The 72,089-nt window shown below is 41.7% G+C and overlaps 1 protein-coding gene and 1 pseudogene across 1 annotated transcript in view; both read left to right on the forward strand.

The window, feature by feature from the left end:
- The first annotated feature begins 19,817 nt into the window (after positions 1 to 19,817).
- Positions 19,818 to 38,042, forward strand: LOC129522203 (zinc finger protein 791-like; annotated as a pseudogene).
- Positions 38,043 to 57,884: 19,842 nt separating this feature from the next.
- Positions 57,885 to 72,089, forward strand: part of LOC129522475 (zinc finger protein 791-like) — a 21,327-nt gene continuing 7,122 nt past the window's right edge. Inside the window, exon 1 of the mRNA XM_055344775.1 lies at positions 57,885 to 58,015. The gene's annotated coding sequence lies outside the window, so the exon portion shown is untranslated. The remainder of the gene's footprint in view (positions 58,016 to 72,089) is intronic.

A 72,089-nucleotide genomic window follows, 5' to 3' on the forward strand; every position in this document is an offset into this window, starting at 1 on the left:
TGAGAAAGGAGAAAGGTGGCCATTAGAATACAAGCTGAGTCCAGACTCTTAACCCTAGAGGGTTCACCAGGACCCTTAAATCCCTCTGCTGCTGCTGCTGCTGCCACTCACGTTCTGTCACCCACTCTTCATTCTTATTTCTCTTTAGAGTTTCCCTCTGTGGATGAGGTCTCTACTATTGCAAAGATCCTGAGCCTCTAGGTATAGGGGACAACACAGGTCCCCCTGTGGCACAGCAAAGGGATTAATTCAAACCTGACTTAAGTCCAGGGTCCTTAAATCCTATAAGGCAACCAGTTGTCCTCAGGGAGGCTCCTAATCCTGATGGCACTGCTTTGAGGGTCTCTAAAGGGAAGAAAGAAACTTTACATATATATACCAATCTAGAGAGGACACTCCCTTCCCCCAAAGTGCATCCAGTCAACAACAACAACAACAACAACAACAACAAAAACCAGAGAGAGCAGCCTGGGTGGCTCAGCGGTTTAGCGCCGCCTTCAGCCCCGGGCGTAATCCTGGATACCGGGAATGGAGTCCCACGTTGGGCTCCCTGCATGGGGCCTGCTTCTCCCTCTGCTTGTATCACTGCCTCTCTCTCTCTGTTTCTCATGAATAAATAAATAAATAAAATCTTAAAAAAAAAAACAGAGGAAGACAGGAAGGAGGGAACAAAAGAAAATAATACTGAAACAAAGGTTTGTGACTTGACCCATTTGGAAATCCAAAATATACAAAAAGAACTGACATAACAAAGCAGATAAAGGTCCACTGATTGGCTTTTCAGCTTCTACAACATAAATTCCAGATTAATTTTTTTTTCAGATTAATTTTTCTGTGTGATGTAATGCACTAACCCAGAAACCTTCAAGCAGTTAATCAATACTAGGTCTCAAATTACAGATCTACCTGGGATCTCACTACATTTAAGCAGGGTGCCTCCGAGGATCTCAGGGCTGTAACTGTAGGGGACAAATAGAACAGCTATTTCTCCTTGACCATCAGAAGTATGATCCTGTCTAAACCCCCATGATCATAGTATGTACTGTCCTAAAATATCCCATAGTGAGCTGGGAAGCTCTGAACAAATGATTCGTAGACTAAAATTAAAGAAAGCCATTGCCACTTACAAATGATCTTGAAAAAATGGGACCCCATGAACCTTATCCTTCAAATAGAGTGCTTGATATGGCCCAGTGGAAATTGCCCAGGCCCTAGAAGGATTGAAAGCATATACAAAGTCGGCTTAGTGAAGGGTTGATTATTCCCAGAGCCTCTCCTATGAACAGCTGAATTTGGCGTGTTAAATATGGAACGAACAAATGATACCTCCCAGTGGATTACCACCACCTGGTAGCTGTGGTTGCACCCAATAGACCTCTATGCCCAGTCCCCAGCTTTATGGAAATTACTGACTCCCACTTAGGACCAACAGGCAGCTATCCTGCCACCACAGATTCGGTGGGGTCTGTTCTGTCTCAATAGCCTTCACTTTGAAGGAACAGAATATATCTTTAATGAGTTTTCCTGACAGATCTTGAACACCTTTGCCATCCCACACAGTCATTGCAGGCAAGATCTGAACTGTGTCCTAAGTGCTCCAAGAACACAGGTGCCACATTACATTAATGACTTCCTCCTCCTCCAAGGACTTATAGGAAATTCAAATACCAAAAAGAGTGGCTAGCAAAAAGTAGAACATTGTCATGCATATAAAGTGAGCACTGCCAACTTTGTTAAATTTCTGGAACTTTTTTAAAAAATTAATTTATTTATTCAGGAGAGACAGAGAGAGAGAGAGGGACAGAGAGAGAGAGAGAGGCAGAGACACAGACAGAGGGAGAAGCAGGCTCCGTGCAGGGAACCCGATGTGGGACTTGATCCCAGGACTCCAGGATCACGCCCTGGGCCGAAGGCAGGTGCCAAACCACTGAGCCACCACGGGATCCCCCTAAATTTCTGGAACTTATTGATAATCTGATACCCTATGCTTCCATGATAGCATGACAAAATAGCTGCCCCCCCCAGCACCCACAACATCTGCTACATTTTTTTGTTCCAGAGGTAACATATTCCTTGTTTACAAATCTTACTTGAACCTATTTATGCTTATTAATTGCAAATTGGCTCTGCTCTAATGGACTCCTGTACCACAAATGGGTGGAGGCTCTTCAAATCATCATGTAATTGGCACTCCTAGCACCCACAGACTCCCTCACTAGAGACTTCATTGACTTCATCTTATGTTTCCTGGAGTTACTTGTGCTGCTTTAAGTTGTCTATAGGTATCTGATGCAAGAACTTGCCATAGGCCTCACACTATATGCCAGTAGGGCTGCAGTTACTTCTGCTTAAGGGGTTGTCTTTAGTAGGTAGCTTTGAGTATATGACCACCTATCCAGTGGTCTATTTTGCCTTGGAATCTGGAAACAGCACCCTAAGGACTCAGTACATAGACCCACTTGAGACATGGTAGAGCAGATGCTTGCCTCTATGATATTCCTTCTGAGGGAGAGGGTCTCCCTCCCTTTCCTCTTGTGAGATGCCCTAGTGCTGGAGGAGGTCCTCCCATAGGATTACTTGAGGGAAAAGCAATGGAAATTCACAGACATTAGGTATAACATCACCACACTAGTACATGATGGAGCTCAGGCAAAGATGTTGCTTTTCATGTCTTAAGTAGGATGTTTTATGAAGGAATAGGCCCAAGGGTCATCACAAGTGACCACACAATATTCATTTTTACACTCACCAATAGTACCAATAGCATTCACCTATTTGCTACTCTAAGAGTTGCATCTTTGGGTAACTGGGAAGTGTTGCCACAGTTACCCTCATTATCAAAGTGGCTCTTTTCTCTACATATACTATAGCCTCACCAGGACACTCCTCATGTATGTCAGAGTTCCAGACACAACTCAGAGCAATAAAGGGAGTCATTTCATTTCCCAGAATATACAGTGTTGGGCTCTCAAACAAGGCATTCAATGGAAGTTTATTATATTTTTTTTATTAGTTTTGTTTGGCACTGAATTAAAATTTGCTATGGAAGGGACACCTGGGTGGCTCAGTGGTCGAGCATCTGCTTTCGGCTCAGGGCGTGATCCTAGTCCAGGGATCAAGTCCTGCACTGGGCTCCCTGCTAAGAGCCTGCTTCTCTCTATGTCTGTGTCTCTGCCTCTCTCTCTCTGTCTCTCATGAATAAATAAATAAATCTTTAAAAAAATAGAATCTTTTTTTTAATAAATAGAATCTTAAAAATAAATTGCTGTGGAAGAAACCAGGAGCAAGCTTTCAAATGTAGTCTCAGTGTAATCACAGAGGATAGGCTCAATTCTTCAAGCAACAAGCTGTGAGTACACAAGTGAAATGTCTACCAGGGAAGCTTTGTAGAGACTCGGTGTCCAGAGTGATTTTGGGGTGGCTGATTGTATCAGCCCCTCTGCTTAAGTGTAACAATAACAGATTCTCAAAAAGGAAGACAGGAATTTACCATGTACCATGTTTGCATAAATGCTTTAGACACACTGAGACACTCATTGATACGGTTGGTGAAGTCACTCCCAAAATCCCGTTTCCCAGACACCAGCAAAGGATGAACTTTGTCATCCAGGACTTCTAAGGGTAAGCAATCTCAGGGCTGCTAATGTTCACTCTCTACCTCACACTAGATAACAGAACTGTTTGTGAGCATGCTCTGCAGTTCCCATGTGGAAAGAGTTGTTAGAACTGACCCAGTCAGCTCATTACTCCCTGGGTCCACAAGAGAGGTTTCTAGTTTGCTGTCACTCTACAGAATAAGTCAATCTTAGCATTAGAAATGCTGGGCTGAATTGCTAGAATTAGAATTGCTAGTACTAGAATTTCTCTGTTCCTTTGACATGGACATCATTGGGTTACTGATCTCTTTGAGGGACCAGCATTTAGAGGAACTAATCCATTGAGGGATTCCTGTGCTTGGGATGGGCTATCCTGCTGCCTTCCCAGCGAAAGAACTCAGAAATGAGTGAAGTTGGGAGGAAAGCCTCTAGAGTGGCTGGTTGGAGACCACTTGCAACAGAAATGGAAAAAAGGGATTTGGTGAGGTTTTTGGAGGAAAGCACTGTTGAACCCTATGTTTCATATTATGATCAAATTCACAGAATTCAGTGAAGTCCCTTGCAAATTCCATGTCTAACATGTTTCTCAAGGTCACCAAGGCCTTGGTTAGAGTGATAAGATTCTGTTGGAAAATCTCTTCTGGTATCTTAGCATCTCACTATGTGTGCCTTTGTATCCTGTAAATTAGCAGGAGGCAACTTTGAGACTCATGAGTATATGGACTTGGGAGATGTTTAAGTTGTCATGCCTTTTTCTCATATCTGAGTTATATATTCTGACTATCTTCCTAGTCTATGAAATGAGACAGAAAAGGTAAAAATGAATCAGTGATAAATATTATACAAATTATAATGATAATATAAGTATACTCCCTGTAAGAATAATCTTGTTCATCCAGCTGGATATGATTGTAATGGTCTGGGGGACTTCAAGACATTCTGGCCAGCTGGGTATTGTAACAGTTTGGATTCTCCTGGCCTCTCATGTTTGGGGATGGGAATAGAAGAAAAAACTTCCATTTTTTTCCCTGTGTTTGTTCATAAAATATTATGCACTTGTGACCCTGTGCTTCATGTACTGTGTGGTATAGTGGGTATTTAAGAAAGAGTTGAGGAGCACCTGGGTGGCTTAGTTGGTTGAGTATCTAACTGCTGATTTCATTGTGATCTCAGGGTTGTGGGGTTGGGCCCTGCATTGGGCTCTATGCTCAGCACAGGGTCTGCTTAAGATACTCTCTCCCCGGGGGATCCCTGGGTGGTGCCTGCCTTTGGCCCAGGGTGTGGTCCTGGAATCCCAGGATCGAGTCCCACATCGGGCTCCCTGCATGGAGCCTGCTTCTCCTTCTGCCTCTCTCTCATGAATAAATAAATAAAATCTTTTAAAAAAATAAAATAAAAAATAAAAGATACTCTCTCCCTGTCTTCCTTTTGCCCCTCCCCCTGCTTATGCTCTAAATAAATAAATATATAAATAAATAAAATATTTTTAAAAAAAGATGAAAGTTTTTCTCACAAAGAATTGATGGTCTTAAGATGGAAATATTGTTTCATTTGTATAGCATTTCTCCAGGATGTTCTGTTCCCTAACAATGGAGAGCAATGGAGACTTGAAGTGATCACCATAAAAATGTTGCAGTGAATTCCTGTGTTCATGATGCTGTTAAATTCATAAAGTGAGTGTGGCCAGAGAGGAAGCGTCCGATGACCAAGTCATAGAATAAATGTTGAGAAATCAAAGTCCTATGTGAATTTCTTATGAAATGAATATAGACCACCAGTGCTGTCCATCTCACCTATCCCTATAGATGACAACATTCTTACTTACTTGGTCAACTAGAGATCCAGTGTTACTTGCTCATCAGTACTGTGTCAGGGGTGAAACAGCAAAGGGATGATGTTGTTAAATAAACCAGGCATGGTCACGTCTCATCATGGACCTAGACTCTAGCAATTTTTCTATAACCTTTCATAACTTATACTGTTTTCCCATATCTGAATTTTAGGAGAAAAATGTGAAGAATATGACAAAGATGAAAATCACGAGACAAATCTAAGGACAAATCCTACTCACGTGAGAACAAAATGTTCTGAGAGAAAATTAAAGTTTGTCATGAACTTTTAAAAACATGCAAAGAAATAAGCTCATTTTCAAATTTATTTTAGAATATTTTCATCAAAATTTTTTCCTCACAGGCCTAGATGTTCAATGTTTGAAATAAATATCACTTTTGATAATAGCTTGCCTTAAGAGCATTTAGCATATTCACTTTTAATCAGAAAGTGCAAAAATATACACATTTTTGAAAATGGTAAAGTTTTAAAAGCATTGTAATAACCATTAATAAATATGAAGTCATTAATAAAGAGCTGTTAGTGATATGCTTTTCATTTCTTATAGCAGGCATGTGATAGAGGGACTCTGTAAAAGTAAAGAACTTTGTCAGTGTGGAGAGACTTTCAGCCAGGTTGCAAATCACAATCAGAAAAAGAAGACTCCTACTGGGATAAAATTATGCGAATTCAGTTTGTGTGGACAAGTGTTCATGCACCATCCATCCTTTACCAAGCATATGAGATCTCACACTGGACACAAACCACATGAGTATCAGGAATATGAAGGAAGCCTTATAAAAGTAAGCACTGTGGGAAATCCTTCAAGCATCGCCAGTTTATTCAAGTCCATGAAAGGATTCACATTGGAGAGAAACCCTTTTAATGTAAACAGTGTGGAGAGACTTTCAGATATTGCCACAACTTTCAAAAACATCACCATAACTTTAAAAAACTCAAAAGCCTGAGCAAACTCCCACTGGAGAGCAGCCCTATAGAGATGTAAGCACTGTAGGAAAGTCTCTAGTTGCCTCAGTTACTTTGAATTCATGAAAGAACTCACACTGGAGAGAAACCATATGAATATAAACAATGTGATAAAGCCTTCGGTTTTCCAAATTCCTTCAAGAACAGGAAAGAAATCACATAGGAGAGAAGCCTCAAGAATGTAAGGAATGTGGGAAAGTCTTCAATTGTCCCAATTACTTTGGATGTCATGAAAAGACACACAGTGAAGAAAAGCTGTATGAATGTAAGGAATGTGGCAAAGTCTTTAGTTCTTCCTGGTCCTGTCAAAATCATGAAAGAACTCCTACTAGAAAAAACCCTCCTGAATATAAAGAATGTGGTAAAGCCTTCAGTTTTCCTCGTTTCCTTCAAAACCATGAAAGAAGACATACTCAGGATAAACCCTATATATGTAAGTAAGCAGTGTGGGAAAGTCTTCATTTGTTTCTCAAACATTCAAAAGCACATGATCAAGCACACTGGAGATGGACTTTGTAAATGCAAGGAGTGGGGCAGGCCTTCAATTGTCCTAGTTCGTTGTGAACCCATGAATGTACTCACACTGGGGAGAAACCCTATCAGTGTAAACATTGTAGTAAAGCTGTTAGTTCAGTTCTTTTTTTTTTTTAATTTTTATTTATTTATGATAGTCACAGAGAGAGAGAGAGGCGCAGAGGCATAGGCAGAGGGAGAAGCAGGCTCCACGCACCGGGAGCCCGATGTGGGATTCGATCCTGGGTCTCCAGGATCGCGCCCTGGGCCAAAGGCAGGCGCCAAACCGCTGCGCCACCCAGGGATCCCTCTTTTTTTTTTTTTTAAAGTAATCTTTCTCTCTTTTTCTTTTTAGTAATCTCTACACCTAACATCGGGCTTGAACTCACAACCCCACAATCAAGAGTCACACACTCTTCTGACTGAGCCAGCCAGGTGCCCTGTTCCAGTTCTTTCAAAACCGTGAAAGAATTCAATGGAGAGTAGCCATGTGAATGCAAGGAAAGTGGGCAAACCTTCAGTTATTTCAGTTCATTCTGAATACTTGAAAAACTCACCCTGCAGGGAAACCGCATGAATGAAAACTGTATGGTAAAGCTTATTATGGTCATATACATAAAAGGCATCATATTAGAGAAATTCTATGAATCTGAGGCATTTCAGAAAAGCCTTTATTTATAAAATGACTTTTTAAAAAGTATTTTATTTATTTATTCATGATAGACACACAGAGAGAGAGGCAGAGATATAGGCAGAGGGAGAAGCAGGCTCCATGCCGGAAGCCCAATGTGGGACTCGATCCTGGGACCCTCAGATCACACCCTGAGCCAAAGGCAGGTGCTCAACCACAAAGCCACCCAGGTGTCCCTTGAATGACCTTCTGAAGTATACAAGAAGGCACATGGAGAGAAACCACATTAACATAAGGAATGTGAGAAAGCCATCAGTGCATTTCCTTCAGAAGCCACTGAAGAACTCACACTGGGAGAATTGTATTGAATGTAAACATTGCAGGAAAATTCACTTGCCTCCACATCCTTACAAGGACATAATTTTTAATTTATAAGATAGATACCTTGTAAAAAAAAAAAAAAAAAGATAGATACCTTGTAAATGAACAACATAGGAAACTTTTTGATTTTAACAAATATTTTCAAAGTCATGTGAAAATTGCACTGGAAAGAAATCATATTATTCTGGTCTAAATTATTTAGTGTATAATATTCCCTAAAATTCACAACCTGAAAAAAATTATTATTATTATTATTTTTTTTTATGATGGTCACACAGAGAGAGAGAGAGAGAGAGGCAGAGACACAGGCAGAGGGAGAAGCAGGCTCCATGCACTGGGAGCCCGACGCGGAACTCGATCCCAAGTCTCCATCCCAGGTTTCCAGGATGGCAACCTGGGCCAAAGGCAGGCGCTAAACCGCTGCGCCACCCAGGGATCCCCTAAAAAAAATTATTAATGTTCTACATATATTGCCTTTATCAATGGTCTATTCTTTTTTTCCAATTTTATTGAGAAATAATTGACATGTATCACTGTATAAGTTTAAGACATACAGCATGGTGGTTTGATATATATATGTTGTGAAACAGTTACAATGGTTCATTCCTTTTTTTTTTTTTCTTTTAAAGTAGGCTCTACGCCCAGTGTGGAGCCCAATGTGGGCCAGCTGAGCCACCAAGTGGCTCATTCTTTTTTTTTTAATTTTTTAAAGATTTTGTTTATTTATTTATTCATGAGAGACACACAAAGAGAGAGGCAGGCATATAGGCAGAGGGAGAAGCAGGCTCCCTATGGGGAGCCTGATGCGGGACTCAATCCCAGGACCCTGGGATCATGCCCTGAGCTGAAGGCAAGCACTCAACCACTGAGCCACCCAGGCATCTCTCAGTGGCTCATTCTTTATTTATTTATTTATTTATTTATTTATTTATTTATTTATTTAATTTTATTTTATGATAATCACACACACAGAGAGAGAGAGAGGCAGAGACATAGGCAGAGGGAGAAGCAGGCTCCATGCACCGGGAGCCCGACGTGGGATTCTATCCGGGGTCTCCAGAATCGCGCCCTGGGCCAAAGGCAGGCGCCAAACCGCTGCGCCACCCCGGGATCCCTCAGTGGCTCATTCTTAAAGTGATTCTCTGTAGTATGGATTTCTATTTCATTTTGAAAGTAAACATGGATGTGTGGTCATTTTGTAAGTGCTCATTAAGCCACAGTTCCTAAAATTAATAGGTAATTTTTCCCTTTAGTTTCTAAAATGTCTGTATTTCTATTTTGAAGTTTGTTGGACCCATGAAAAAAATTGATGTGTAATTCTAATATGCAAGCAGGTTTAATTTTTAATCATGAATTTTTCTGTAAGAAGAGGAACATTGAGGGATCCCTGGGTGGCTCAGCATTTTAGCACCTGCCTTCGGCTCAGGGTGTGATCCTGGAGTCCCAGGATCCAGTCCCACATCGGACTCCCTGCATGGAGCCTGCTTCTCCCTCTGCCTGTGTCTCTGCCTCTCTCTGTCTCTGTGTCTCTCATGAATAAATAAATAAAATCTTAAAAAAAAAAAAAGAAATGGAACATTGAAAAATGACACTTGGTATTTGTTGATTCTTTTCCTACCATCTTCCTGTGGCAAGTACTGCTTATGCCTTACCCATTATATATATATATATATATTTTTTTTTTAAATTATATAATTATTATATATTATATACTTTATATAATATATATTACTCATTACTTATAACACATATAATATATATTCTACCTTCTTAAAAAATTTATTTATTTATTTATTTGTTTGTTTGTTTATTTATTTATTTCACACAGAGCACAAACAGGGAGAGCTACAGAGGCAGAGGGGGATGCAGGCTTCCACTGAGCAGGGAGCCTGATGCAGGGCTCCATTTCAGAACCCTGAGATAATGACCTGAGCCAAAAGCATATGCTTAATCAACTAAGCCACCCAGGCACCCCTCCCCCAAAGTTTAACATTGAAGATCCAATGAAGTTTAAATTTTCCTGGAAGCTCTAACGTGTATACCAGGAAGCAGATTTTTACTGTCATGTTTGAGAATATTCTCTGAAGTGCTACTGCCAATTTCTCTAGATCATATTCATATAAGGGCATAATCTGTGTAGTAAACACCTTGTTCTGTTAATACCTCTAGTGACTGTGTGTTCCTGATTCCTACACTGGTGCAGTCCAAAAGAACTGTATGGGAGTTATTCTGCACTGTGCAGTGACTGCTGTGACCCTGTACTTCCCTCTGAGAACTGGCATCTTCCTCACATCAGGCAGATCCTGGGTGTTTCACATTATTTGTAGCTGAGCAAAATCACTTAGTATGTTTTCAGTTAAGTTTGATTCTATGTCATTAAAAGTATGTGCATTTTTCTCCTCTAATGAATGCTTCTGTGATTTTTCCCTTGAAATATTTAGTAAAATATCCCATTGTGGCCTTTTGGCCCAGAACCACCATCTTCCAGTAATTTGCCAAAATGACCAATACAAAGAGAAAGAAGAGAGGCACCTGCCATATGTTCTTTAGGCCTTTTAGAACACATGGAATTATTCCTTTGGCCACATACATGTGAATCTACAAGAGAGGTGCTATTGTAGACATGAAAGGAATGGGCACTGTTTAAAAAAGAATGCCCCACAAATGTCACCATAGCAAATCTGGAAGAGTCTACAATGTTCTGACCCAGCACACTGTTGACACTATTGTAGACACACAGGTTAAGGGCAGAGTTTTTGCTGAAAGGATTAATGTACATATGTACATATTGAGCATGTTAAGCTCTCTAAGAGCCAAGATGCTTTCCTGAAGCATGTGAAGGAAAATGATGGGAAAAAGAAGGAGCTGGGGTACCTTGGCGGTTCAGGCGATTAAGTATCTGACTCTTGATCTCAGCTCAGGTCTTGATCTCAGGGTTGTCAGTTCAAGCCCTGTGTTGGGCTCCATGCTGGATGTGGAGCCTACTTAAGTAAGGAAAGAAAGAACAGAAGAACAAAGCCAAAGAGAAAGGTACTTGGGTTCAACTGAAGCGCCAGTCTGTACACCCAGAAAAGCACACTTTATGAGAGCCAATGGAAAGGAACCTGAGCTGTTGGAACCCATTCCCTAATAATTCATGGCATGATAGGTGTAAGAAAAAAAAAGAAAAAGCCCTCTGGACTATTAAAATCCTATTGTAATTATGGATTTTTAGATCAATTTTAATTATCACATATTCTGAGTCAATATTATTGTGCACACAAGTTGAGGTATTTTCCCTGAGGTTTTTTTCCCTCAGGAAAATTGCATTTTTTATTCTTTCATACTTATTATGAAAGTAGTTTCTCATTTATTCATAATACCAAAAGCTTACATCACAGTATTTTCAGTCCCCTCCTGCCAGTGACCACTGGGAGCACAAGTGGAGAAAAGACAAGGGTATATGAATTCTAGCGAGGCCTGGGTGGCTCAGCAATTGAGCATCTGCCTTTGGCTCAGAGTGTGATCCTGGAGTCCTGGGATCAAGTCCCACATCGGGCCCCACAGCGAGTCTGCTTCTCCCTCTGCCTATGTCTCTGCCTCTCTCTGTGTGTCTCTCATGAATGGATAAATAAAATCTTTAAAAAAAAAAAAGATATATGAATTCTAGTTGTAAGAATGACCACACTGTAAATGACAGTGGGTTGTAACAATACCAGTGCACACTGAAAAGTCCTTGTAAAAGGATTTTCACTTGTTTTAGATTATTTCATTGCTACTCATGGGAGCAGGACATTTTTGTGTGTGTGTTGGATGCCGTAAGGAAGTGAGATTAATCATCCTATCATAAGTAATCATAATCATTCTTATCTAGAAGGCAGAAAGAATGGTATGATGCTAAACCTGATTTATAAGAGGCACCAATCGTATCAGAAGCTGGAAATTTGGGTCATTATTACTGTTTGGAATGTGTTCTCTTTTACTATTTATAGAGACATGATTACAGAAAGCAATTCTGTCTTGATCCATCATGGTCACAGAGGAGCTTTGTCTGATGATGGACATGTATGACATTTTTCTCTTCAATAAAGTATATCTAGACCTTGTAGGGAGTGCAAGGTCAACTCCCAATCCTCTGGAACAATTTTGCTTTTTTGTCATCTAGATGCGGAAATATTTTGTCCAGTGTACTGGACACTTTCCATAAAGTGTGTCAGTTAAAACGCATGGTTGTTTTTTTGTTTTTGTTTTGTTGTTTTGGAGAGGTAGAGAGAAGGCACAAGGGGCAGAGGGAGTGGGAGACAATCTTAAGCAGGTTCCATTCTGGACATGGAGCCTGATGCAGGGCTTGATCTTATGGCCCTGAGATCAAGAGTCAGACACTAAACTGACTGAGCCACTCAGGCCCCTCAAAATGCATGTATTTTAAATCATGTATTCCTTAGCAAACTATGACTTTTGTTATATCCTTTATAAGTCAAATGAAGCTTATAAATTTAGATAAGTTGTCAAAGAACACAAAGCAAGCAGGAGACAAAGTCAGGATCCCTTTTCCAATAAAGACTTCCTTGCTTCAGACAGTGTAGACTGAAAAGTAGCCAGTTTAGCACAAATATTGAAGACAGTCTAGGCTGTGGACATATATGCATGAAAGAAAGAAGTTCTTGCACTCCTGGTGCTTATGTTTTTGTGGAATAAGTGAGATGGTTAAATAAAGTTTTACTTTCTAAGTAGAAAATAAACGCATTAAAGGAAAGGAAATGACAAGTGAGGGAAGCTGGGAGGTGAGTTGTATGTTGGTTGATGTCTTCTATGGAGGGCAGGGACCTCAGTGAGTGAAGATATTGTCATTGATCATTCTCCCCCACCATCTAATAAATCTTAAATGCTGTTTGAGGAACTACTTGGGTGTACATGTAAACAATGGATAACAATACTGAAAATCCTGCATTTTTATAATTAACAGCAATATTTCTTCATAAAGATAAAGGTATAGACATGGTTTGTCTTTGTTTTTGCCATGGTTAAAAGTTTAGAGCCTGTGCTAGTTAATTATGAGTATGACCACTGTTATATAACTCCTCATTGCACTGGGCCCTGCGTATTTGTTCATATTATGCATATTGATTTAAAGATCACTTAAGAGGTGCCTGGGTGGCTCAGCCAGTTAAGCAACTGCCTTCAGCTCAGGTCATGATCCCAGGATCCTGGGATCGAGTTCCACATTGGGCTCCTGCTCAGCAGGGATTCTGTTCTCCCTCTCCCTCTGCCTGCTGCTCCCCTTGCTTGTGCTCTCTCTCTTTCTGTGTCAAATAAATAAATAAAATCTAAAAAACCCTAAAAACATCCCTTATAGATTACATTTATTGACTTATTGATCTAGAACAAAAGAGAAAAGATTCAAATTCGTGCAATGAAAAAGAAAGAGGGACATTGCTATGGACATTACAGAAATAATAGGATAATGAAAGAGTTTAATGAACAATTTTATGTATGACAACAAATTAGATAACTCAGATGAAATGGACAGATTCCTTAAGAGAACAAACAACTGAAACTATAATAGAATAAATAGAGGGGGTGCCTGGTGGCTCAGTCTGAAGAGTGTGCAACTCTTGATCTCACAGTCACGAGTTTGAACCCCACACTGGGGAGTAGAGATTACTTAAATAAATAAACTTAAAAAAGAATAAATAGAAATCTGAACACCTCCATAACAAGAAAAGGGTTGAATTAATAAATAAAGAATCACCACAAATTAAGGCTAGGCCCAGGTGGCTTCAACACAGAATTCTCCAAAATATTCCAAAGGGTTTTTTTTTTTTCAAGATTTTATTTATTTACTCATAATATACATAGAGAGAGAGAGGCAGGCTCCATCCAGGGACTCCAGGATCGTGCCCTGAGCCAAAGGCAGGCGCTAAACCGCTGAGCCACCCAGGGATCCCCTCCAAAGGGTTTTTAACACCAATCCTTTTAAGAATCAAAATGAAGGGACAACTGGGTGGCTCAGTGGTTGAGTGTCTGCCTTTGGCTCAGGGCGTGATCCTAGGATCTTGAGATTGAGTCCTGCATCAGGCTCTGCTTCTCTCTCTGCCTATGTCTCTGCTTTTCCCTCTGTGTCTCTCATGAATAAATAAATAAAATCTTTTTTTTAATAAATAAAATCTTTAAAAAAAAGAATTAAAATGGAAAACCAACAAAACATAAATATAGCCTATTTAATGCAAGAGGGTATGTGTAAATGATATATCAGGTACAGCATTAATATTCAAGATATATCAAGAATTCATACAACTCAACACTAAAAATCCCCAAATAATCCAAATGAAAAATAGGCAGAGGACCTGAATAGACATTTTTCCAAGGAAGACATACACATGGCCAACAGACATATGAAAAGATATCCAGTATCACTCATTAGAAGGGAAATGCAAATCAAAACTACAGTGTGATATCTCACAACAATCACAATGGCTATTACCCAGAGGACAAGAAATAACATGTTTTGGCAATGGAAAAAGTGAATCTTGGTGAATGTTGTTCAGAATGGAAATTGGTGAAGCCACTATGGAAAATAGTGTGGAGGCTCCCCCCCAAAATTAAAAAGGTACCATATGATCCCATATGGAATAGAGGTACCATATGATCCCATAATTTTACTTCTAGGTAGTTACCCAGGGGAAAAAAATACTAATTCAAAAAGATATATGCACCCCTATGTTCAGTGAAGCGCTATTTACAATAGTCAAGATACGGAAACAACTTAAGTGTCCTTCGATAGGTGAATGGATAAAGATGTTGTATATGGGGGATCCCTGGGTGGCTCAGTGGTTCAGCACCTGCCTTTGGCCCAGGGCGTGATCCTGGAGTCCTGGGATCGAGTCCCATATGGGGCTCTCGGCATGGAGCCTGCTTCTCCCTCTGCCTGTGTCTCTGCCTCTCAATCTCTCTCTGTCTCTCATGAATAAATAAATAAAATCTTAAAAAAAAAAGATGTGGTATATGTACACAATGACATAATACTCAGCCATAAAAAAGAATGAAGTCGTGCCATTCATGACAACATGAATGGATCTAGAGGGCATTATGCTAAGTCAGAGAAAGACAAATCTCATATGATTTCACTTATATGTGGAACATAAAAAAACAAAACAAAGGAACAAACATCTTCATTATGAACATCTATGGAAAGCCCAAACTAATAGTTTTAGTAATGAAAGACTGGATGCTTCCTCCTGAAAGTAAGGAACAAAACAAGGCTATCTGCTCTTGCCACTTATATTTGGGGATGTACTGGCTATTTTAGCCAAATTATTATCGATAAAAAAGAAACTAAATGCATTTATATTGATTAGGAAGAGTAAAGCAATCTCTTCCTAGTGAACGGCTTGTTGTTAGAAAACTCTAAGGAATCCATTAAAATAAAAAAACCTCTTATAACGGATAATTGATCAGCAAGTTGGTTGGATACAATATCAATATGTAAAGATCGATTGTAGGGGCACCTGGGTGCTCAGGTGGTTAAGCATCTGCCTTCGGCTTAGGTCATGATCACAGGGGCATGAGATGGAGCCCCGTATCAGGCTCCTTGCTCAGTGGAGAGCCTATTTTCCCCTTCCTCTCTCCCTCTGCCTCTCCCCCTGCTTGTGCTTGCACTCACTGTCAAATAAGTAAGTAAAATCTTTTCTAAAAAAATCAATTGTGGGCAGCCCCGGTGGGCAGCGATTTGGCGCCGCCTGCAGCCCGGGGTGTGATCCTGGAGACCCGGGATCGAGTCCCACGTTGGGCTCCCCTGCGTGGAGCCTGCTTCTCCCTCTGTCTGTGTCTCTGCCTCTCTCTCTCTCTCTCTCTCTCTCTCTCTCTCTCTCTCTGTCTCTATGAATAAATAAATAAATAAAATATTTTAAAAAATCAATTGTATTTCTGTATACTTGTAAGGAACAATAATAATGGAATTAAGAAATGAATTTATAATATAATCAAAATGAATAAAACATTTGGGGATAACTTAGCAAAAGAAGTACAAAATGAATACTCAGAAAAATATAAAACATTAGCAAAATAAATTAATAAATATGTAAATAAATAGGAAAATGGATCAGAAGATTTAATATTGTTGAAATGGCTCTAACCCTTTAAATGATCTACAGACTCAACACAATACCTATCATGATCCCAGCTTATTCCTTTATATAAACTGGCAAGATATTTTTAAGAATTATATGGAATTGCAAGTGAACCAGAATAGCCAAAGTACTCTTGAAAAAGAAAAACAAAGTGGTAGGACTTGCATTTCTTGATTTCTCCTCTTTGAAATATGCAGTGGTAATCAAGAGAGTGTGGTACTGACATAAGGGCAGACCTATAGGTCTGAGGAATAGATTGAGATTTGAGAAATAAACCCATACATCTACAGTCAACTGATTTTTTAAAAAAGAATTTATTTATTAATTTGAGGGGGAGAGAGAGGAAAAGAGCACAAGCAGGGGGAGGGGCAGAGGGAGAGGGAGAAGCACACCCTACTGAGCGGGGGAGCCTGACTCAGGCTGGATCCCAGGACCCTGAGATCATGACCCTTATACGAGGAAGACAGACACTGGGCAGAAAGAGCTGCTAACCCAGGCACCCCTCAACTGATTTTTTGAAAGAAAAAAAAAAAAAAGAATAGTGCAAAAATGTTCTTTTCATAAATTTCTACTAGGCCAACTGAATAGCCATATGCTAAAGAGAGAGGTTTATCCTTACAGGGTACCGCATACAATGGATTTACCAGAAAGGATAAACACTTAAACATAAGAGTAAATTATAACCCTTAGATAAACATAGAGAACAAATTCTTGACTTGTATTTGGCAAAGAATTGGTAGCTAAGACACCAAGAGCAAGAATGGGAAAAAAATAGGTAATTTGGACTTCATCAAATCAGTGACTTTTGGGCATTGAAGGATGCCATCAAGAAAGTGAAAACACACTTTGAAGCCCTTGTGGCACTATTGCTGAGAATATAAAATTGTGTTGATGGTATGAAAAACAAACTGACAGGAGAGTTTTTTTGAGGTGATGAAAATGCTCAAAATTGTGATTGCATAGAACTGCGAAATTTTTTAGAACTACTGAAATCTATACTTTAATGGGGGGGGGGTGCAGCATGTGCCTTACATCTCAGTAAAGCTATTCAAATAAAGAAGTGCATTAAGAGTTTTGCAATGGGAAAGAGTACTGCACTCCAGGCTTTAAGGCATACATGGATTTCCAGGTTAATTAACTAATGCTACATCACCTCATGGTGTGTGTGTGTGTGTGTGTGTGTGTGTGTGTGTGTGTGTGTGTTGTAAAAAACAAAGTTCAAATTGAGATAGTTTTTTGGAGTAGGGTTGTTGTTGGGGTCTGGAGCCAACAGTCAAGGAAGAATTCTTGAGATGTCTTATGGTGCAAAAAGGCAATTTTTTAAGGTACAGGGACAGGACCTCTGGGCAGAAAGAGCTGCTAACCCAGAATTGTGAGGGGAACTGATTATATACTTTAGAGTTGGAGAGGTAAAGAAGTTCCAAAAGGACTTTGGTCTTGCTATTTGTCAAACTAAAGTTGTTTTTTCCCTCTAGCAAGGCAGTTGGGTGCTTCCAAGCGGAATGTTATAATCTGCCTACCTCAAGTATTTGTCAATGGGATGCAGGTTATAAGGACATTTTATCTACTTTCCTTCCAGCTTTGTTTTCCACAACAAAAGGAGTAAATTGAAGATCTAATTGGCTTTATTAAGTGATTTGTAACTCTGGCAGCATCCCAAATAGCAAGAAGCGGGGTTTTCTGCTGAGTTAAATGAAAGGGAAGTTTTTAAAGGCAAAGAAAGGGCACAAAGAAAGGAATTTATTAGCAAGGAATGCATTGTTTAGACAAGGCCACTTTCCTAAGGGGAGCAGAAGGGGGTGTAGCAATAAATTTCATAGTATGGCCAGGGAAATTCCATGTTGACTGATTAAAGGTTTTATGGGAGGCAGGGGGGATTTGAAACTGTAGGTAAGTCAGGTATTAAGTAGTTTGTTGATTTGGGGCCTTAAGTGACTACATCATATGCCTGCAGTTTCTTTTTAACTGTGTGTGTGGTGGGGCTTAAGATCTGATGGGGGAAACAAAGGCAAAAGTAAAATTATTACATTTCCTCACTACCTACAGCCCATTGACGAGTCCTTGAAACAGGCAGGGTGACATTCCTCTAGGGACTCAACTGCCTGGATGTTAATACTTTGCTAAGGGCAAAAGGCACTTTTAGTCCAACCCCCAGGATCCTGTAAATCTACTTTGACATATAAAAATTCCTTTGGACACTTCCTTTATCTCTATACCCCCTTTCTGATAATAGATATATGTTGGCATATATGTTGGCAATCAACCCCCAAGCATATGGCCCACCGATATACATCTGAAGGGTCTCATGACTAAGGTTTTATTAGATGGTAATAAATTCTCTTTTCCCAACAATAGTTAGCCCCCTGAAGGTCCTGGAGACCTTGGTTCCAAATTCCTTAGAGACTTAGGCTATCCCCAACCCCCTCCCAACTTATACATATATAATGGGCCACTCCTCATGACCCCAGTGCAGTTCTTTCTGCCCATGGGTCCTGTCCCTGTGATGTGGGAAACAAAGGCAGAAGAATAATTTTTTTTATTAATTTTTATTGGTGTTCAATTTACCAACATACAGAATAACACCCAGTGCTCATCCCGTCAAGTGTACCCCTCAGTGCCCGTCACCCATTCACCCCAACCCCCCACCCTCCTCCCCCTCCACCACCCCTAGTTCATTTCCCAGAGTTAGAAGTCTTTATGTTCTGTCTCCCTTTCTGATATTTCTCACACATTTCCAGAAGAATAATTATTAAATTTCCTTACTACCTACAGCCCATTGACAAGATCTTGAAACAAGTGGAGTGACATTCTTCTAAGGACTCAACTGCCCCGAAGTTAATACTTTGCTAAGGGCAAAAGGCAATCTTAGCCCTATGCCCAGAATCCTGTAAGTCTACTTTGACATATAAAAATTCCTTTAGAAATTTATTTTAATAAAAAAAAGAAATTTCTTTTAATAAAATCACCTTTTGGGGCACCTGGGTGCCTCAGTGGTTGAGCATCTGCCTTCAGCTCAGGTCATGATCCCGGAGTCCTGGTGATACGAGAGAGCTTGGTTCTTGTCTCACGGAGTCGAAGAATGAATCTCTTGGACACAGGAGAGTGAGTAAAGCAATAGAAGTTTATTAAGCAAAGGTACAGAAAACTGTACAAAGAACTGTTACCCTGGGATTGTGAGGGGAACTGATTATATACTTTAAGGTTGGGGGACGCAGGGCAGCCCCGATGGCGCAGCAGTTTAGCGCCCCCTGCAGCCCAGGGCGTGATCCTGGAGACCCTGAATCGAGTCCCAAGTCAGGCTCCCTGCATGGAGCCTGCTTCTCCCTCTGCCTGTGTCTCTGCCTCTCTCTCTCTCTCTCTCTGTCTGTCTCTATGAATAAATAAATAAAACCTTTAAAACAAAAAACAAAAGGACTCTCATAAACTAAAGCAGACTCGCAGGATACTTGAGGTCTCACTGTTGCCAACCTAAGGCTCTTTTTCCCTCTAGCAGGGCATTAACGTTAAACAATTGGGAGCTGTTTTACTCTGGCTGCCTCAAGTCTTTGTCAATGGGCTGCAGGTTTTAAGGGCGTTTAATTTTATCTACATTTCCTTCTGCCTTTGTTTCCCACGTCAGACTGAAAAGAGCCCCGAGCCCAGCTACAGCTACGGGGTCCAGGGTTCTCACTGAACCAAGTGCTCTTGGGATTCTTTCTCTTAAGGGCGAAATGAGTGGGGGCCGGGAAGAGATGGCTGGAAGGCTCAACACGAGCAAGGAGGAAAGATAAAATGGATCCAGACTCTTCATTATGCAACCCAACCGACCTGAGTTCCTCGCTTGGTGAGTCACAGATAGAAATTACACTGAGCTGCTGCATCAAGAAAACTTTATTTGCAGCAACTGGGGAGATCCTGGGGATTAACTTCCAAAGCCACAATTCACTGAGCAACAGTGAGTGGGTTCCTTTAATTTAGGGTTAGGATGAATATTTACATAGGAAAACCTTGTCATTGTATGTAGAGGTGCTGTGTGTGCACCTTCAGAAAACATGCCTATACAGATGCTGTACGTCATGTAAACCAGTTTCTTGGTCCTCCTTGGGTGGAGATTTTAGTATTACAATGAGGTAAAGGTGGTTGTCCGTCATTCTAGAGGGTGCTCCGTGGTCCATCGTGTGTAGGCACCATTGGAGGATTACCCTCAAACTGGTCTGGGTGGGCTAGGCTGGCTGGAGGTCTTGACAGGGCAGTCGATATCGCTTGAGGGGTGGTTCCCTTTCCATTTGCCTGAATTGAGAGAAACTGGAAAGAGCTTAAGGAAAAATATGGGACAAAGGTTGGTGAGCACAAGCAGGTGAGCAGTAAAGGTCAGGTCTTGAGGTCTAGTTAGTGACAGTTACATATCATTAGGTCACATATAAGTGTGCATTTCTAAACAAGGGTCAGAGTCCCATGAGTGGCCTTGGAGCCTTATGCAACAAACTGTTGACTCCTGGAGGATATAAGACCTCTAGTTTAAAAAAAAAAAAAAAAAAGACCTCTAGTTTAGTCTGTCCTGACCTGAACCATCCTCTTACCTGTACTACCTTCAGCTAGAAACTGAATCAGCAATTCCCTGTGCACACCTGTAACCACGCATTCAGGAGCATCCACAGAAAGACAATGGAGTCAGTGCCAGTTCAGAAAAAGTTCCGTTTAGGGACACCTGGGTGGCTCAGCGGTTGAGTGTCTCCCTTTGGCTCCGGTCATGATCCCAGGGTCCTGGGATCGAGTCCCACATTGCATGGGGAGCCTGCTTCTCCTTCTGCCTGTGTCTCTGCTTCTCTCTCTCTCTGTGTGTCTCTCATGAGTAAATAAATAAAATCTTAAAAAAAAAAAAAAAAGAAAACCCCAAGTTCTGCTGCCTGTAACTCAAAAGGCCAATACTCAAGAGAAAAGAGATTGGAAAGGAATTTGAGCTTTATTCAGGCCAGCCACCTGAAGAGAAGGCCGACTATTGTCCAAAGCCTTCCCTGGAGGTTTCTGCCGGGCATAGGAATTTTTTAAGGAGTTTAGGCAGTTGAGGGAGTGCAGTAGTCCCTAACATTTCTTAATTAGGTGCAGAAGCAATAGTGCCAGCTACAGATGTTTTCCCAGTGTTCAGAGGGTAGTTCCTTATGGGGGGGGGGGAATTGTGAAAGGGGGTCTGGTTTCCCGACCTGTGGGAGTGCCCTGTTCTCCCTTCCTTCCTTGATATTATTTATTTGTGAGGGAGAGGGAAAAGCAGACTCTGCGGTGAGCGGGGCACAGAGCCCAGCCTGGGGATCCATCTTCAGGACCCTGATCTCCTGACCTGAGAGAAATCAAGAGTCTGTCGCCTAACAGACAAAGCCACCCAGGCTCCCCTGCCCTGAACTTTCTAGGAAAGAATGAAGTTCTATGGACATATAAAGAAAGATTAATCAATCACAAGGGCTAAGGGCATTTGTTAAAGTTTAAAGACTATTATTTAAGTTGGCCAGAGGGGCTGAGGTATCTTCAGGACATTTCCTTTTTTTTTTTTTTAAGATTTTATTTATTAATTCATGAGAGACAGAGAGAGAGAGAGACAGAGACAGAGACACAGGCAGAGGGAGAAGCAGGCTCCATGCAGGGAGCCCGAGGTGGGATCCTGGGTCTCCAGCATCAGACCCTGGGTTGCAGGCAGCGCTAAACCGCTGAGTCACCCAGGCTGCCCTGTAAAATATATTTCATTAATAGAAATTAATAGAACTCAAAAGGCAGTATAGAATTCAAACCAGCAAAAAAGAGGTGAATTTCTGAAAATACAAAATATTTCAGCATTACATTCCATTTGTTAAGAATTTTGGAATCGGTCTTTCTTCCTTTGAGTATGTGTATTAAGGTGCTGAGGTCTGCTCTTTACTTTTGGGTGACTTTATGGGGTGCCTGGGTGGCTCAGTTAAGCATCTAATTTCTGCTCAGGTGATGATCCCAGGATCCTGGGATCAGCCCCACCTCTGGCTCCTCACTGAGCAGGGATTCTGCTTCTCCCTCCCCCCATACCTCTGTCCTCCCCGCTCCCCCCTCCCTTCTCACTCCCTCCTCCCTCCCCCTTCCCTCCCCACCAAGCCCTGTGCTTGTGCTCTCTGCTCCCCTGCCTCTGTCTCATATAAATAAATAAATATCTTAAAAACAACAATAATAGTAAAGAAGACTCCTGCCCACATTTCCTGCTTCATTCCTCTGCCTTTACTCTAGCCATACCATCAAATAACCAGTTTTGATGACTATGCCATCATCTGACTGGTGCTTCTTTATATAAAAACAAGCCTGTGTGAATGTCTATTTTCCTTACATGTGTCTGCTCTTGTCATGAGTGGTTGGGGTCCATATGTTGGATGTTTGACTACTGAAAATTTGAGGGTCACTCCTCTCTTTTACCCTAGTGCTCCTTATCTGGACAGGCAGATAAGAAAGCCTTGGGGGCTCCCACCCTGTGAACTGCTCCTTGCTGGGGAGCTGCTCCTGTGTGCTGTGCTGCTCTGCATTGTGTTTTTATTCTTTAAAACCTCCTGCAGATTTGGCCCTCTGTCTCATTGAGTGCTGTAAATTATGAGTAATAAGGTGAAAGAAGTTTTCTCACAAAGAATGATGATCTTAAGATGATAATATTTGGTTCATTTGCATTGCATTTCGGTCATTTCCCAGCAACCTGTGGACCCTGCCATTGGAGAGAAACAAGGCGGAATGTGATCATAGGGAAAGTGTGCATACAACTTCCACGTATTCATAATGCTGTTAGATTTATGAGGACGTGTGCAGAGAGAGTAAGTTTCTGATGATCAAGTAATGAAATAAATGTTTGGAGAAGAAAGAATCATTTATAACCTTCCTAGAAATGGAATCTAGTTCTCCAGTGTTGTCAGTTTTATACATCCTACTGAACACATATTGAAGATGTGGCTATGAACTTCACCCTGGAGGAATGGGCTTTACTGGATCTTTCACAAAAGAAACTCTACAGAGATGTGATGCAGGAAACCTTCAGGAACCTGGCTGTGGTAGCTAAGGAGGATGGCTTACCTTCACCTTGTTAATCAGAGGACAAGTATTTCTTGCCCATCAGCATTGCTTTAAGAGGGGTGGCTGGGTGGCTCAGTTGGTTAAGCATCTGCCTTTGGCTCAGGTCAAAGGGTCATGAGATCTAGCCCCATGTCAGTCTTCCTACTCAGCAGGGGAGTCTGCTTCTCCCTCTCTCACTGCCTACTCCCCCCTCCACCCCCCCTTGTGCTCTCTTCCTCTTTCTGTCTCAAATAAATAAATAAAATCTTAAAAAAAAAAAACCAATATTGCTCTAAGATGTGGAATGTGGGAAGGGAGGACACTGGTAAATAAACTAAGCATGGTCACAGCTAACATATGCTAGAGAATCTAATAATTTTTCTAAAATTTATAGTATTTTGGAATTCTTTGTCTTGGCTTTGCATTTAAGAGGGAAAAAAGGGGGATCCCTGGGTGGCGCAGCGGTTTGGCGCCTGCCTTTGGCCCAGGGCGCGATCCTGGAGACCCGGGATCAAATCCCGCGTCGGGCTCCCGGTGCATGGAGCCTGCTTCTCCCTCTGCCTATGTCTCTGCCTTTCTCTCTCTCTCTCTCTCTCTGTGTGTGTAACTATCATAAATAAATAAAAAACTTAAAAAAAAAGAGGGAAAAAAGGAAGATCATGACATTGAAGATTAGTATAATAACCAGGGGAGAAAACTAAGGTAATAGCAAGCAGTGTTTCCTGTGAGAATGCTAGTATGTTATAAAAATTTAAAGGAAAGAAACATAGCAACCTCTGCTTCAAATTTGGTGATTCTTACAAAATTTTCACCCCAAATATTTTTATGTGTGCATAGTTGTTCAGTGTTTGCAAGATAGTTCATTTGGAGACTGTATCAATCTCTACCTGTGAATATCACTGTTTTGTTTTTTTTTGTTGTTGTTGTTGTTTTAATTTTATTTGACAGAGAAAGAGAGAGCATGCATGCATAAACGGGATGTGTCAGAGAGAGAGAAGGAGAAGCAGGCTCCCCACTGAGCAGGGAGCCCAACGGGCTCCATCCCGGGACCCTGAGATCATGACCTGAGCTGAAGTCAGATGCTCAACCAGTTGAGCCACCCAGGTAGCCCAATATCACTGTTTTGATAATAGCATGGGTGAGGTCTTCTTGCAGAGCATTCCTTCTGTTCAACTTGAAACAGTTTTGACAAGGGAGATAACCTACACTTGAGGTATAAATCGTAAAAAAGTTGTTCAAATACTTCCTATAATTTGTTAATAAAGCAATCATTGATAATGTGCTTCTTGTTTTTTTTACAAAAGTTTTATGGTAGAGAGATTCTGTCCAGCTAAAGAGGCTGGTCACTGTGGAGACAAGTTCAGCTTTATTCCAAATCTCAATCTGAACAAGAAACCTAGTGGAGTGAAACCATATGAATGCAGTGCATGTGGAAAAGTCTTCTTGTATCTTTCATCCCTTAATAGGCACATCAGATGTCATACTGGACACAAGCCATAGAAGTACCAGAAATATGGAGAGAAGCCATACAAGTGTAAGGAATGTGGTAAAGCCTTTAGTTCTCCCCAGTTTTTTAAAAACATGAAAGAAATCACAATGGAGAGCAAAGCTATGAATGTAAGAAATGTGGAAAGCCTTCTATTTTTATGGATCATTTAAAAGTCACAAAAGAGTTCGCACTGGAGAAAAACCCTATGAATATATGGAAACACCTTTACGTGGTCCACAAGCTTTCAAGAACACATGATAACACACATGAGAGATTCTCCTTATAAATGTAAGGAATGTGGGAAAGCTTTAAGTAGTTTCACTTCTTTGAGAACCCATGAAAGGACTCACACAGGAGAGAAACCATATGAATGTAAGAACTGTGGTAAAGGTTTCATTTCTCATCTACATTCCCAAAAACATGAAAGAGATCACAAGAGACACCCAGGTGGCTCAATCAGTTAAGTGTCCAACTCTTGATATCTGTTCAGGTCTTGATCTCAGGGTTGTGAGATCAAGTTTTCCATTGGGCTCCGTGCTCAGTGGAGACTCTGCTTAAGGATTCTCCTTCTCTCTCTGCTCCTCCCCAATCTCATGCTCTCTCTCAAATAAATTTTTTTTATTTTTTTTAATTTTTATTTATTTATGATAGTCACAGAGAGAGAGAGAGAGAGAGGCAGAGACATAGGCAGAGGGAGAAGCAGGCTCCATGCACCAGGAGCCTGACGTGGGATTCGATCCCGGGTCTCCAGGATCACGCCCTGGGCCAAAGGCAGGCACCAAACCGCTGCGCCACCCAGGGATCCCAAATATTTTTTTTTAAAGATCACAATGAGGAAAAACCATATGAATGTAAGAAATGTGGGAATGCCTTCCATTTTTGTGAATCTTTTCATGAAAAGATTCATACTGGGGGGAAAATCCACCTAGTGTAAGGAATGTGGGAAAACCTATATGTGGCATGCAAGCTATCAAAGACACATGACAGCAAACACAGGAAATGCACCTTATAAACATAAGGAATGTGGAAAAGTCTTAAGTTGTTTCACTTCACTGGAACACACAAAAAACCTAGAGAAACCTTATTACTGTTAACTGTTGGAAAAATCTTTAGATACCATCAAACTTTGAGCACATGGGAGGACACACAGTAGAGAAACTCTGAATGTAAGCACTGTGGCAAAGCCTACAGGGATTACAGATCATTATAAGCACATGAAAGAACTCCCTGGAAAGAAACCCTATGAATGTGAGGAATGTAGGTAAGCCTTCACTTTCTTGTGCAAACATTAAAGGACACACACGCTGCAGAGACATCATCGTGTAAATGTGCAGAATGTGGAGGAAATTTCCCAGGTCCTACTGAAGGCATGAAAGGACTCCTTGGATAAAAACCTCTAATGTAAACAGTGTAGGAAAGACTTCAGTTGGTCCACGTCCTTAAATGTGAAAACTCTTACTGAAAATAAATATAAATGTAAGTAACATGAGAAAGCCTTGATGGGAATTAATTCATGGATAGTGTTCCAGAAAACTTTCAACATGGAAGAGTTGCTTTTTTAAAAATATTTTATTTATTTATTCATGAGAGACACAGAGAGAGGCAGAGACACAGGCAGAGGGAGAAGCAGGCTCCATACAGGGAGCCCGATATGGGACCCAATCCCAGGTCTCCATGGGACCCAATCCCAGGTCTCTAGGATCACACCCTGGGCCGAAGGCGGTGCTAAACATTGAGCCACCAGGGCTGCCCTGGAAGAGTTGTTATTAAAGTTGCATATAGGGGTACCTGGGTGCCGCATCAGTTAAACATCTGCCTTTGGCTCAGGTCATGATCCCAGGGTCCTGGGATCAAGCCCCAAGTCAGGCTCCCTGTTCAATGGGGAGTCTGCTTCTCCCTCTTCCTCTGCTGCTTCCCCTGCTTGTGCTGTATCTGTCTTTCTCTCTCTCTGTCAAATAAATGAAAATCCTCAAAAGAGATAAAGTTGCATATATGTTGTGTTTACTGAACCTCATTCTAAAAGCAAATTGTTGCAATGTGAATTTCTACTAATTACTCTCAGAAATGAATTTAAAGTGAGAGAATTCTGAGTTGTCTGTCAACAATAGCACTTAAGATTATAGGTAGTGTTTTTTCCTAAATCCTAGTTAATAATATTTTAAAATATTAAAAAAAAACAGGAAACAAGTGTTGGTTGGTAAGGACATGAAGGAAATGAACATTTGTACTCTGCCAGTGGGAATGTATGTTGGTATAGCCATTGTGGTAAACAGTATGGAGATTCCTCCAAAAACTAAAAATGAAACTAACCATATAGTTGAGCAAACCACCTTCTGATTATACATCCACAGAATATAAGTTCAGTACCTGTAAGACATGTGCATTCCCATGTTCATTGCAGCATTATTCATAGTAGCCAAATTATGGAAACAACCTGTTTCGTCAACAGATGAATGGATAGTGAAAGTGTGGTGTGTGTATACAATATTCAGCCTTAGCAAAGAAGGAGATCCTGACATTTGACAACAGGCATGACTTTGTAGGACATTATGCAAGATGAAATGAATGATCCCACTTATATGTGGAATCTAGAAAGTCATGAAGCAAAGAGGAGGGCGTATCAGAGTGGCTCAGTCAGTTGAGCATCAGACTCTTCATTTCAGCTCAGACCCTGACCTCAGAGTTGTGACCTCCAGCCTGATGTTAGGCTCCAGGCAGGGCATGGAACCAATTAGAAAAGAAAAAAAAAAAAAAAAAAGGAGAGAGGGTAGCACTGTTGTTGTCAGATGATGGTAGATGGGGGAAATGGAGAGATGTTGGCCAGACTGTATAAGGATACAATTATGTAGGGTGAACAAGTCTGGAGATTTAATGTGTAACATGGTTGCTATACTTAAAAATACTGGGGGTCCCTGAGTGGCTCAGTCAGTTAAGCGCCTGTCTTCCGCTCAGGTCATGATCCTGGAGTCCTGGGATCAAGCCCCACATCAGGCTTCCTGTTCAGCAGGGAGCCTGCTTCTCTCTCTCTCTCTCTCTCTCTACTGCTCTCCCTGCTTGTGCACTCTCTCTCTCAAATAAATAAATAAAATCTTAAAAAAATAAAAAAATAAAAATACTGTATTAGATACTTCTAACTTTCTAAGAGTAATTTCAGATGGTTTCATCACAAAGAAATGGTAATTTTGTGAGGTGATACATTAATTAGTTGACTTGTAATTTCACTACATATGTGTATATCAGATCATGTACATCTAACATATATACAACTTTATTTAAAATATGTAAATTGGGACACTTGGGTGACTCTGGTTGAGCATCTGCCTTTGGCTCAGCATGTGATCCCGGGGTCCTAGAATCGAGTCCCACATCAGGCTCCCCATAGTGAGCCTACTACTCCCTTTGCCTATGTCTCTGCCTCCTCTGTGTCTCTCATGAATAAATAAAATCTTTAAAAAATATATATGTAAATTAATAATAGTTATAAAGACCATCTACAAAACTCTGGATGGTGCTCACTTTGGGGGGTAGGAAGCAATGGTCAGGGTGGAGCTGCACAGGACAGCTATGAACTGCCAGTCTATTACTGTTGTTAAGTGTCTGCCTTTGGCTCACGGCGTGATCCTAGAGTCCTGGGGATCGAGTCCCACATCAGGCTCCCTGCATGGAGCCTGCTTCTCCCTCTGCCTATGTCTCTGCCTCTCTCTGTGTGTCTCTAATGAATAAATAAATAAAATCTTTAAAAATAAATAAATTATACATCTTTCATAAGTATGATCTGTTCACTTCAAAGAGATGTTGAGGCATAAAAAATATTTTCAAATATTGTGCGTTATTTTCTAACCACCTCCTTAGTTGGTTTTCACACATTTAGCCCAGCAGGGAATTTCAAGTCTTTTTTTAATGGGCCTATTGGTATTTACCTTGATACTCATTTTGACTAAGGAATGAGTAGCCAAAGATTGGGAACATGCTCAGTGCTTAAATTTAGAAAGAACTGATTACATAAATTTGTATCATCTATATTCCTTCATAAAAATAAAGCCACCTATTGATATGAAAACAAGCATCAGGGTTTATTTTTCAAAAACCAAAAAGTATATAGTACTATACTTTCTATAAATCTGTTACCTTTGTATTTTAAAAGGAAAATAGAAAAATGTATAGTTTAAATAACTTGTTTACAAAAGTGCTGAAAAGACTAATAAGGAATGAGTAAAATGTATGGAAACTTGAGAAAGTACAAATGCTAAAGAACATGCTGGCAGTGAGTGAGCCAACAGACTTATAAATAGGCAGAGTTTTTTTTTTTGTGTGTGTGTGAAGATTTTATTTATTTATTTATTCATGAGAGACACAGAGACATAGGCAGAGAGAGAAGCAGGCTCCACGCAGGGACCCTGATGTGGGACTCGATCCCAGGACCCCAGGATCATGCCCTGAGCAGAAGGCAGGCACTCAACCGCTGAGCCACCCAGGCTGAGTTTTTTGAAACTTGATATTCACTATATTCAGTTCATGCTAAACCAAAAAAGTGTTTGTTATCCATATTTTATTTTTATTTTTTTAAGATTTTATTTATTTATTCGTGAGAGGCACAGAGGGAGGCAAAAACATAGGCAGAGGGAGAAGCAGGCTGTCTACGGAGCCCAATGAGGGAGTCAGTCTCAGGACCCCAGGATCAAGCCCTGAGCCAAAGGCAGATGCTCAACTGCGCCACCGAGGCATCCCTGTGTTATCCATATTTTAGTTTTAATAGTTTATAAATCAGTGAATTAATGGAAAGTCACTTCTGTACGTGTTAATCTTCTAGGGAGTATTTTTCATGAAGTGTTCAGTATGGGTTGCACACCCTCAATTTATTTTCTCAATTGTATTTGTATATAAACGACAAGTGGTATTATAGCTTGTAGGGCCATCATGTTTTAAATTACAGAGCTTTGGGATCCCTGGGTGGCGCAGCGGTTTGGCGCCTGCCTTTGGCCCAGGGCGCGATCCTGGAGACCCGGGATCGAATCCCACGTCGGGCTCCCGGTGCATGGAGCCTGCTTCTCCCTCTGCCTGTGTCTCTGCCTCGCTCTCTCTCTCTGTGACTATCATAAATTAAATAAATAAATAAATAAATAAATAAATAAATAAATAAATAACAGAGCATTTTCTGATACGTACAGCATTTTAAATGCATCAAGTTGCAGTATGAGCATGAGGAGCTCTGCTGACATACTGCACATTAAAAGTCTTAAAAATTATGTTTAAAACAATCATTCAGAGTCTCTGGAATTGATTGTAACAGTAAGTAGGAAACAAGGAACATCAGTTTAAGGGATTCTACGAAAATTCTACAAAAAAGGTATGAATCTGTGGTATTTAAACCATGACTGCGCCCTCCCTTCACCCTCTCAACTCACACTCCACTCCAGGGTAGTGTATCCAAAAATACAAAGTTTTCTGTTCCAACTTCCTTTTGGAGGGCTTTTTTCCCCTAGGAATAACAGGAATTCACCATATCTCAACCTGTTTCTAGCTACCCCTTACATGAGGTTATATTGCACATGAATATACTTGAGAAGTGGGAGCACGCTTTTTTGCACCCAGACTCTGCTCATGTTACATAGGCTTTACCATGGGCATGATATGCTAATACTGGGATACTGATCCCTCTTGCCTCAGCTCATAAGTTTGTGGTTCCAAGAGACAAAAGCAGAGAGAACATCAAGCTCTTGTCCCTCCCTTCCACTGAGTAGTCAATTCCTAGAAAGAATGTAATCCAGACAGAAGCTTGTCATTATCCCTACCCATGTTCCAGAACCCTAAGCAGAGAAATTCTGCTTGAAGGTGAGGGAAGAGCAAGCTGTGAAACATAGTTCTTGATCTGGCAAAGACTTAACTTTAGTTACTACATTATGAGAGTTAAAAGCCAGAGGGCACTCCACTCTCAAGACAGGAAATAGATGCAAAAGACAATTGGCAGATTTGTGGATTTAATGAAGATGCAGCTTGGTCTATAGGCCAGCTCATTCACAGGAGAGGACCAGGGAATAAGACTGCGAAGAGGAGTCTGATAAGGCTCAGAGCAAATGTCAAACTGTATCTTCAGACAGTATTACTATAAAGGATCCACAATATGTTTGGATTAGTTTCTAGGGCAAATTTGTCCAAGAACTTTGTTGAAAATAGTAGAGCCACCAGTCAGCATCAGCAATTAGTCCATTTTATCAACTGGCTGTGGTCCAAGAAGGAGTAGAAGAGTTTCCTGCTAAAACCAATGTACCAGATGAAGGTGGACATAATCAAAGCTGTATCTCCCTTCTCTGCCAAATGGCAACATCAGAGGCCTAACGCTGTGAGGTAGAAATAAACTTCATCAAGATAATCCAGGAGGTCATCAAACAACAACAGACAAATAGATAACAGTAACAAGGCCTGGAAGAGTGCGGGATACCCACTGAAGGTGCAATATATTATCTAAAATGTCCAGTTGTTGGGGGATCCCTGGGTGGGTCAGCGGTTTAGCGCCTGCCTTCAGCCCAGGGCATGATCCTGGAGTCCTGGGATCGAGTCCCACCTCAGGCTCCCTGCATGGAGCCTGCTTCTCCCTCTGCCTGTGTCTCTGCCTCTCTCTGTGTCTCTCATGAATAAATAAATAAAATCTTAAAAAAATAAAATAAAATGTCCAGTTGCAACTAAATCATGAGAATGCAGAGAAACAGAAAGATATGACTCATCCACTGGATGAAAAAGAATAGGCAACAGAAAATGCATATGAAGCTTTAACAGATGTCAAAGTTAGCAGAAAATATGTCAAAGTAGACATTACAAGTATATTCACAACTAAAGGAAAGCATGATTAAAGGAGTAAAGGAAATGACCTCACAACCCTTAGGAATTCCATCAAAAACAACAAAATAGCAAGGTTGGTGAGAATCTAGACAAATCGGAATCCTTGGACTCTGTGGTAGGAATGAAAATTGGTGCATCCGCCATGGAAAACCATATATTAGCTTCTTTTTTTTAAAAAAAATTTGTTTATTTGAGAGAGAAAGCATGATCAGGGGGAGGGGCAAAGGGAGAGAGAGAAGCAGGCTCCCTGCTGAGCAGGGAGTCCCAAAGCAGGGCTCCATCCCAGGACCCCGGGATCATGACCTAAGCTGAAGGGAGATGCATCCAGGTGCCCCCATATATCAGTTTCTAATAAAATTACTGTATGATCCAGCATTTTCATCTCTAGTTTTATACTAAAAAGAATTGAAAGCAGATTGTTATAGAGCTATTTGCATATCCATGTTCATGGCGGTATTTTTCACAATAGTCAAAGGTGGAAGCAACCCAAGTATCTATTAATTGATGAATTGATAAACAAAAAGTGATATATACATATAATGGGATATTTTATTGAGCCTTAAAAAGGAAGGAAATCCTGACACAGGTTACATGTGGACCTTGAGGACATTATGCTAAGTGAAAGAAGTTAGATACGAAAGGACAAATATTTCATCATTCCACCTATATAAGGTACAGAGTAATCCAGTTCGTAAGGATAGAATGTAGAATGGTGGTTGCCAGAGGCTGGAGGCACAGGGTCTGGTAACTTTTATTTAATGAACATAGAGTTTGTTTTATGAGATGGAAAGAGCCATAGAGATGGATGATGGTGATGGTTGTACATTATGAATGTATTCAATACCAGTGTACTCTGTGTTTCAAGATGGTGAAGGGATGCCTGGGTGGTTCAGCAGTTTGGCACCTGCCTTTGGCCCGGGGCATGATCCTGGGGACCTGGGATTGCATCCCACGTGGGGTTCCCTGCGTGGAGCCTACTTCTCTCTCTGCCTGTGTCTCTGCCTCTCTCTGTGTCTCTCATGAATAAATAAATAGAATCTTTTAAAAAAAAAAGATGGTGAACATGATGGGCACCTGGGTGGCTCAGTTGGTTTATCAACCAACCCTTGATTTTGGCTCAGGTCCTGGAATGGAGCCCCACATCCAGCTCCACAGTGTGCATGGAGCCTGCTTAATATTCTCTCTCTCCCTCTCTCTGTCCCTCCCCGACTTCTCTCTCTAAAATAAATAAAATAAAATCTTTTAAAAAAGAGAGAGATGTATGTGGAGCCTAGATCCAACATGAGGAAGTGTGGCCAGATCCTACTGGCCGACTACAATAATCCTATTCCCAGCCTCCTCCTTTCTTTTTCATTTGAGAGATAGTATAGGTGGGGATGGGGCAGAGGAACAAGCAGACTCCCTGCCAAGTGCAGAGCCCAACACAGGGCTAGAACCCAGGACCCTGAAATCAAGAACTGAGCTAAAATCAGACACTTAATCAACTGAGCCACTCAGGTGCCCTTCCAGCCTCCTTCTTTCATTGATTCCACTCTGGAGACTAGAATGTGAAATACACTCATTATCACTTCCCTTGCATTATAACATGGTTTGGCCAATGAGCCATAAGTCCCCAGAGAGATTTTTGTTTTTTTTTCTATAATGTTTCATCTATGATGCATATGCATTTGGTACAACACTTTTTTCTCCTTTCTTCCCATGTGTTTGAATACAATAGAGCTGAAACAGCATCCTGGTACAACAATGACTAAGAATATCAAAGAGCTGCCAATTGAAACCCTATTTGTTGAATAACTGGATCTAAGCCAGCAAATTGCCTACCTTTGGGCTGCTTGTTAAATGAGAAAAACAGGCACTTAATGGTTCAAATCATTCTTTACTCATGAAAGTGAATATAACTTCATTCGATTTAATAAGTTAGAAAAAAGACTGGTCAAATGTATTCCCCACTTTCACAAACATAAGAAAGAAGATAATAAACTTACAAATCAAGAAATTAGTACTAAAAAAAAGGAAATAGTAGTGCTATTATTCGATTAAAGCCTATGGACATAAGTTCTAAACAATGACTAGAAAAATTGAAATCAGTTGCTTTTGGGGGATAGGAATTAGAATTAGGGAGGCAGAGTAAGAGATCACTTTTTAATTTAAAGATTTATTTTTATTTTGGGGAGGATGAACATTTTAATTTTTTTTTAATTTTAAAAATTTATTTGAGAGACAGAGAAAGAAAGTGGGGGGAGGGACAGAGGGAGAGTGAGAATCCCAAGCAGACTCCCCGCCAAGGTTGGAGTCTGACATAGGGCTCAATCTCAGGACCCTGAGATCGTGGTCTGAGCCAAAATCACAATTTGGACACCCAACTGACAGTCACCCAGGTGCCCCTGAGACACTTTTTATTGCTAGAAATGTTATGGTATTATGTGATTCTTGAACTAAAGAAATACATTACTTTGATAAAAATGTAAATTAAAAAAAAATTTAAAGAGTGAATGGAAAGTAGATCTAGGAACTTTGACCCATCATGATATAGTAGGAAGAATATGGAGAGTCAGAGCTGAATTTAAGTCTTGCCTCTGCTGCTTATTATTAATACAGTCTTGGGTGATTCATTTAGCCTTTAAGTCTGGGTTTTTTCCACTGTGAAATGGGGTATTGACTTGCTCAACTACTTAGGTTGGTACAAGGACAGGCTCCACCCTCCTGGGATAGATCAAGTGTCCACTCCCATCCCCTTTCCTAGCTCAGGTAATACCCCAGCCACAGATACTTGCAGAGTAACTCCAATTCTGTATTCCCTGGTTTCAATTCTTGATTGAAAGTATTGTTTTGGTTTTGTATTTCTATAAACCATAAGAATTGGGGTATTTTCCATAGTCTCCAGGTCCCTGGTCATTAGTCAAACTTTGAGAATTTCAAGCAGAAAACAGGTAAATGTTATATTTGAGAGCATTAGGGACAAACTTCTCTACATCCACATTTGAAGATAAAATGTATTTCTTCATACTTGGAACACTGTAAACAGATAAACTACAAAAATAAAACCCTGGGGCAAAATTCCAAATCATGAGAATAATCAAGCTCTCATATTGTTGTAAAAACAACAACAATGTGCAGGGTATTTTTGTTAAAACGCCCTTACATGGATGTTTCTCAGAAATATCTCAGGGGAAGCTGGTTGGCTCAGTAGTTGACCATCTGCCTTTGGCTCAGGGCATGATCCTTTGGCTCAGGGCATGATCCCAGGGTCCTGGGATGGAGCCCCACATCAGGCTCCCTGCTCAGTGGGGAATCTGTTTCTCCCTCTGCCCCTCCCCCTGCTCATTCTCTCTCTTGCTCTCTCTCTTTCAAATAAATAAAATCTTAAAAATAAAGAAATATCTTATTAGCTCTGTTTTCAAATGACTTGTATACTAACAAAAGTTATTGTTTTTTACTTTTCACTTCCTGAGAGCATATATTAAAATATCCCTTGTCAATAATGGATATTCAGATCCACTTTGTTACTTTTTTCCATTTAACTATTATACATTCTGAGTCAGTATTGGCCCATGCATGCAAGTTCAGGAATTACTTCTTAGAGAAATTTGATTTCTACCCTTACGCTTTTAAAATTTTGTTATTAAAAAATAAATAAATAAAAATAAAAAAATAAAAAAATAAAATTTTGTTACTAACCTGAAACTTTTCATCCACTCATAATACCAAATACTTAAATCACGTTTGTGTCAGTACCTCTTGCCAGAAGCCACCAGGACATACCTGTAGTCATGAAGAGCAGCGTACCCACTTGTAATCAGCAGGACTGCAAAGGACTGTGGGTGTATCATGAGAGTCTCCAGAAGTACTTCTAGAATTTGCACCATGGTTTAGAACACCAAATTGTGTTTAGTGATCTGTATGATAGTCAGTGAAGGAACATGTTGCTCTCTATTGGATACTGTGAGGAGGTAAATGTAACTTTGATTGCTAATCATAAATGTTTGGAATGTTTGGTCATTTACCTGTAATGCTTTCCTTGTTTTAAATAAAGTCAGATATACAACCCCAGCCCATCAACTGAAGCCAAATACTCTTTCCTTATTACTGAATGCTTTCCTCTATAATAGTTCATCCCTGCTCCTTGCTTTGAAGTTCTCTGGATTCTTTAGAATAAAGATTGCCCACTTCATGAAGTGTGAAATAAAATGAGCTGAGATCAACTGGATTATTCTTGTTCATTATATTAACTTATTTAATGAGTCAACTGAGGCCTGCATCTTTCAATACAAAATGACAAAGACAGGACCACTATTCAAAGTAGGTCTTTCTTGCTGAGGAACTGTGTTTTCATGTTAACTTTTGAGTGTCCCTCTCTACCAGGCAATCTAGCCTCAAAACATACATAATAAGCACAAAATGAATCAAGGCACGATAGGCTCTGGAGATAGAGACATTAAAAAGTTCTTACAGTCCTGGTGGCTTTTAATTTTATGGGGAAAGAGACACCTTTAACAAATGATAAGCCTTGGATTTTTTGTTTGTTTTGTTTTTAAGATTTTATCCATTTATTTGACAGAGTGCGCACAAGCAGGGGGATCAGCTGACAGAGGAGAGGGAGAAGCAGGCTCCACGGGGAGCAGAGAGCCCAATGCAGGGCTCCATCCCAGGACCCCAGGATCATGACCTGAGCCAAAGGCAGATGTTCAACCAGCTGAGCCTCCCAGGTGCCCCAAGGCTTGGTTTATAAGCTAGAAATAAGAGCTTTGAAGGTAAGTTCACAATAGTATATAAGATAATGGGACCCAAGGGTGTGTTGTCCATCTTCTCTAGGAGGGTAGTGGCCTCAATGATTAAGGATGTCACCATGAAGCATTTCTATTTCCACCACCTCTTACATCTTAAGCTAACGCTGTCTCAGGAATTGCTCAGGTTTGAATGTAAACAGTAGGCATGATACAGACAGTCCTGCCTTTGTAGGTATAGTGATTTTTCAAAAAACTAAGAACAGAATAACCATATAGTGCAGCAATTTAATTTCTGGATGTATACCCAAAACGATTAAAAGCAGAGTCTCAAAGAGATATCAACCTATGTTCACAACAAATAATGGTGGAAGTGAACCCAATGTACATCAAATGATGAACGGATAAGCAAAGGGTAGTACATACATACATGTATGTTATGTTATTCAACCTTAAAAAAGGAAATTCTGACCTATGCTACATGTTCAAAAATTGTGGTGCTAATAGGCTGTATTGGTCAATATATTGAAAACCATTGAGTTGTACACATTAAAGAAATCTGTTGTATAGCATGTATATCTCAATAAAGTAAAATAATTAAATACCTCAATTAAATAAGTGCTCTGAGTTTTGAACTAATGTGTTTAGTAGAGTACGAGTTTTCAAGTACGACACACATTACATAACATTTTATTTTTTCTAACATTGGTGAAAGTAGGAATTCAGTTGCCCTAGGGATATAAGAAAGTTTACATTTTTAAATATTTAGGCACACACTCAAGAGCTGGATTTCCTTCTAGTGTAAAATGGACACCTGAGAGTTTTTTTTAAGATTTTATTTATTTTATTCATAAGAGACACAGAAAGAGGCAGAGATATAAGCATGGGGAGAAGCAGGCTCCCTGTGGGTGCCTGATGAGGACTCGATCCCAGGATCCTGGGATCAAGACTTGAGTCAAAGGGGGACGCTGTACCACTGAGCCACCCAGGTGCTCCAGCACCTAAGAGTTTTGATGAACATACCTCACAGCTAATGGTTGGGGGAGAAGGGTCTCTGAGCTCAGGCTCCAGCGTTCAAACTTCCACAAGAACCAAGTGCTTGGGAGGCCGTGGAAGTCTTTAGCTGAAATACCACGTGCCTGCAGGTGGAGAAGGGATGGGTGGAGCCTCAACGCTGATGACAGTTAAAGATCAATATGGAACCAATCTTTATTGTATACGGTGAGGTAAATTTTTTAAGATTTTATTTATTTCAGAGAGACAGAGCACCAGCGGTGGGGAGGAGGAGAGGGAGAGAGGGAGAAGCAGGTTCTTCGCTGAGCAGGGAGCCCAAAGCGGGGCTGGATCCCACCAACTGAGCCACCCAGGCACCACGGGAGGAGGCAATTTTTAAGAGTGTCTGTAAACAAGAATCATAGCTCCCTGAGTGGCTTCGCAGACTCGTGCCAACCCCAGAACACCCCCTGGTCCCTGCTGCCCTAGCTGGTCAGAGCATCCCTCCACTGGAAACGACTCTGGATCTCCCTGCGCACACCTGTGTCCCCACATCTAGAAGGAGCTGCAGGAAGACGCCACTGTTCCTCTATGGCCTGGACCAAATTTTGTCTAAAAATTGGCCCAAACTTCCAAGGAACGGACACCCCCAGAGACCGGTTCTCCTGAGCAATCGGACCTCCTGTTGTCACTCAGGAGCAGAGGGGGGGTCCCTGCGAGCTGTCCAATCAGGGGCGGCGCAGGGGCGGGTGGGCGTGGCGACGCTCGGCAGCCTCGTGGACGCCGGGGGCCTTGCTAGCGATCGCATCTCACCTGCGCGTAACGGTCTCAGGTGGTTCTGCTGGAGCATCAGTCGCGCAGATTGATGCACCTGCTGCGGACGCCGTAGGGACGACGCCCGCGGACCGAGAAGCCAGGAAGCGGTGAGTGTGCGGGGCCGGGGGTGCCAGGGCGGGCGGAGGGGCTGGCGACGCGCCGTGGCGGGACCCGACCCTCCTCGGGAGCTTCCGAGTCCCTGAGTCCCCGGGGGCGCCGCTCGGACCTCAGTCCCCTCCGGCGCGCCGCGTGCGGGCGGGGCCGGCAGCTGGGACCGCGGCGTCCCCTTCGGTCCTTGCGCGCGGCCGCGTCTCCCCGATGGTGCGGTGACCACGGGGAGGGTCGTCAGGGGACAGCCGTGACTCGGTCTCCCGGGTTCGTGCGCGGGCGGTGCTGTGAACACGGGGCCCCAGTCCGTCCTTACTCCCGGGGGGACGCCCGTTTTCTCCTGAGTGTTCCAGATGTTTGGGAAGCAGAGTCTCAAATCCACGACCCTGTGTCCCAGCCTGTCCTTTCCTGGGACTGGCAATAAACGCTTGTTTCCAGATCCCGCCCCGCCTCCCCAGACGCAGATTCCCCTCTCGGATTTACAGCATCATCGATGATTTGTCCTCCATGGTGCATTTCAAACAGACACAGCGTTGTAATTGTGTATCATTTATCCACAGTCAATGGATGGCTCGTTTTAAAAGGCTTATTTTTTATTCGTGGATATTTTACATGAGAAGAAGCAGAGAATAACCACCTGGAGCAAGGTTGTGTGAAGTCCTTCTGCCCCTCTCCCCAGGATCTTTCCTGGGCACAGACATCCTGTGGAACTTTGAACATCCTTTGGAGCTTTCCTGAGTGATCTGTCCTGAGATCACTTGCCCCTTCGTGGGTTTGTCACGTTGAAAACATGTATTCACTCTTTTAAAGTGAGTTTTGCAATAAATGTAAAATGTATTTAATCAATAGGTCTTGAAAAACAGTGTATTTCCAAAGCAGCAAGAAAGAGGAGAATTTTGGGGCAAAAAAAAAAAAGTATTACATTGCATATGTTAAAGTTTTTTGTTTCCCTTTTTCTTCCCCTGGCAGGATGGGGAGTATGTTTCCAAGATCTGTTCCTTACTTTTGGATGATGTTAAATGAAATTCCAGAGCTTAGACTTGCCACACCAGAGTGTTTAAGTGTGATTGTTTATAAAACAGTTTCCTGCCATACAAATAATAATTAACATCATTTTCTGAAAACAAGAGATACTTGTGTTTTCTTGTTAAAAAATACAGTTGTCTTCCTTTTACATAATCGCTGGGATTGATTTTTTTTTTAAGATTTTACTTATTTATGAGAGAGAAAGAGAGAGAGAGAGAAGGGGAGGAGCAAAGGGCGAGGGACGAGCAGGCCCCCACAAGTGCAGAGCCAGATTGGGGGGGGGGGTGCTCAATCTCACGACCTGAGATCATGACCCTAGACATAATCAAGAGTCAGAAGCTCAACTGAGGAGCCACCTAGGCCCCCCAGGTTTGAGGGATTTTGTTGGATTGTTCATACACGGAGTTTGTGTTACTTAAAATATCAGTGGTGGTGTAGAGCAACTCTAGTGGGGTCAGAGGTATGCACTCAGTATCTCTAAAGGCCCCCACTTGGAGACTGCGAAGTACTTCAAGGCCAAGTTCTTTCTGTGGGACTTCCCCTACAGGTATCTTACCTACTCACACACACACCTGAGAAGGAGCCCTTTACACTGAAAGTACAGAGCCCTGGAAAGCTGGGGATGGAAGGGCTCTAAACATACATTGGAGTTTTGTATCCACAGTGTAGGTGTATTCAGACTGTAAACTGTTTACATTGAGAAAGTCTGGGAAAGTCAAGTTCTGTGTCCTGGATTAGGGTCAGTGACTGGGGGGGGGGGTTATTTGGGTTTTTTGGTTACCTTGAATTGAATCCTGCTGAGAATTTCCTCACCCATTAGACTGGGAGCCTGAGGGAGGGAGGGAGCAGATCCATCATGCTCCAGGGAGGGGAGGGTGTGCTGGGATCCCAGAGGTCATTCCTGTGACTGCTCAGGTCCCTACCGTCCTTCACCAGGGACTGAGCCACTCCAGGACTTCAGTCTCCACCAGGAGAGTCTAGAATGTGGAACCTTCTGAATGTGGCTTTTCTTCTGTCCTGGGTTCCGGAAGCAGGCTGCTCATCTGTGCTGCATCCAGGGTTTCTTTCCTTTGGATTCTTTATTGATTGATGAGGGCAGCCCTTTGGCTCTGGTTCTCCCCAGTACTTGGGTTCCTAAACTGTAAGTTGATTGACAATAAGGTGTGAGGAAAGCTAGAAAATTCTGGAAACCGAGTAGAGTCTGTGATTTGTTGGGTGAACTTCAAGATGTAAAATGAACATGGTTAAGCTCTCAGGTCATTTTTCATTTTGGATCAGTTTTTGTTTGTATGTGTCCCTAGAGAACATTGACATTCAACAGGCTAAAGCAATGGAATTCCTATTTTTTTAATTAAGGTTTTTAAATTTATTTATTCATGAGAGAGAGGAAGAGGCAGAGACATAGGCAGAGGGAGAAGCAGGCTCCATGCAGGGAGCCTGATGTGGGACTCCATCCTGAGACTCCAGGATCAGGCCCTGAGCCAAAGACAGGCGCTTAACTGTTGAGCCACCCAGGTGTCCCTGGAATTCCTATTTTAATTGATGAGAGGAAAATGGCCCAAAGCTTCTGTAAATCTTTTAAAATCCAATGCATTGAAGGAGCTACATTCAAACTCCTAAAAGCATTAGAAAATGCTACTTATTCCTGGAAATATCCCAAGTGTTGGTTAGGCGAAGGACAAACTGTTGATGGGAGATTGTCAAGCACAACGGTCAAGAAAGAATTCTTGGGACGTTTTATAACAAAAAGGCACAGGGACAGGACCCATGGGCAGAGAGCTGCATTTGATTGTGAGGAATGATCATATAGGGTTTTCTATCCTATGGAGGTGAAGGTGATATTCAGGTAATTGAGTCTATAGGTTCCTGGTAGCCTATTATTAAGATTGTGTTTTTCTGGTAAATCATTAAGATAATTACAAACTAGACTGGTGTTTTGGGTCCTACTTGACTGCGATCTTTATCAGCTGACCATTTATTTTTCCCCTGCCTTTGTTCTTAGGCAGTTTTAGTGCCTGAGGAATGTTATATGTCTATCTCGCCTTAAGGGGGGTGGTTTCGGGGTGTCAGCTCATGTTTTGCCCTCGGCTTACCTTTAACTTTCTCATCAGTGATGCTATAAATGAACTAATGGGAATTTGCTCCTTGGTGAGTTACAGTAGAGACTGCGCCAGGGGGAGTTATCACACAAAGGAAACTATTTGTGGTAAATAAGGAGATCACACGGAATAATTTCCAAAGCCTTGACTACTGGAGCAGGGGTGAGTGGGTTCCTTTTTTTAGCGTTAGGATGTATATCCAGAAAGGGGAATTCTTTCCTCATATGGAGAGGTGGGAATAAGGTTTCAGATGCGTCTCTCTCTCTCTCTCTCTCTCTCTCTCTCTCTTTTAAAAGATTTATTTATTTGTTTTAGAGACGGGGGCACGAATGCAAGGAGAGAATCCTCCAGCAGATTCCCCACTGAGCCCAATGCAGGACTCCATCTCAGGACCCTGAGATCATCACTGAAGCTTAAAGCAAGAGTCCACTGCTTAACCAACTGAGCCACCCAGGTGCCTGAAGGCTACACATGCGTCCTAAGGAAACACGATTGTACGTACAGTGTACGGTAATGAGGTTTGTCCTCCTTCTGGGTTGTTTCTTAATTTTTTTTTTTTTTAAGTAGGCTCCACACCCAGCATGGAGCCCAAAGCAGGCCTTGAACTTAGACCTGAAATCAAGACCTGAGCTGAACATAAGAGTTGGTCGCTTAAGGGACTGAGCCACCCAGGTGCCCCTTGGGTGGAGATTTTAACATTATAATGAAGTAGAAGTAATTGTTGGACACTCCATGGTCCAACTGCCCAGGTGTCAATTGCAAATTCTCTAGACCCCTGGAGCTTTTCCTCTTGTTTGCCTTAAAAGATAGGAAGGCAGTGGGGTTCAGAGGGGGTCTTGCTGGTGACCCTTTTACCCTCGTTAATGCTATGGGGCACAGTTTGAATCCTGTGAAAACAACTCAGAAATGTGCATGAGGTCAGTCTACTTTTGAAACAGCACTGGTTTTACCATTGATTTATTGTCTCCAACTCAGACTGTTTCCTGGCCGGATAGAGACTGTTAGTTTTTGCATTCCTTCTCTTGCCTTAAAACCCTTAACTGCTGAAGTCTTTGGATTTCTTTGTTGTAACACCTCCTAGAAGTTCAGCCAGAGGTGCCCTAGGGCAAGTACGGCTGGTAAAGCATAGATCGCAGAGGATAGTGAGGGGCCTAAGATAATTTGTTTCATGTCATAAAAACTGTGTCTTCTCTTTCTTTTGCTGGAGACTCATAGCTGTCTGCTTACAATGCCATGTGTTCTTTTACTTGGGGATTTGAAAATGTTTTTTTGTATGGTGTATACTTTTGTAAATGTTAGTGTTGAAAGAAATTCAATCTTAGAATAGTTTCCAGTGTACAAGTGCTATAGGTAAAGAAAAAGGAAATAGTAAATTATGGTATATATAAATTTCTCTATTTTAAATACATCTGTTAGGTAGGAAAGTCTAAGCTAAGAAACTTGCTGGCCACATATCCTAGTCCCCTCCTGCATGGTTATCCTAGCCCCCCTCAAACACAGTGTTGATCGTTTCTTGAACCTTCTGTTATGATTTTCTTATATAAAAACAAACCATTGCAAAGGCATTTTTTTCTTATCTGTGTTTATCCTTGTAATAAGCAGTTGGACTCACATTTTTGGCTGTTTGCTCACAGTTTAAGCCTGCCCTCTGCCTCTGAACTGTGCCCCCAGCCTGGAAGGCTGATAAGAAAGTCTGCAAGCTCCTTCCTCTGGCACTGACTTCAGATTCAAACACAAACCCCTGCCTGTGTGCAGAATTTCTGCTTCAGCCTAACCTCCCAACCACAGCGAAAGCCCAACCAGATGGCTCCCTCTCCTTGCTTTCTGAAGCCATTTCAGAGCTGTTTGAGAGGGCTTTCCTTCCCCCAGAGATCTATTATGTTGGTCCTAAGCTTTCCCCTACTCTGTCAGAGTGTGTTTGTCTGTGTGCATATGTGCCACATGGGTGTCATTCTTAATGTGGGCACCATACATCCATCTGCAGGTGGCCATAATTGGCTCCATGAGCAGCATGTCTGGACGTGACCACCACCTGTAGGTCTACTTCTCTTGCTCTGATTTGCTCACCTGCTCTGATGCCTGATGGCAGCATGTAGTAGGGGGCTACTGGTGTGACCTGTGCTGCCCTGTGTCACACTGGTGACCCTCCCAAGCCTCAGTTCTGTGTTCAGCCTCCAGAGTTGGTACTTAGGAGAATTCCCAGGCATGTGGGAGTAGGAGTGTGATGAGGGTAGGACTGGAGCTCTTCTCAGAGTGGTCCTGGGTTGATGTCTTTGCTGGTTTTCTCTGACACACCTGGGGGTGAGGACTATACCCTGTGCAAGAGAGGGGCCCATCAGGTAGTCACATCTGAGAGAGCAGCCGTTTAATCAGAGAAAGAGAAGAGAGAGTGAGAGGCAGCTAGCAGGTGGTGGGCTGAGTCCAGACCCCTGGCCCCAGAGGGCTCACCAGGACCCTTAGGTCCCTCTGTTGCTACCCCTGCCTCTACTACAGCAAAGAGCCTCAGCCTCCAGTTTAGGGGACGACATTCATGGTCCCCCTGTGGCACAGCAAAGGAATTAGTTTAAATGTGACTTGAGTCCAGGATCCTTGAACCCTATGGAGCAATCAGTTGTCATGGGGGAAGCTCCTAACCCTGATGGCGCTGTTTTGAGACCCTGGAGGAAAGAAATGTATCAATACTGGGTTAGAGAGGACACCTCCTCCCCTGAAGTACATCCAGTGATGGAAAAAAACCAAGACTGAGAAGGAAGCAAAAGAAAAAGTATTGAAACCAAGGTCTAAAATTTGACCAATTGGAAACCCAACATACAGTAAAAGAATTTATACAAAGAAAAGGATAAAAGTACACTGCCTGGCCTTTGGGCCTCTACAACATAGGTTCTGAGTTAATCTTGCCATCTACTGTAATGTATTAATTTAGTAATCTTCATGCCAATAATCAATACTAGTGTTCAACTTGGAGTTATACCTGGGGACCCCCACTAAGTTTTAGCAAGATACCTCGATCATCTTTGGGGAGTTACTCAATATAAAACAGGAGGCAAAGGGGTATGACTTGCCCTAATCATCAGAAAACTATTGTCTGGCCTAAATTCCCCATGGTCATAATACACTGTCCTGAAATATCCTACACCACACAAAGAAGTTCTGAACCAATGAATCGTGAATTAAAATTTTATTTTATTTTATTATTTTTTTAAAATTTTTATTTATTTTATGATAGTCACACACACAGAGAGAGAGAGAGAGGCAGAGACACAGGCAGAGGGAGAAGCAGGCTCCAGGCACCGGGAGCCCGACGTGGGATTCGATCCGGGGTCTCCAGAATCGCGCCCTGGGCCAAAGGCAGGCGCCAAACCGCTGCGCCACCCAGGGATCCCGTGAATTAAAATTTTAAATGAAATCTTTGGCACTTCCAAAATTTCTTGAAAATACCCCAACCTTCCCCACCCCCACCCCCCAGCTAAATTACTGTAATCAGACCCAGTTAAATGAAACCTGGCTTTCCACGATTGAAAACTATTGTACCATACCTATTAGGAAGAAGTGATTATCACCAGAGCTTCTCCTTTTAACAGCCAAGGTCGGCCTGTTCTTAAACCTGGAAAGAATGGATGACACCTCAGAGTGGATTGCCACAATTATGAGGTTGTGGTCACACCAAACAAGCCCCTCTTCCCAGTCCCCAAGATTACTGGAATTACTGACTACCCAGTCGGCACCTGGTAAATATCCTGCCATCATAGATTTGGTGGGGCCTGTTCTGTTCAGTGCCTGTCTCAACAGCCTCACAGCACAGTTGCCTTCACCTTGGGGGACACGATTCACCTTTACTGGGTACCCCCAGGAGCCTTGACACTAGTGCGCAGCACTAGGTACTGGGCTTTCCTGAAAGTAGAGGTTCTCCCAGGCCCTGAGCATGTGACCTTCCATCTGGTTACACATTATACCTTGGGTCCTGGAAATAGCAGCCCATGAGGTCAGCACAACTACTGGGACCTCCTTGAGACATAGTGGAACCACACCTGAGTCCTCTGGCACATCCCATTGCAGGAAGGGGTGGCCTCCCCTCTCCTCAGTGCCATGCTGGGCGCCATTGCTCTGGAAGAGGTCACCCCTCTCACATCTCTCCCTTGGCTCCTTGGGGATCTCCTTGGGTTTGAGTGAGTGAACTACAGTAGAGAGGTTGGTTTGTTTTTTTTAAAATCTTTTTGGATGACATCACCACATTCGTATGTGATGAAGCTCAGTGAGATTTGCTGCTTTTTATCACTTAAGTGGGACATCCTTGATAAAACGTGGGACCCAAACATAACCAAAACATCTCAAACTAACAAACATCAGTCAGTGATATTATTTTAAAACTTTTTGATAAATTAGAAAGATAATAGGAAAAATGAACAATTAAGCTGCAACTTACACAATTTTTTAATAAGAATCAGAGAAGCTTCCATCTGAGATTCTGTTCCCTTGATGATAATTGTCATGGAAACAGAATATTGCATTACAAAAATTGCTTCCAGTTCTATTAATTGCCTTAAAAATAGCAAAATTGGACCGCCTGGGTGGCTCAGCAGTTGAGCATCTGCCTTTGGCTCAGGGCATGATCCCAGGATCTGGGATCGAGTTCCACGTTGGGCTCCCTGCAGAGATCCTGCTTCTCCCTCTGCCTATGTTTTCTGCTTCTCTCTCTTTCTGTGTCTCATGAATAAATAAATAAAATATTTTTTAAAAAATAGCAAAATAATATACTTCTATTTTTGTGACAGCTTCTCTTTTCCTAGCTTTATTATGACATAATTGGCAAATAAAATTTGCATCTATTTAATGTGATACATATGTTATGAAATTATTACCTCAATCAAGCTAATTAACACATCTATACTTAGAGAAAACCCAAATAATGGCTGGAGATATAGACCCAAGGAAATGAAGTCAAATGTCACCAGAGTCAACCCAAAGAAGACTTCATAAACACATTATAATCAAATCATCAAAAATCAAAGACAGAGTTTTGAAAGTAGCAAGAAGAAAGTGACACATCACATACAAAGGAATCCCAGCTAGATTGTCAATGGATTACTCAGCAGAAACCTTACTTACAAGCCAGAACAGAATTGGATGCTATATTCAAAGTGCTGAAAGAAAAACACTGTCAACCAAAAATGCTTTTTCTAGTAAAGCTGTCCTTTAGAAATGAAGGAAAAGGGATCCCTGGGTGGTGCAGCGGTTTGGCGCCTGCCTTTGGCCCAGGGCGCGATCCTGGAGACCCGGGATCGAATCCCACGTCAGGCTCCCAGTGCATGGAGCCTGCTTCTCCCTTTGCCTGTGTCTCTGCCTCTCTCTCTCTATCATAAAATAAATTAAAAAAATTTTAAAAAATGCCAAAACTTACAACTTAAAAAAAAAAACAAAAATATGTTTCCAGAGCACAATAGCATTAATCTAGAAATCAATAATAGAAAGACAGTTGGAAAACCCCCAAATACTTTGAGACACACTTCAGGGCAGCCCCAGTGGTTCAGCGGTTTACTGCTGCAGCCTTCAGCCCAGGGCCTGATCCTGGAGACCCAGGGTTGAGTCCCATGTCGGGCTCCCAGTGCATGGAGCCTGCTTCTCCCTTTGCCTGTGTCTCTGCCTCTCTCTCTCTCTCTCTCTCTCTCTCTCTCTCTCTCTCTCTCTCTGTGACTATCATAAATAATAATTAAAAAAAAAAAAGAAATGAAGGAAAAATAAAGACTTTCCCGGACAAACAATTATTGAGGGAGTTTAATCACCAGTAGACCTGACATAGGAAGATTTTATTAAATCTTAAAAAAAAAAAAGAGGAAGGGCAGCCAGGGTGGCTCAGCAGTTTAGCACTGCCTTCGGCCCAGGGCATGGTCCTGGAGACGCGGGATCAAGTCCCACGTCAGGCTCCCTGCATGGAGCCTGCTTCTCCCTCTGCCTGTGTCTCTGCCTCTCTCTCTCTCTCTCTCTCTCCCCCCCCCTTGTGTCTCTCATGAGTAAATAAATAAAATCTTTAAACACAAAAAAAGGAAGTTCTTCAAGGATAAATGAATGGATGCTAATTAGCAACATGAAAAAAAAATGTGGAAGTATGAAACTGGTCAAACCAACTTTTTGTTTAAAGATTTGATTTTTTAGAAAGATCTATTTATTGCTACCTTAGCATTTGTTTCATTTCCATTTGCATAGAATATCTTTTTCCATGCCTTCACTTTCAATTTTTATGTGGCTTAAGGTCTAAAGTAAATCTCTTGCAGCCAGCATATAGATGGGGCTTTTTTTTTTTTAAGATTTATTTATTTTTATTTATTTATGATAGTCGGGGAGAGAGAGAGAGAGAGAGAGAGGCAGGCAGAGACACAGGAGGAGGGAGAAGCAGGCTCCATGTCGGGAGCCCGACACGGGACTTGATCCCAGGACTCCAGGATCACGCCCTGGGCCAAAGGCAGGCGCTAAACCATTGAGGCACCCGGGGATCCCCGGGGCTTTTTTTTTTAATTCATTCAACCAACCTGTGTTTTTTTATTGGAACATTTAGTTCATTTATATTTAGAGTAATTGTTGTTTTATTCATTAATGAGAAACAGAGAGAGAGAGAAGTAGAGGGAAAGGGAGAAACAGGCTTCCCACTGAGCAGGGAGGCCAATATTGGACTTGATCCCAGGACCCTGGGATCATGACCTGACCCAAAGGCAGACACTTAACCAACTGAACCACCCAAGCACCCTTAGAGTAATTGTAATTGTAATTGTTGATGGGTATATACCTATTACCATTTCATTTATTGTTTTCTGGTTGTTTTTATAGTTCTTCTCTGTTCCTTTATTCTCTTGCTTTTTTCCCTTGCGATTTGATAACTCCTTTACTGTTATTCTTGGATCCTTTCTCCTAATTTTTTGCATATTATAGGTTTATTATAGGTTTTGTTTTGTGGTTACCATGAGAGTCTTATATAACACCCTGGGTATATAGAAGTCTATTTTTGATGTTAACTTAAATTCAAGCCCATTCTAAAGGCACTATGTTCCCCCTCCCTTTATGTTTTATGTATTTGATGTCACATTTTACATCTTTTTATTTTGTGTATCCTTTAAATAATTATTGTAGATACATTTGATTTTAATACTTTTATTTTTTATCCTTCATATTGGTGAAGGATTATTAGTGAACCATTAATGGTTAATCCACTATCTTTATGTTTGCTTTTACCAGTTAGATTTTTTCTTTTGTAATTTTTTAAGTGTAAGTGGGCACGAAAAGGCCATAACTAAAAGAAGTTCCTTTATCATTTTGTAATACCAGTTTAGAGGGCTCTTAACTTTTGTCTGAAAAACTTTTTATCTTTCCTTTAATTATGAATGATAATCTTCCTGTGTAGAATATTCTTATAGGGTTTTTATTTTCCTTTTAGCACTCTGAACATATAATGCCACTTTCTTCTGGCCTGCTAAGTTTCTTTCTTTTTTTTTTTAAAGATTTTATTTATTTATTCATGAGAGAGAGAGAGAGAGAGAGAGAGAGAGAGAGAGAGAGAGAGGCAGAGACACTAGCAGAGGGAGAAACAGGCTCCATGCAGGGAGCCCAACGTGGGACTTGATCCCAGGTCTCCAGGATCAGGCCCTGGGCTGAAGGCAGCACTAAACCGCTGAGCCACCTGGGCTGCCCTGGCCTGCTGAGTTTCTGCTGAAAAATCAGCTTATGGACTTATGTGTGTTCCCTTATATGTAACTAGTTGCCTTTTTTTTTTTTTAAGATTTTAAAAAATTTATCCATGAGAGACAAAGAGAGAGGCAGATACACAGGCAGAAGCAGAAGCAGGCTCCCCGTGAGGAGTTCGATGCAGGATTTGACCCCAGGACTCTGGGATCACGACCTGAGCCAAAACCAGATACTCAACCACTGAGCCACCCAGATGCCACCTAGTTGCTTTTCTATTACTGCTTTTAAGATTTTTTCTTTTTAATTTTTGATGTCTTAATATGTGTCTTTCTGTGGACTTCTGTGGGTTCATCTTGTTTAGGGCTTTGTGTGCTTTCTAGACCTTAATGTCTGTTTTTTTCCCCAGGATACGGAAGTTTTCAGCCATTATTTCTTCCAATATGTTTTTTTACCCCTTTACATCTCTTCTCCTTCTGGGTCCCCTGTAATGTGAATGTTAGCATGTTTGATGTTGTCTCAGAGGTCCCTCAGAATATCCTCATTTCTATTATTCTTTCTCCTTTTTGCTGTTCAGTTTGGATGATTTTCACTATCCTGTCTTCCACATTGTTGATCTGTTTTTTTTTTTGCATCCTTTAATCTGCTGTCAATTCCCTCTAGTGTATTTTTCATTTCCTGTTTGTATTCTTCAGCTTTGATTGGTTCATTTTTAATATATTCTCTTTGTTAAAGATCTCACTGTGTTCATATATTCTTCTCCTGAGTTTGGTGAGTATTTGACCATTACTTTGAACTTTTTATCAGGTAGATTATCTCCATTTCACTTATTTCTTTTCCTGGGATTTTGTCTTGTTCTTTCATTTAGAACTTCTATCTCCTTATTTTGCCTGGCTCTCTGTGTTTGTTTCTATATATTAGTTAGATCAGCTGTCTCCTGCTGTTGAAGGAATGATCTTATGTAGAAGGCATCTTCTAGGGCCCAGGAGTGCAATTACCCTATTTTTTGCTCTAGTTATCAGAACCAGACTCTCCAGTAGTGTTACCTGTGTGGGCTGCCCATGCCCTTCTGTTGTGGATGGGCTGTGACTGCTGCAGGCATGCTTGTGGGAAGACCCTGGGATCATGCCCTGAGCCAAAGGCAGACACTCAACCACTGAGCCACCGAGGCATCCTTTTTGTTTTAAAGATTTTATTTATTTATTCATGAGAGACACACACAGAGAGAGGCAGAGACACAGGCAGAGGGAGAAACAGGCCCCTGCAGGTAGCCCAATGTGGGACTTGGGGACATCCCAGGACCCCAGGACCACGCCCTGAGCCAAAGGCAGATGCTCAACCACTGAACCACTGAGCCACCCAGGCACCCCAAGACCTACTGATTTTCAAAGCCAGACATGAATTAGACTCATATTCCTGGTGCCCCTCCCCAGAGTGGAGGGTGCCTGATATGGGGCTTGAACCCTTTTCTCCTCAAGGTGGGCATTTGTGCCTGTGATAATTTTCCCAGTTGTGGATCCCCACACCTGGGGGACTATATCTCAACCTCTTGTACCTATCTTGATGTAGCTTTTTCTTTATAGCTTTAGTTGTGGAAGTGCTGTTCTGCTAGTCCTCAGGTTTTTCTGAGAGTATATACTTGCTCTCCATGTAGTTGCAGCCTCAGCATGTTTATGGAGGAGGTGAACTCAGGATCCTCCTACTCTACCATCTTGAGTGGGATCCCAGCCATTATTTCTTTAAATAAGCTTTCTACCCCTCTCTTTCTCTCTTTTCCTTTCAGGACTTCCATATTGCATATGATATTTCACTTGATGGTATCCCATCAGCCTTATAAGCTCTCTTCATTTCTTTTAACTCTTTTTATTCCTCTAACTCTGTAATTTCAAATAATCTGTCTAGAATCTCACAGATTCTTTCTTCTGCTTAACCAAATTAGCTCTCGAAGTTATCTACTGCATATCTTATTTCAGTCATTGTATTCTTCAGCTCCAGAATTTGTTTCTTTATGATTTTTATCTGTTGAACTCATTTTGCTCTTGTATTGTTTTTCTAATTTCATTGAAATGACATCTGTGCTCTCATGGAGTTCATTGATTTTTCTTCTAACAGTTATTATGAGCTCTGTGTCTGACAATTTGTAGATCTCCATTTCTTTTCTTTTTTTTAATATAAATTCAATTTGCCGGGATCCCTGGGTGGCGCAGCGGTTTGGCGCCTGCCTTTGGCCCAGGGCGCGATCCTGGAGACCCGGGATCGAATCCCACATCAGGCTCCCGGTGCATGGAGCCTGCTTCTCCCTCTGCCTGTGTCTCTGCCTCTCTCTCTCTCTCTCTGTGTGACTATCATAAATAAATAAAAGAATAAAAAAAATTCTTTAAAAAAATAAAAAATAAATTCAATTTGCCGAAATATAGTATAACACCCAGTGCTCATCTCATCATGTGCCCTCCTTAATGCCTGTCATCCATTTACCCCATACCCTCCCCCACCTCCTGTAGATCTTCATTTCTGTGGGATTGGTTACTGAAAAATTACTGTGTTCCTTTGTGGTATCATTTTTCCTTGTTTTGTGTTTCTTGAAGTTTTGTATTGCCGTCTTTACATTTGAAGAAATGGCACTCACAGTATTTACTGACTTACTTTGGGAGAGAAACACCCTCTCTAGTCAGCCCAACTAGATATTCTGAGGCTGTCTCAGATTTTTTCTATGGATACACCCACATCATGCCTCTTTTGCCTCTTTGGGAGAAATTCTTTTTTTTTTTTTTAATCTTTTAAATTTTATTATTTTTTTTATTTTTATTTTTTTATTTTATTTATGATAGTCACACAGAGAGAGAGAGAGAGGCAGAGACACAGGCAGAGGGAGAAGCAGGCTCCATGCACCGGGAGCCCGATGTGGGATTCGATTCCGGGTCTCCAGGATCGCGCCCTGGGCCAAAGGCAGGCGCCAAACTGCTGCGCCACCCAGGGATCCCTTTGGGAGAAATTCTTGAGGCTATATACCTTCTCTTGGTCTTTCAAAGCCAGCCTGGATGCTTAGAGCTTCTCATTTTTCTCCCTAAGGTTGTCCCCTGAAATACTCAAGTGTCTGTGTCTTCTCCCAATTCCACCAAGTCAGACTAGTTGAATGTACATGTTTGGAAGACATCTCCCTGTGCTCATCATCTCAGAGTATGCAGGGACCACAAGGTGGGGGTTGAAGCATATGGAGCATCAGGCACACCCATAAGCCAGTTGGAAATGTCCCCAGCAGCTGGTGTGTGGGCCTCCTGATGGTGTTTGTAGAGACAGTAGGATCTGCAGCCCTTTTTAAAATTTCTAAGCCCTGGATGGTATGAGTCCTGCAGATTTGCCAGTATCAGTCTTCCAGCCACTCACCCATCCTGATCCCTTCCATATTCTTAGAGAAGAAAGCAATGAACTTCTTGTGCAGTGTCCTACACCACTGGGGAAGCCAGGTGCTCAGTCACTTTGCTCTCACTTTCTCTATGGAAGGAATCTCAGGCCAAACTGAGGGACACTCAGGAAGGGGTTTCTTTTTTTTTTTAATTTTTTTTTATTTATTAATGATAGTCACACACACAGAGAGAGAGAGGCAGAGACACAGGCAGAGGGAGAAGCAGGCTCCATGCACCGGGAGCCCGATGTGGGACTCGATCCCGGGTCTCCAGGATCGCGCCCTGGGCCAAAGGCAGGCGCCAAACCGCTGCGCCACCCAGGGATCCCCAGGAAGGGGTTTCAATGATGAGGTGTGTTGCTTTGAGGGAGGGGTGATGCAGGTAAAGTGGAACTGTTCCTTTTACTATCTGCAAGTCCGTCTGCTCTCAGTTTTTTTGCTCTAGTTGTGTGCCAGAAATTCTCCACTGAATTCTCCAAGAGATATTTTCATCCTTGTGTGGTTGTCAAAATTGGTGCAATGTGAGGAGATGTTAGTAGGAAAGTTTTATTCCACCTTCTCCATGACATCATTCTCTTATTGACCTATACATAATTTAGAAGTGGGTTTATTTTTTATTTTTATTTTTTAAAATTTCAATTATTCATGAGAGAGAGAGAGGCAGAGACACAGGCAGAGGGAGAAACAGGCTCCATATAGGGAGCCCGACATGGGACTCAACCCTGGGTCTCCAGGATCAGGCCCTGGGCTGAAGGCTGCAGCAGTAAACCGCTGAACCACTGGGGCTGCCCTGAAGTGTGTCTCAAAGTATTTGGGGGTTTTCCAACTGTCTTTCTATTATTGATTTCTAGATTAATACTATTGTGCTCTGGAAACATATTTTTGTTTTTTTTTTTTAAGTTGTAAGTTTTGGCATTTTTTAAATTTTTTTTAATTTATTTTATGATAGAGAGAGAGAGGCAGAGACACAGGCAAAGGGAGAAGCAGGCTCCATGCACCGGGAGCCCGATGTGGGATTCGATCCCGGGTCTCCAGGATCGCGCCCTGGGCCAAAGGCAGGCGCTAAACCGCTGCGCCACCCAGGGATCCCTGGAAACATATTTTGTATAATTTCTTTTCCTTAAATTTTTTAAGCTGTGTTTTATGTCCCAGAATATAGCCTATTTTGGTGAACATTTCACATGCACTTGAGAAGAATGTGTAGTCTGCTGTGTTTGAATGCAGTGCTGCATGGATTTCAATTATATCCCCTTGTTTCTTTCTTTCTCTCTCTTTTCAGATTTAATTATTTATTCATGAGAGACACAGAGAGGCAGAGACATAGGCAGAAGGAGAAGCAGGCTCCCTGCTCAGAGACTGATGCAGGACTTGATCCCAGGATCATGCCCTGACCCAAAGGCAGACGCACGACCACTGAGCCATCCAGGCATCCCTTGTTTTTTAAATCTTGATTGGTGATTTTTGAGTTTCCTAGATCTGTAGTTTGGTGTCTATTATTAATTTTGGGGAAAATCTCGTCCATTATTGCCTCACTTATTTGCTCCTTTCTTCTTCATATATTTTCATTATGTGTATATCTTCTGTAATTGTCCCAAAGTTCTTGGATTTCTGGTCTTTTTAATTTTATTTCAGTTTCAAGGAGCTCACGGATTCCTCACACATTTCCACTGTATCAATGAGCCCCCCCAGAGGAATTCATTTCTGTTCTATTCTTTTGGGTGTTTTATTTCTTGCATTTTCCTTTTGATTCTTAGAGTTTCTACTTCTTACATTACTTATCTGTTCTTGCATTTTATCCACTATTGCTGTAGAGCACTTAGCGTATTAATAATGGCTGCTTTACATTTACGGTCCAATTATTGCAACATATTGCTATGTGAAAACCAGGTTCTTTTGCTTGTCCTATTTCCTGAAAATGTGTTTTTTAAGTCTTTCTGTATGCCTTTTAACTTTTTGTTTAATGCTAGACATGATGGACTTTGGAAAAGGAACCGAGGTAAATAGGGCTTTAGGGTAAGGGTTCATGTTTATCTGAGTAGGGTTTAAGCTGTGTTTACTCTGTTTTGGCGGTCAGAGGCTAAAATATTCTCAAGTGTCCTTGCTTTTGTCACTCATGTTGTCTTTAGGGTTTATGGAGGTTTCTTAAATAAGTTATGAAATATATAGTTCTTCTGGTTATTCCAAACAGGAGTCTTCCTGGTGTAGTGGAATATTGTGGGCAGAGAGGAAGTATTCTGTGTCATATGATTTGGACTTAGTATTTTAATGAGTATGTGTCCTTGGGCTGTGACCTTCTTTGGTATAATAGGGAAGATATTTGGTGTTTGTCATGGTTCTCAGTCGAGATTTCCTAAATAAAGCCCTTGGACTTTCTGAATGATAAGAGTGACAGGAGCATTTTATGTTCTAATGAGGCAATTATTTGCTGGCCCCTAGATAGCTTTAATATGGGAGTTAGTTGCCAGGAAGACCAACCTTGGATTGGAAGTTTAGAACTTTCAGCCCAGCCCCCAGCCTTTGGGGAGTGGGAAGGAAGGAGCTGGAGATTGAGTTATCTGTCAACTGCCAATGATTTAGTCATTCGTGCCTATGTACAGAAACTTCATAAAAACTCCTAAGCTTTGTGATTCAGAGAGATCCTAAGATATCAAAGTGCTGGAAGTGTGTTGTGTCTGGAGAAGGCATGGAAGTTCCCTATCACCCCCCACATACTTTGCCCAATAAGCCCCTTCCATTTGGCTGCTTCTGATTTGTATCTTTTATAATAAATCAATAATAAGAGCTTTTTATTAGTTCTAATAGTGCCTCTGTCAAATTAACAAACATGATCCAGGGAACCTTTGAATTTTTGAAAAAAAATTATTTATTCATGAGAGACACAGAGAGAGAGGCAGAGACCTAGGCAGAGGGAGAAGCAGGCTCCTAAGAGGGAGCCCGATGCGGGACTCGATCCAGAACTCTGGGATCACACCCTGAGCTGAGGGCAGACACTCAACTGCTGAGCCACCCAGGTGTCCCGGGAACCTTTGAATTTGTAGTTGGCCATCCAGAAATGTAGGTAGCAACAACCCCCCTCCTTTTGTGGCTGGCATTCCGACATGGGGGCAGTTTTGTGGAACTGAGCCATTAAACTGTGGAATATGATGTATTTCATGTTAGAATTAAATAGAATTGTAGGCCACCCTCATCCTTAATGTCCGAGGGTTGGAGAACCAGTGTTGGGAAGCACACCATGTGTTTGCTCTCAAGAGCTAGAAAAAACAAAAACAAAAAGTCTCTCAACCTCAAGTGTTTCTAAATTTCCCCCCACTCTCAACTTAGGTCAGGTAGGAAGGATAACTAGGACTCGGCTATTTCATCCCCCTGTCCCCCACACCTGCTACGTCAGGTAGGTTCTGGTAAAATCCCAGTCAGGCTCTTGTAAAACAGATTATTTTAAGGACAGGTCTTGTTAAAGAGAATAATATGGGCATATGTTAAAAATGGCTATATTTCTGTCTCTCTTTCCAATTCTGGACACAGCAATTTGCCATGAGATTAATGTTTTCACAGTTCTGTGGTGTTGGTTTTGTTGGCTTTTTTCTGGTGAGGATGGGAATGTCACCTCTAGGTTCCTTACGTGCTAGATGATAAACCAGAAGTCTCTGGTTTTTAATGTTAGTTGGATAATAACTTTAAAAGCCTCATTCTTCTTTTTCTCCTTGTTCCCTGCATCTGAACAAGGTGAGAAGAAAGCCTGGCTGCTCATTGATTTGTTGCTGGCAAGAGATTCAGTCCTGGGAAGTCCCTGCCCTTGTGCCCAAACTCTCACTCTGGACAACTCCTGAAGCTCAGGAAAAAACCTAGGCCAGGCTCCTTTCCTTGCTCTTTCTTTTAAAAAAGATTTTATTATTTATTTTAGGGAGAGAGAGGAGTCTTAAGCAAACTCCTATGTTGAGTACAAAGCCCGACTTGGGGTTTGATCCCATGACTTTGAGATCAAGACCTGAGCTAAAACCAAGTCACCCAGTTGCCCTCTTTCCTTGCTCTTTCAAGGCATTTCCCACCTTTTTGAGAGGCCTGCCCTCCTTGGACACTTGTATTATCAAAGTAATTAACCTTTTCTTTCTTTTTTTTTTAAATATTTTATTCATTTATTCGTGAGCAAGACAGAGAGAGAGAGAGGCAGAGACACAGGCAGAGGGAGAAGCAGGCTCCATGCAGGAAGCCCGATGTGGGACTCGATCCCGGGGCTCCAGGACCATGGCGGGACCACGCCCTGGGTCGAAGGCAGGCGCTAAACTGCTGAGACACCCAGGGATCCCCAGTAATTAACCTTTTTATTTGTTCCTGGAAGGGATATGTTGTCAAGCAAACCCAGCATGGGGGCCCACCTGACTCTGCAGGTGACAGTAACAGTTATAGAAGGGGTAATATGATACATATATATTGCAAAAACACTTTGCTTAATTATTCTATTAATAAATACTCCATATCTTTATCATACATGCCACTTTTTCTTTTTAAAAAGTAGGTATGATGATGAGTTTATGCCAACAGTTCTCTCTAAATAGACAGTTGGCTTTTAACCAATTTTCCCACCAAAACCATGAGTGGAAACTCAGATTGCCACATTACAGGACAAACATATACAAATTAGGTTCTTTTCAAACACAATTTCTTTTTTTTTTTTTAAAATATTTATTTATTTATGATAGTCACAGAGAGAGAGAGAGAGAGGCAGAGACACAGAGAGAGAAGCAGGCCCCATGCACCGGGAGCCCGACGTGGGATTCGATCCCGGGTATCCAGGATCGCGCCCTGGGCCAAAGGCAGGCGCCAAACCGCTGCGCCACCCAGGGTTCCCAAACACAATTTCTTAAGGTTTTTATTATCAAATATATTAAGGAAAGAACTTACAAATGTTTTGCGGTAGGATTTGCTAATATAATCGTCCTTGGAGTCATCAAGATTCCTAACCTGGGCAGCAGTGAGAGTCTCCTCACGTCCCCCTGTCTGGCTCACCTCCATCCTGCCCCACAGATGACCACCGTCCTGACGCTGTTTATCCTTGATGCCTTTACCGTGGATTACTTTTCACTAAGCAGTGTTCTTTCAGTTTTCTTCTTTGACCTCTGACCAGGTAAGTATCAAGGGAATCACACTGACCGGTTTTCGGGTGGTTTTTTGCCTCAATAGGTTTCTCACATGCGAGCACGCGAGGCTTCGGGCCTGGTCCAGGACTGTGGGGCTCACACCTCCCACGAAGCGAAGTGCCCCAGGGCTGCGAGACTCTTCCCATACAAAGAGTGGGGTTGGGTGGTCGTGGTGGGCAGACGACTCCCTGCGGGACTATGGTCAAGGATCAAAATGGAACCAACATCATTATGACGCACGGTGAGGTCACTTTTGTCCGTGTTTGTGACGAAGGGTCACGGTTGCGCGAGTGGCCTGGCGGCCTTCGGGTCCAAAGCGCGTCGTCCTGGGCGAGAACAGGTTGCAGCCCACTGGCCAAGCAAGGTCGCCTCAAAGACGTGACCTCCGGCCCGCTGTCAGTCAGGCGGGCGGGGCGGGGCCTCGCGAACCGTCCAATCCGGGGAGCCGCCGGAACCGTACGTGCGGGCGACGCGCTGTGGACGGCGGGGACTGTGTGCCGTCGCTGCTGGCCGCGCGAGCCGCGCATCACCTCTCGCCGCCCTGAGAGGCTCCGGGAGGCGCCGCCGCCGCCTCGGGCGCCGTGACCCCCGCCGGCCGCGGCCATCGCATGGTGGCCGACCCGCTACCCCAGAGAGCGAGCGATGGTGAGTGTGCGGGGCCGGGAGTCGGGCCGGGGGCCGGTGGGACCGGCTGGAACCGGCCGTGGCGGGACCCGGCCTCCCCGCGGTGCACTCTGGAGTCTGGGGACCCGAGGCCGCTGGTGGCGCGGCACGCAGCGCGGGGTCCGGCCGGCCGCCGGGACCCCCGGTGTCCTGCCCCGTCTGCGCGGCCGCGCCTCCCTGGGGTCGGGCGATGACCGCGGGAAGGGTCGTCAGGGGACAGCCGTGCCTCGGTCCCCGGGTTCGTGCGCGGGCGGTGCTGTGGTCTGTGGGTCCCCCATCCCTCTCTCCCCGGGGGGACCCGGTTTCCCCTCACTTTTCCAAACGTTTGGAGAGAAGGGTTCAAAGCTACGGCCCTGTGCCCCCAGCCCAGCTCTTCATAGGACTGGCAGCAAATGCCTAAATTTCCAGATCTTTCCCTGCATTCCGAAACGCCATCTTTCCTCTCCAGTTCATAGCATCATTATTAACCGTTTGTTCTCCGTGATGCATTTCAAACCATTCTTTTTTTTATGATAGTCACAGAGAGACAGAGAGGGACAGAGAGAGAGAGGCAGAGACATAGGCAGAGGGAGAAGCAGGCTCCATGCACCGGGAGCCCGACGTGGGATTCGATCCCGGGTCTCCAGGATCGCGCCCTGGGCCAAAGGCAGGCGCCAAACCGTTGCGCCACCCAGGGATCCCCTCCGTGATGCATTTCAAATTACGCACTGTTTTACCGTTTATCCACAGAGTCATGGATGGCTCTTTTTAAAGGCTTATTTTTGTGGATGTTTTACATGAGAAGAATGCAGAGACTAACCAGCTGGAGCTGTGTGATGAAATCCTGTGGCCCTTCCCCCAGGATCTTTCCTGATTACGGACGTCCTGTGAGGAGTCCTTTGCGTGGAGGTTCTTCTTTAAAACTTTCCTGGGTGATCTGTCCTGTCATCACGGCCCCTCCTTGCGTTGGTCACTATGAAAAGATTTAGTCACTTGAAACTTAGAGCTTGGGAGATAGTATGTGAAGTATTTCCAAAAAAGGTGAATTTCAGGGGAAAAAATTTACCTTCCATTTGTTAAAATCTCTTCCCTTTCTTTCTTCTGAGTGGGTATCGCAATATTCTGAGGTAAATCCTTACTTTCAGGTGATTTTAAATGGTGTATCAGGGCCTAAACTTCTAACCTTAAGTATTCCAACACAGTTGCTTAGAAATCAGTTTCTTGGAAATAATTGACACCTTTTCTGTTAATAGCTGGTTTTCTTGTTGAACCAGTAAAATTCCTTAAAATTGTCTTTCCTTCTCTACATGTAAACACTGGGTTTGTGTGATTATGCCAGATTCTTGAACCCCACTGTGTTTACATACTTTAAATTATCAGTGGTGGGGATCCCTGGGTGGCGCAGCGGTTTGCCGCCTGTCTTTGGCCCGGGGCGCGATCCTGGAGACCCGGGATCGAGTCCCACGTCAGGCTTCCGGTGCATGGAGCCTGCTTCTCCCTCTGCCTGTGTCTCTGCCTCTCTCTCTCTCTCTCTCTGTGACTGTCATAAATAAATAAAAAATTAAAAAAAAATTATCAGTGGTGGTCCAAGGCATTGTGACTGGGGAGCACAGGCCGAGGACTCCAAGCTCAGGCCAGCTTTGAGCTGGCAAAGGCAAAGGAAGTTTTCTCAGCCCTGGATATTTTTACACATTTGGGTTTTGCATCCATGTCATAGGTGCACTCGAGTGTAATTTGGCTATTGAGAAACTGAAAAGTCTGGAGTTCTGTCTCCTGGACAAAATGTTTATGAATTGGGGAGTTCAATGGAGTTAGAACCTTAAACTGAGTGTGCCAGAGAGTTTCCTCATTTGGAATCCTGGAGACCTTGGGAGAGGGAGTTCCTGTAAGCTGCCAGGAGAGAGGAGGGTGTGCAGGGCTCCCAGAGTAAGTACATTTTTGCAGCTGTTCAGATGACCCGACCCGCCCTCCTTCACCAGGGCCTGACCTCACACTGTGGAGGCGCCATCTCAACTGGCCGTGTCCAGAGCCCAGCTTGGAAATGTTTAATTTCTGAATGTGGGTTTTCCTTCTTAACTCTTGGGTAAACAGGCTGCTTATCTGAGCTGATTTGAAAGTTTGCATTTCTTTCCTTGGCATTCTTTTTTTATCTATTGAATATTCCAGGCCCTTCAGCCTAGTTTCCTTAGTAGTTTGCAGTTTTATTTCCTGTCTGAATGGGTAAGATTTTTTTATTTCTTGGGCTTTGAAAATGTAACTTGACTGAGAAAAATGTGTGAGGCAATAAAATGTTGAAAGCAGACAGAACTTTTATTCCTTTTAGGTAACAATCTCAAGCTGTGAGATGGGCATATGGAAATTAATAGGCACATCCTTTGTTTTTATTTTTTAATATAAAGATTTTTAAGAAATCTCTACACCCCCCCCCCAAAAAAAAAAGAAATCTCTACACCCAACATGGGACTCGAACTTATAACCCTGAGATCAGGAGTCACATGCTCTACTGACTGAGCCAGCTGGCTCATTTTTATTTTATTTATTTATTTTTTATTTATTTATTTATTTATTTAAAGATTTTATTCATTCATGAGAGACAGAGAGAGAGGCAGAGACACAGGCAGAGGGAGAAGCAGGCTCCATGCAGGGAGACCGATGCGGGACTCGATCCCAGGGCTCCAGAACCACGCCCTGGGCGGAAGGCAGGCACTTAACCGCTGAGCCACCCAGGGATCCCCTCATTTTTATTTTTAGATCAGTTTTTGTATGTTCATGTCCCCAGAGAACTTTCATATTTAAAGGTCATACTATTTTTAAGGCAAATGAATTTTCTATTTTAATTGATGTAAGAAAAACTACTTGAGTTTATGTAAATCTTTAAAATACCTAGTAGGTTTCAGGTTTTAAATGCAATCCCTTAATGGAAAGCTGCGTGCTATTCATCCCTGATAGTATCCCTAGTGTGAGATATAGTAGAAGGACGAACTATGATGTCCCTTGTTCTTTTAGAGATTTGAAATTTTTCATTTTTTATGGGTTGCAGTTTTATTCCTGTTAGTGCTTGAAGAATTAAATCTTAAAATGATTTCCTATGTAGAAAAGTTTAAATTAAAATTAAATTTAAAGTACCAAAAGTTAAAAATACTATTAAGTAGTAAAATATGGTGTATATAAGTTTATTTTCTTTGTCAAAAATCAGTTTACTACATTTGTGTGGGTCAGTAGGAAAGCAGTTGACTTCTGCATCCTTCAACTTTGCTGTACTCCCAATAATTTTCAGAGCAATCTCTGAAATTGTTGGGGATACGATCAGATATTCTACATAGAAAACCATGTGCTATGTAACTCACAGGTTTATGTTTTGCTTCTCAATCTATATAACTTTTATTTCCTTTTGTTGCCTTACTGCATGAGCTAGGTCTTCCAGGACAATGAAGAATAGGAGTGATGAGAGACTTCTTACCTTGTTCTTTATAAGTGTGTGTTGGGTTTTATCAAATGTTTTTTCATTTCCACCTCCTTTCATTCCTTCTGGTATTAGTAATCTCTGTCTTCCCTCTTTTCTCACTTAGCTTGACTAGACATTTACCAATTCCATTAATCATTTCAGAGAGCTAGCTTTTGGTTTTGATAGTGTCTTTTAATTTCCTGTAATTTTAAATGTCTTTTGTAAATTTTACCATTTTATTTTTCTTATTTTTATTGAGATATAATTGGCATGTAACAGTAGTTTCAAGTGCAACATAATGGCTTGGTATTTGTATTTATTGTGAAATATTTTCACAGTAAGTCTAGTTAACATCTTTCATTGCACAGTTACAATTTCTTTACTGACCATAGAAATTTTAAGATCTATACTTTTAGCAACTTTCAAATATTCAGTAACAGTATTATGAACTCTACTCACCATGTTGTATCCTATGTCCTTATGATTTATTTTGTAACTGAAAGTTTGTACTTTTTTTTTTTTTTTTTTTTTTTAATTTTTATTTATTTACGATAGTCACACACACAGAGAGAGAGAGAGAGGCAGAGATACAGGCAGAGGGAGAAGCAGGCTCCATGCACTGGGAGCCCGACGTGGGATTCGATCCTGGATCTCCAGGATCGCGCCCTGGGCCAAAGGCAGGCGCCAAACCACTTGCGCCACCCAGGGATCCCGAAAGTTTGTACTTTTGACCTCCCTTCACTCATTTTCCCCACCTTTCACCGCTGGCAACCACCATTTTGCTTTCTGTAGGAGTTTGTGCTTTTGTTCTTATTATTTTTTGGATTTATTTATTTTAGAGAGCATGTGCACAGTAAAGGAGGGGCAGAGGGAGAGTCTCAAGCAGACTCTGCCTAAGCACGGAGCCTGATGTGGGTCTTGATCTCAGGACTCTGAGATTATGACTGGAGCTGAAACCAAGAGTGGGATGCTTAACTGTGCCACCCAGATGCCCCTGTGTTTTTGTTTTTAGATTCCACATATAAGGGTGGCTCAGCGGTTTAGCGCTGCCTTTGGCCTGGGGCCTGATCCTGGATGGCCTTGGATTGAATCCTACGTTGGGCTCCCTGCATGGAGCCTGTTTCTCCCTCTGTCTATGTCTCTGCCTCTGTGTGTGTGTGTCTCTCATGAATAAATAAATAAAATCTTTAAAAAGAAAGATTCCACATATAAGTGAGATCATACACTATTTGTCTTTCTCTCTTACTCCACTTAGCATAACATTCTCAAAGTCTATGTGTTAAGAATGGCAAGATTTAGCGCACCTGGGTGGCTTAGTTGGTTAAATGTCTGATTCTTGATTTTGGCTCAGGTTATGATCTCAGGGTCATGAGCTCAAACCTGCATCAGGCTCCATTCTGGGCTTGGGCTGTTTAAGATTTTCTCTGTCAAAAACTGGGCAATATTTTATTCTTTTTTATGGCTGAATATTTCCATTAATATCAGTTTGTTCATCAGTGAATGCTTGCTTTCATATCTTGGCTATTGTAAATAATAATGCAGTGAATATAAGGGACATGTGTTGTTTTGGTTTTTTTTTCTGATAAATATCCCAAAGTGGTACTCTTGGATCACTTGGTCATTGTATTTCTAATTTTTTGAGGACTCTCCATACTGTTTCCATAGTTGCTGCACCAGTTTACATTCCCAGTAACGGTGCATGAGGGTTCCCTGCACTACCAAAACTCATTTCTTATCTTTTTGGTACTAGCCATTCTGACAGGTGTGAGCTGATAGCTCATTGTTGTTCTGATTTGCATTTCCCTGATGATTACTGATATTGAGCACTTTTTCATATACCTGTTGGTCCATCTGTAAGTATTCTGTGTATAAATGTCTATTTAGATTCGCTGTTCATTTTATTTAATTGGATTCTTTTTTTTTTTTTTTGGTGTTGAGTTTTAGGAGTTTTATTTTATTTTTTTTTAAAGTTTTAGGAGTTTTTTTATGTATTTTGGATGTAACCCCTTATCAGAGATAGGATTTGGGATTTGTGAATATTCTCTCCCATTGAATAGGCTGCCTTTTCATTTTATTGATGATTTCTTTTGGTGTGCAGAAGCTTTTTAGTTTGATATAGACCTACTTGTTGATTTTTGCTAGATCTAAAAAGCCATCTTCAAGATTGATGTCAAGGAGCTTACCACCTGATTTCTTCTAGGAATTTTATGGATTCGTGTCTTACACTCAAATCTTCAATCGATTTTGAATTGAGTTTTGTATATGGTATAAGAAAGTGGTCCAGTTTTCCCAGCACTATTTATTGAAGAGACTGTCCTTTCTCCCACTGTATATGTTTGTCTCCTTTGTTGTAAATTAGTTGACCATGAAATGTGGGTTTATTTCTGGATTCTCTATTCTGTTCCACTGATTTATATATTTTTATGTCAATTACATACTGTTTTGATTACTATAACTTTGTAACATAGTTTGAAATAAAGTTCTGTGCCTCCAGATTTGTTCTTAAGATTGCTTTGGCTATTCAGGGTCTTTGTGGTTCCGTGCGGATTTTAGGATTGTTCTATTTCTGTAGAAATGCTATTGAAATTTTGATAGGGATTGCATTGAATCTGTAAATTGCTTTAGATAGTATGGATATTTTCACAATATTCTTTCAATCCATTGAGCATGAGATATATCTTCCCATTTATTAGTGTCATCAATTTTTTTAATGTCTTACAGTTCTCAGTATAGAGGTCTTTCATTTTTTTTAAAAAAAGATTTTATTTATTCATGAGACACATAGAGAGGGCAGAAACACTGGCAGAGTGAGAAGTAAGCTCCCGCAGGGAGCCTAACGTGGGACTAGATCCCAGGACCCTGGGATCACGACCTGAGCCAAAGGTAAATGCTCAACCACTAAGCCACCCAAGCATCCCTGGATCTTTCACCTTTTTATTAAATTTATTCCTATTTTCTTTTTGATGCAATTGTAAGGGACTATTTTTAATAATTTTACTGTTTTTAATTTTAGTATAGTTAACATACCTTTAAAATTATTAAGTTTTTTAAGGTGGACTGTTTTCTTAATTTCTATTTCTGATAGTTTCTTATCAGTATAAAGAGACAATTTTTTTAAGATTTTATTTATTTATTCATAAGGGACAAAGAGAGAGATAGAGGCAGATATACAGGCAGAGGGAGAAGCAGACTCCATGCAGGGAGCCTGACATGGGACTCGATCCTGGGTCTCCAGAATCAGGCCCTGGGCTGAAGGCGGTGCTAAACCACTGAGCCACCCGGGCTGCCCGAGACAATCGATTTTTGTATATTGATTTTGTATCCTGCAACTTTATTGAATTAGTACAAACAGTTTGTGTTGGAGTTTTTAGAGTTTTCTATATACAGCCAGCCTCCAGCTTAACTATGGTTTGACTCAAGATTTTCTTTTTACTTTTTTGTTTTTTTAAAGATTTTATTTATTCATGAGAGACACAGAAAGAGAAAGGCAGAGACACGGGCAAAGGGAGAAGAAGCAGGCTCCATGCAGGGAGCCCAACGTGGGACTCGATCCCAGGTCTCCAGGATCATGCTCTGGGCTGAAGGCAGCACTAAACTGTTGAGTCACCCGGGCTGCCCTTTGTTTTACTTTTTGATGGTGTAAATGATTGTTACAGTTACAGCCCTTTGGTCTCAGTGCAACTGTTCTGTTTTTTACTTTCAGTATGGTATTCAATAAACTACATGAGATATTCAAAACTTTGTTAAAAAATAGGCTTTGTGGGGTGCCTGGGTAGCTCAGTTGGTTAAGCATCCAACTTTTTTTTTTTTTTTAATTTTTACTTATTTATGATAGGCACACAGTGAGAGAGAGAGAGGCAGAGACACAGGCAGAGGGAGAAGCAGGCTCCATGCACCGGGAGCCCGACGTGGGACTCGATCCCGGGTCTCCAGGATCGCGCCCTGAGCCAAAGGCAGGCGCCAAACTGCTGCGCCACCCAGGGATCCCCCAAGCATCCAACTCTTGATTGCAGAGCTATGGGACTGAGCCCTGTGTAGGGCTCCTCGCTCAGCAGGGAGTCTGCTGGAGATCCCCTCCCCTGTCCCCCTGAAAAAATAAATCTTTTTTTTAAAAAAAGACTTTAATAAAAAATAGGCTTTGTGTTAGATTATATCCAACTGGAGGTTAGTGTAAGTTCTGATAATTAGGATAGGTTAGGCTAAGCTTGGATGTTTAGTAAATTAGGTGTATTAAATACATTTTAAATTTAGAGATTTTTCCAATTTATGATACATCAGTACATAAAACAGTCTAAGTTGAAGAAGATCTGTAGAATATGTCATCTACAAATAGACCATTTTATCTCATTTTTTTCTAGTCTGGGTGCCATTTTTCTTTTTCTTGCTGAATTGCCCTGGCTAGAACATCCAATTCTATGTATTGGGCATCCTTCCCTTACTCCTGATCTTAGAAGAAAAACTTTCAGCTTTTCAGCATTGTGTATGAGGTTATCTGTGGGATTGTCATATGTGGCTTTTATTACGTTGAGGTACTTTCCCTGTATACCCACTTTGTTGGAGAGTTTTTGTCATAAATGGATGTTGAATTTTACTGCCTTTTCTGCATCTATTGAGATGATCATGATTTTTAATCTTCATTTTGTTAATATGGTTTATCACATTGATTTGTAGATGCTAAACCCTACTTGCATCGTGGAATAAATCCCATTTGTTCTTACATAGTATGTTATCTTTTTATTTTTTCATTCATTCATTCATTCATTCATTCATTCATTCATTCATTCAAGACACAGAGAGGCAGAGACACAGGCAGAGGGAGAAGTTGGCTCCACGTGGGAGCCGGACATGGGACTCGATCCCCTGTCCCCAGGATCACACCCTGGGCTGAAGGTGGCGCTAAACCCCTGAGCCACCCGGGCTGCCTGTGTGTGATCTTTTTAGTGTGTTGTTTGCTAGTACTTTGTTGAGGACTTTTCTATTTTATGTTCATCTGGGATGTTGGCCTGTAATGTTCTAATGGTATCCTTGTTTGGTTTTGGTATTAGGGTAACTGGCCTCAAAATTAGTTTGGAAGTGTTCCCTCCTGTTTTTTATGGAGTTTGAGAAGGATTTGGTGTTTTTCTTTGAATGTTTGGTAGAGTTTACCAGTGAAGCCACTGGTCCTGGATTTTTCTTTGTCAGGAAGTTTTTGATTACTGGTTGATTCTTTTTTTTTTAATTTTTTTATTTATTTACGATAGTCACACACAGAGAGAGAGGCAGAGACATAGAGGGAGAAGCAGGCTCCATGCACCGGGAGCCCGACGTGGGATTCAATCCCGGGTCTCCAGGATTGCGCCCTGAGCCAAAGGCAGGCGCTAAACCGCTGCACCACCCAGGGATCCCACTGGTTGATTCTTTACTAATAATCAGTCTGTTCAGATTTTTGGCTTCTTCATAATTCAGTCTTGATATGTTTTTTTGTTTCTAAGGGCTTAATCTAGGTCTTCTAGGTTGTCCAATTTTTTGGTGTATAATTGTTCATAATGTCTTATGACCATTGGTATTTTGTGGTACAAGTTGTAATGTCTCTTCATTTCTTTTTTTTTTTTTTCTTTTTTAAGGTTGTTTCATGAGAGATACAGAGAGGCAGAGATACAGGCATAGGGAGAAGCAGGATACTTGCAGGGAGCCCAATGTGGGACTTGATTCCAGACCATGCCCTGAGCCAAAGGCAGATCCTCAACCACTGAGCCACCCACGCATCCCTTCATTTCTGATTTTATAGATTTGAGTCCTTTTTTTCTTGGTGACTCCAGCTAAAAGTCTATCCATTTTACTTACCTTTTTTCGTAGAAGATTTTATTTGACAGAAGAGAGCATGTGTGAGAGAGCACAAGCAGGGGGAGCAACAGAGGGAGAGGGAGAGGCCGACTCTACTTAGTGGGAATTCCAACAAAGGGCTCAACCAGAGGACCCTGGGATCAGGACCTGAGCTGAAGGCAGATGCTTAACTGACTGAACCACCCAGCATCCCCTCCATTTTGTTTATCTTATTAAAAAAAAAAAAAACACTCAATTTCACCGTTTTTTCTTCTATTGTCTTTTTTAATTTGTATTTTGTTTATTTTCACTATGATCTTTATTTTTCTCCTTCTTATAACTTTGGATTTCACTTTTTTTCTAGTTCCTTGAGGTATAAGTTGGGTTTATTTGAGATCTTTCTTGATGTAAGCATTTATTGCTATGAACGTCATTCTTGGAACTATTTTTGTTGCATCTCATAAGTTTTGGGGTGTAGTAATAACCGTTTTCATTTTTGTCAAGGTTTTTTAAAAAATTATTTTTTTAGTTCTCAACTGATTTCTTTCATCTATTGGTTGTTTGGTAGCATGTTGTTTAATCTGTATGTATTTGTGAATTGTCCAGTTTTTCTCCTTGCAGTTGATTTCTAGGCCTACCATTGTGGTTGGGAAAGATGCTTAATAGGGCTTTAATCTTAAGTTTATTAAGACTTGTGGCCTAACATATCTGTTTGGAGGATGTTCTGTTGCACTTAAGAATGTGTATTCTGTTCCTTTTAGATGGACTGTTACGGCCATCTGGTTTAATATGTCATTTAAGCTCAATGTTTCCTTACTGATTTTCTGTCTGGATGATATATCCATTGATGAAAGTAGGATATTAAAGCCCACCCCCCCACTATTGTATTGCTGTTTCTCTCTTTAGGTCTGTTAATATTTGCTTTACATATTTAGGTCCTCCTATTTTGAGTGTATAAACATTCACAAATATATCCTCTTAATGGGATTCACCCCTTTATCATTATATAATGATTTCCTTTGTCTCATTACAGTTTTTGTCTTAAAGCCTGTTTTGTCTCATATAAAACAGCTAGTTTTAGTTTTCATTTGCATGGAATAATTTTTCCCATCCTGTTACTTTCAGTCTGTATGTCACTTTCAATTTATCCTTTCCACCTGAGGTCTTTTGTTTGTGTTTTAAATATTTTATTTATTCACGAGAGACACAGAGAGAGGCAGAGACACAGGCAGAGGGAGAAGCAGGCTCCATGCAGGAACCCGATGCGGGACTTGATCCCGGGACTCCAGGATCATGCCCTGGGCCAAAGGCAGGTGCCAAACCACTGAGCCACCCACTGATTCCTGCAGTATAGATTTTAAAAAGTCTATTCAGCCACCCTGTGCCTTTTGATTGGAGAATTTAGTCCATTAATATTTTAAAGTAATTATTGACAGGTATGTACTAATAGCCATTATTGATAGGTATGTACTAATAGCCATTGTTTTCACTGTTTTCTGGCTGTTTTGTGATTTGTTCTTCGTCTCTTTTGTAATTATGATTTTCTATAGGAATATATTTAGATTCCTTTATCTTTTGTGTATCTACTATAGATCTTTGTTATAAGCTATTTTAGTAACCTCATGGTAGTCACGTCTATTTTAATTTGATAACGTAAGTTTGAGTGCATTATAAAACTATGCTTTTTTATTCCTCCCCATGTTTTATGTTTTTGATATCACAGTTTACATCTTTGTGTCTCAATTATTAACAAGTTAGTTATTTTCATACCTTTGTCTTTTTTTTTTTTAAAAGATTTCATTTATTCATGGGGGGGGGGCAGGCAGAGACACAGCAGAGGGAGAAGCAGACTCCACCCAAGGAGCCTGATGTGGGACTCAATCCCGGGACTCTGGGACCATGCCCTGACCCAAAGGCAGACACTCAACCGCTGAGCCACCCAGGCATCCCATACTTTTGTCGTTTAACCTCAATTTTCACACAATTAACCCACCACCTTTACATTAGTCTGAATTTTACTATATATTTAACTTCATCAGTGTAATTTGTACTTTCGTATTTTCCTGTTATTAATTAGCTCCTTTCATTTCAACTTAAAGAAGTCCCTTTAGGGGATCCCTGGGTGGCTCAGTGATTTAGCGCCTCCCTTGGGCTCAGGGCATGATCCTGGAGTCCCAGGATCGAGTCCTGCATTGGGCTCCTGCATGGAGCCTGCTTCTCCCTCTGCCTGTATCTGTATCTCTCTCTCTCTCTCTCTCTCTCTCTCTCTCTCTCGTCTCTCATGAATAAACAAGTAAAATCTTTTTAAAAATCCTTTTTGGATGGTTTGCAAGGCCAGTCTGCTGTTGATCAACTCCCTTTAGTTTTTGCTTCATTAGAAAACTTTCTCCAATTCGGAAGGACAGCTTTACTGAGTTGAGTTTTCTTGGTTAGCAGGTTTGTTTGTTTGTTTGTTTGTTTTTTCCAACACTGGATATATCACATCACTGCCTTCTAGCCTGCAAAGTTTTTGCTGAAAACTCTGATGATCTTATGGGAGTTCCTTTGTAAGTAACAAGTTTTGTTGTTGTTTTTCTCTTGTTGGTTTTAGCAAGAGAGCAAGCCTCTTCTTATCTCTAGCTTTTGATGCTAATTATGTTTCTTTGTGTGAGTTTTGTTGGGTTCATTGTATTTGGAACTCTCTGGGATTCCTGCATCTTGATGTCTGTTTCCTTCTCCAGGTTAGGGAAGTTTTCTGCCATTATTAAAGTTAAGTTTTCTGTTCCTTTTTCTCCTCTTTGGGAGTCCTATAATGCAGGTGTTGGTCAGTTTGATGTAGTCTCATAAGTCCCTTAAGCTATCGTCGTCACTCTTCTTTTTTTCTTTTTACCGTTCTGATTGGGTAAGACTATGTTATCTCTAACAGATTCATGGAAGGCCAAAACAAGCCTCCCCCCATTCCAGCCTTGGTGGGCATTCCTAATGTGTGTCTGTTAATCTCCAAGGGGCCAGGAACATGTAGCCCCAAGAGAAGTCATTGACCAAACATGAACAAGATGGAGGGGCAAAGGTGGAGCTAGTATTGTCAGCACTCCTACACTACTGTCTTTCCCAGTCTCTAGAGAGGATGTAGTTTGGGCCCCAGGAGTGTTTTTAATTAGCTTGCCCCTCAGATCACAGCTATGAAGATAAACTAACAGTCCTCTTTTGCAGAGACTGAGTGCTTCAGTCTGTTGTCTCTGCTGTGCCCTGGAAATATAAGCCAGTTAAGAACTCTTCTTCTATTTGTTAAGTCTTGTGGGATCCATCAGCGTAAGCCCCACTGACCACCACAGCCAGGCAATCTAGAGGTGTTTCTTGGACAGCAAAATTTTCTATAAAAATCAGTGTCAGGCAAGAGCACAAGCTCCTTGGAGATACTGGAGAGCTGGAGTGAGGAGGCAGAGGGAGAGCACAAAAATTGTACTTGCTCACCTGTTTTTGGAAAACATTTCAATAAGTCCTTACACATATGTTAAATTAGGTGCCTGCATGTAAGATTAGCAAGCCATGTCTTTTTTTAAAAAGTGGGGAGGGGCAGAGGAAGAGGGAGAAAGAGAATCATAGCAGGCTCCACACCCACCAGGGAGCCCAGTGCAGGACTCTTAATCTCATGACCTGAGCTGAAATAGAGAGATCCTTAACCAATTGAGCCATCCTGGCACCCCTCAAGCAAGACTCTTCTACAGAAAGCCTGAGTGCTTTTCAGTCAGTGGCCTCTATGCTGGGTCTTGGGTTGAGTGAGTCTGCACATGTGAACCTTTTAAGAACTGTTTCAGTTTGCTATAGCCTTCTTGGTCCTATGGATGCAGGCTCCATGGGCTTTCAAAGGTAGATATTTAGGGGTCCATCTCAAGTTCAGGTCTTAAAAGTTGGGAGTACCAGATATGGGGTTCAGAACCTTCACTCCTCAGGGAGAAGCTTGGGATTTTGAGTTCCGTCCTGATTGTGAGTTGCTGTACCTGGGGTGGGGTTTATGGTAGGATTGTGTCGCAGCCTCTCCTATCTGCATTTATGGAGTTGTTTCCTCATTCATCCAGTGTGTCAGAGTTGCTTAGTTTTGGGGGTTTGGTTTTTCCCAAGGAAATTATTCCAAATGTAGATGTACATTCAGCATGTCTGTGAGAGAAAGTAAGTTCAGGATGCTTCTGTGTCACCATCTTAAACCTCAAGCAGAATGAAATATTCCTGTTCAATTTGTCGTTCTTTATAGTTTCTCTGGTAGTTGCTTACATTATTGATCGTCGATTTTTTTTCCCTTTTGTTTATTCAGTGGTATAAATTTCCTTCTAGGCTCCTACAATTGCTATACTAGACAACTTTAGATAAATTCCATTTTCATATTGTTCAAAATAATAAGACATTTTGATCTCAATATTTAGAAGTTTTTTAAAACTTAAAAAAATGTTATTTATTCATGAGACACACAGAGGAGAAACAGGCAGAGGAAGAAGCAGGCTCCATCAGGGAGCCCGATGTGAAACTTGATCCTGGGACTCCAGGATCACGTCCTGGGCTGAAGGCAGTGCTAAACCGCTGAGCGCCCCCCCCCCCCCCCCCCCCGCCGGGCTGCCCTAGAAGTTTTTAATCTCCGTGTTTTTGGGGATTTTCCAACTACTTTCCTTTTTTTTTTTTTTTTTAAGATTTTATTTATTCATGAGAGACACAGAGAGAAAGAGAGGCAGAGGGAAAAGCAGGCTCCATACAAGGAGCTCGACGTGGGACTCGACCCAGGGTCTCCAGGATCACACCCTACAGCACTAAACCACTGCACCACCAGGGCTGCCCTCCAACTACTTTCCTGATACTGAT

The sequence above is a fragment of the Nyctereutes procyonoides genome, unplaced genomic scaffold (assembly GCF_905146905.1).
Source record: "Nyctereutes procyonoides isolate TBG_1078 unplaced genomic scaffold, NYPRO_anot_genome, whole genome shotgun sequence".
NCBI classification, from domain to species: Eukaryota; Metazoa; Chordata; class Mammalia; order Carnivora; family Canidae; genus Nyctereutes; species Nyctereutes procyonoides.